We start from the raw sequence: 72,089 nt of genomic DNA on the forward strand, positions 1-72,089 counted from the left end.
TTTTGAATGGTTTATTCTTTTTATATATATTAATTTTAATTTAAAATATATTATTTTTATAAAAATATAATTATATATTTTTATGGAAATATTTACTTTAAATTAAAATTATACTATAAAAATTAGATCCTAATTGCACACCAAGTGAGAAGGTAAACTTATGGCCCACCCCGCACTCATAAGTTTAAAAACCCCCCTTTTTCCCATGCCTCTAGATATGGGCACATTAATCCAAGGATTAAAAATACTTTTCTTCCAACATTTAATTAAGTGGGGGTCTAAAAAGCAGTTTTAATGGTAGAGCCCCAAACCTACGTGTCACCACCTTGTAATTTCACACTCCCCTTCCTAAAGCACTTACTATTACCCCCTCCGAAAGCCATGAAGTATATTGTTATTGTTTTGACTTTTATAAATGTGGACATAATGGAATTTGATACGATTATGAAATAAATGCTATGTGGATGGGAAGTCGAATGCAAAGATAAGCTGAAACTACATTTTACAGGAAATTCATAGATGGAAACTACATTTTACAGGAAATTCATAGATGGAAGACCAAGTTGGTGAAATGAAATAAGTTTAAAATGATTTTACAGCATAGATAAAATGAATTCACGGATGTCATGAATTTATCAGAGAAAATAAAAAGGAAAATTTCATAGGAAATTAATGTACATGTGAGAAAATATGGCATTCATGTAAATGCATTTCACCATAGGAGATTAAGGTAAAAGAAACATTGTGAAATCGATTTACAAGTGTAAAATCATGTTGCAGATGAAATTAAAAGAGTAAAGTGAAAATCAACACATGGTTTTGCAACACCATCCTTGTATTCTACAAGGGTAAAAGAAATTTATAGGCATGCAATGAATTTATAGAGAAAGGCGAAAAGGAGAAACAAGCCATGGATTCATGGAAAGTGAAAACAATACACGGATTTGGTAGATGGTTTATCAAATCAATTAAATATATATTGAAATTCTAAATCCTTAATTCATTTAAGAGTTTAATCAAATATTTGAAAATTTTATATTCCTCAAATATTTGTGACAAAATAAAGGATGATTAAAATCAGAAAATGACAAAAATAGAATTCAAAGGGGCAAATGGCAGACCAATCATGTTTAAAGGGACAATTAGCAGATTATGGGAAAACAACCTTTTTCCAGACCTCAAGGGAATGAAGATCAGTATAAAACACCTAGCAGCAGAGGATCAACCAATTAAGGATTATGTTGCAGATTTTCAGCAGGCATTCAACCAATTCTAGATCTCAAGGCAAGACACTTGCAAGCAGTTCAAAGTTTCCAGCAGATAATTTAGAGACATTGTTTTATTTTTAGTATACTATTCAGGATTGTGTTCCATAATTATTGAAACAATTAGGAGAGATCTTGTCTATATATATTATTTTATTTGTAATATATAATGTTGGCTTTTGATGCTAAGGCTCTTAAACTATGTAATAACTTCTCTTGAATAATTCTGATGAAAGCCTTCCGTCTCCAGTTATGACATAATTTTTTGTTTCTTGTATGTCTTTCTAGTGTTTTCATAACTTTTTTCTACATATGTTCAAAGCAATAGTAGGCAGGTCTGGGTAAGGTAGATTAAGTCTTAATCTTTCTGAAATTCCCTGCAAAACCATAACCTTTATAAAGAGATCAGCTTATTGGACTATTTGTTCAAGATAACTCCTATTTGAATGTTTTTTCTTTATGTTTTTTGGTAGCCATTAAAAGAGATCAACTTACTAGACTATCTGTTTGAAATAGCTCCTCTTGGAATTGATTTCACTTTGGCCTTATGTTACCTTTGAATATGTTTTTTTTGGGCTGTATAAAATTTCTACACACATCTAAATTTCCCTAGTTGTTGAGTAGTCAGTCTGACTGCCCATTTATTAAGAATCCCCTTACATTCTTCCACCACAATTCTTGAAAAAGCTAAGTCATTATGTCAGGCTGGAAGCTAACACTTTCAGAAGGAACCCTGTGAGAGAGGCCTTTAATCTTGATTAGTGATTATCATTGATCACAAACCATCCCCAATTAAAACCATAAATCTGGTCATTGTGCTTCATAGGATTTCGTTCAGTGACAGGTGAGTTAAACAAAGCCTCGTAAACATTGAGGGAGCCCCCTTTGGTTCAAGGGCCAGCTTGAACCTAAAGGCTGGTTGAGTTGGTTTCCTAGCGTATTTTTTGTAGCCAAGAACTGCCTACGGGAAACAGGTACAACAAGGGCTAGTCAATCTCAAACAAATTATATCTTTGTTGGGTCATCATGCACACCCCTCTCATCAATGATGTACCCCAGATATTGAACCTCGGTCATACAAAAATTGAATTTCTCCAAATTGGCACACAACTTGTGTTGTCATAGGGTTTGGAGGACCTGTCAAATATGGTGTAGGTTCTCTTCCCAACTCTGGCTGAAGATCCAAATTTCATTGAAATACACCACCACGAATTAGTCCGTTAAGGGCCATAAGATGTTGTCCATCAACCTCATGAAGGTTTCGGGGGCATTCATCAACCTGAAAGGCATAACCAGCCATTCGAAAATACCCTCGCTTGATTTGAAGGAAATCTTCCACACATTAGAGGGTTCAATAGGCACATGGTGATTACCAGACCTCAAATCAATCTTGCTGAAATATTTAGCCCCCTTGAGCTGGTCCAAAAGGTCATCAATCCATGGGATTAGATGCCTATTCCAGACAATGATCTTATTCAACGCTCGATAGTCAATATAAAGTCTCCAAGTGCCGTATTTATTCTGTACCAACATGATCGGGCTCCCACAGGGTGATGAACTTGGCCTGATGTGCCCTTTCTGCAACAACTCTTGAATATGCATCTTAAATTCATCATTATCTAGAACATAGTGTCATTATATCAGTCTATTGGGTAGCAGCTCGCTTAGGGTTAGATCGATGGAGTACTTGACTTGATAGTGCATGGGTACCCCTATCGGTGAGGTGAAGATGTGCTTGTACTCTTCCATGACCTTGTCCTTCTACTTCTATCATATGAAGGAGCCCTATCTGGAGGATGTGGATGTGGTCATAGTATTCTTCTTTCCCTGACGTTGAATCATAAGGAAGGAAAATTTCTCGGTCTTGAAAATGGTGTTACTGCATTTCTTTGCAGTGATCAAAGAGATGGTGATAGGTGGTGCTACCTCCTTGGTGAAGCCACTCGATGGTGTACGATTCCGGGTGTGGTGTATTCAATAGGCCCAACCGCTTCACAACCTCTACTGAAATGAGGTTATTTTGGCTTCCACTATCGACAATGAATTGCAGCAGAGAAGCCTTCACCCAAATCTGTGAGTGGAAGAGTCGCTCCCCCTCTATGGATCTTCAAGCTCAATCTTCTGGATCTTGGTGGTGGCAATATTAGCATTGGGGACCACACCAATAATCTACTTCCCTTTTTCATTCCCCTTGTCAGGTTCTAACTCAGAGTCGTAACATGCACATGATTCATAAGACTTGAGCTTAGCCACCAGTGACAACTTGACTTTAAACTCACTTTTGTTGTGAGTGGGGCTTTTATGGAACTTACACCATTTCCCCGTGTCCTTCTTTGTCTTTGTGGTGTTGTTATTTTCTTACGACTTTAGTGGGTTGTCTTGGGTCACCCCACCTTCACTTTGTCCTTTTTTTTTGCGGTTTGGGGGTGCCTTTCCCTTGCTTAAGATTCACAGATCCAAAGTCTTGCTTCTTCTCATTAAATTTCTGCTCGATCTGATAGTCTATCAATAGGCGGTACCAAGCGAGGAGATGTCTAGGAACTCCATCTTGTCCTGGATGTAATTATGTAGACAACCATGGTACTTGTGTACCAAATTCCACTAGGAATCCTTGATACCCAACATCATGTGAAGGGTATGCAAAATATTGGTGAACTTCGATATGTCGTGGTTCCTTCCTTTCCACAACATGGTCCACTTTATGTATTTATATTCACAACTTCCAACAAGGTAATATTGTTCCCTGATGGCGTCTTTGAAAGAAGTCCAAGTAGGTGTGGCTGAAAATAGTGAGGGTTCTCTATCGTCCTTCTATTCATAGTAGGTTTACCACTAGTCATTGTCATGGGAGGCGACTTTGAGGAGTGTAAAAGTAATATTTTCCTGATTGGAAAAGTAATGAACTAAAAAACATCCTTCCAATATATTTTAACCATCTATCTACGATGTATACATCTATATTCTTTCAAATATGGGAATTTCAAAGTTGACTTGTACCTTAAAGGGAGTGGTGCCTCTAGAGTGGCTGCTAGATGAAGATACGTCACTTGTGGATAGTCGCCGAAGGATCTAGGAAAATTTATCCATCATTATGTTCCTTTGTCACTTGAGGGCTTCCTCGAGCAATATTTTGTAAGGATCTCCTGCTCCCTCATCTTTCTTTTGCTCTACCATGGGAGGTTTTCGGGGTTTACGAGGTTGGTCTTGTAAAGGTTCAACTATTTTGAGCCCTAACTCCTTATACCTTGACCTCATCAGGGACATGCAGAGTAAAACAAAGAAAGAATAGACCACTCAAATACCATTTATCCAGAGTTATGCAGGAATGTAACAATATATATATATATATATATATATATATATATATATATACACATATGTATATATATGTATGTATGAATGTATGTATGTATTACATACATACATACATGTATGTATGTATGTATTACATACATACATACATGTATGTATGTATGTATTACATACATACATACATAGATACATATATATACATATATATACATATATAGATATATACATATATATATATATATATATATATATATATATATACATATATATATATATATATATATATATATACATATATATATATATATATATATACATATATATATAGATATATATATATATATATACATATATATATATATATATATATATATATATATATATATAAACATAAACATAAACACAGAGATGTAGCAAAAATAAATCTTCATTTCATTAATATCAAAGAACTAAAAGATGCTTACAAGCAGAATGGAAATAAACTAGCTCGGGTGATGGTAGCTTATCTCTGAGAAGAGATGTGGCAACTACATGCCTCTAAATTGTGTTACAATGAGGCTCAAGGACCTTTTTATTATTGAACAACAAAGGGAAACACTAAAAAACCAAAACCCTAACCCCAAGAGATGGAATGCCAAGAGTTTGTGGGCCTCGTTGGGGTTAGTTGGGCAACCAACTTCTCGCGGTTGTAACTTGGTGTTGGGCTAATTTATTGACTAAATTAACACAAGTATTTAATTATCAATCCGGGTTTGTAAAACTTGGAGGCAAATCCACTCTATATGGACATCAGATATAATCAAGTTTAGAAGATAAAATTTGAATATTTAAAGAAGTACATATTACAAATATAAACCTATTTTAACAATTTCTAATTCACTTATGTAATATATGAGGGAAGAGGCTCCTAACTTAGGAAAACCAGGTTGTTCTTCCCTACAATACTACATTCATGAAGATAAATCTAAGAGCACTAATTAACAATGGTTTATGATGCAGAAGATGTAGAAGAAGATGCTCCTAACTAAGGAGGTCCATATTGTCCTTCTTCACAATCCTACTATATCACAATCACCATTGCTTCAAACCAGAAATGCATAAATAACTTCAAATAAGAAAAGGAGAATGAAATTCAGTTTTAGTTCAAGATCAAATAGAAGGAGAATTTAACTTAAATTCTTGTGTGTCCCTTCATATGTAGATTAGAATTAAACCAATATTCATTCAGCAATCATCACACATCTAAATACATTTGAAACAAAAACTAGTCTATGAAAACTATGAAAATTAAACCAAGAAGTGTACTTAGCTTGGTGTGGGGGCCCTCCACCCTTGCCTTGCACACTTGAAGAAATATCAGCTACAGCAACTTCAGTAAATCAACCAAGCATGAACAAAAAATTGGAATGAAACAAGTTCTTCAAATTAGCTCCCAACTCAAATTATACAAAAGTTACATACAAATTCCATTACAAAAGCCATCAAAGTCTTGGCTTTAAATAGAGGTTTAATGAAACAAACTAATCTATATTATCTCTAACACTCATATCTACTCATATCCACCTATCTAAGTCGAACTCATCCAATTAATCCCAAGAAATATGGTCAATCCCATGAAATCTCAAAACTGCCCTATTTCCTAGGGATTTTCTGGTGACTAGTCATGTTTGACCAGCCTTGACCGGGCCTAATAAAGCTTGTTCTGGCCGAACCAAGTGGAGTTAGCTTAGTCCTAGTTCCCAAGCTATCCATCCATGCATCAAACTCGAGCCCAAGTGTCCTGCAAATAGGTCATCCACATAGCTATTACGGGAATTTCTGATTCAGTCCAAAATTGCACTTGAAACTCAATTTTCATAAAAACTTCTAGAAATTGCAAAATTAAAATTAAACACCTGAATATGCATAAAATACATCAAAATGAGATGGATGTGATGGAAAATGGATGGAAAATATAAGAATTAAGTAGGTTTCCCTAAGCAAAAATAGACCAAAACTGAGGCCCAACACTTGGTCATATGATCTCCATTTGGTGCGTATGATACCTTGTTGGAAATATCTCTCTGAGTAGTAAAGGTTTTCCATAACCCTCCACAAACAGTGTCAAGCCTGCTTCAGACCTCAAAAAAATGTTGTTTAGGGGGTCGAAACAACTCTAGAGTTTCAAGATCCAAAAAATGCTAAAAATAGTAAATGTTTCTATAATCAAGGAAACATATGAAACTGACTGGAGGTCTAGGTGGAATAGGCGGGTGGCCACCAATATCCACTTGAATCACCTAGAAAAATAAATATTTCTTACATAACATCATTTTACAATTCCATATTCTCAAATCAACACATGTGGCTATAGAGAGTTATATATTGATAAATATGCTTGTTATATTCTCAAATCAACACATGTGGCTATAAAGAGTTATATATTGATAAATATGCTTGTTATACATTTCATATGTGGTTTGAAAGGTTTTATGATACTTGCAGTACTAAGATATTCATCAAATTAACTACTACAACATCATTATGAGAATGATATGATCACAATTCCAGGATCATTCATGGGCATAATAAAAAAATGGATACTTCCCTTGCTGATAAACTATTCTTTACGACATGACTATATATTTGTGAAAAAAATTGCATAAACTAAGTTTTAAAATAACAATTTCATGAAAAATCATGAGTAGTTTGAAAAGTGTAAGGTTGTAGTTATCAAAGTTATTGTTTGAAATAAAATACAAAATATAATGCTATAAAGGTATGAAGGCATGGTTACTTAATTAATAAACTCAACAATATTATGACAAATCTTTAAACATAATCATGGATAGCATAATTTTACATGGCATGAGTGCATAGTCTATTAGGCATGATGCACTCTGCCAGCAAATGTGACATATACACAAGAAAATGCATCATGTAAATTGTACTATGGCAAGAGCATCCAAGACATACATGTGGAATTAAGAAACCGTACAGTGAAGATATACGACACATGTGAAGGTATGCGTGTAATGCTTTTCACTCAAACTATTAAAGTGTAAATTGTGATTATAGTGGAAGCATACACAACACATATGTGAGAAATACATGATATTCCTCACTAGCCCTTTGTGATGTGTAGATGAAGTTTGGGAAATTTTTATCATAGGAATTTATACGTGAATATCAAATAGGTTTTATAAGGTTGATGCCATGAATATCAAACTAGTTTTTGCAAGCTACAAACATATGGCACATATATAATACATCATTATTTGATAATGTTATGAGACATATGACGAGAAATTTAATATTTGATTAATTTATAACACCTAAAGTTAGTTTATTATGTTGAAGCTTGAGGAGCACATCGTGACTCACAACCAAGTAAAGGTAGTTGGTGTGTGCCTTTTCTCTCAAGGAAGAAGGTGTTTCTCACAACTGCTGAGATGAACTATTGGCAACCAACTCTAGGGAAGATAAAGTGTATTGATCATGGTTATGAGAAGAATTTTCTCTCAGTTCCCACTAGCTATTGGTTCTTTTTGCAAATTATGGATTTGTTTTGTCTGATAAACTTAATATCAAGAGTGAATCCCTTTTCATGGTTTTCCCTCTCATCATTCCCTCTATCTTGTTACTATCTTTAATGCAAGAAATTTAGTGTTTTTATTCCACTATTTTTATTAGGAAAACATCTTATTCACCCTCACATACAAGTTTCCATGCTCCGGCCTCCAAGTTGCCCATGGTTCAGAATTTTATCACACAACCTAGGTTTGATTTATATGGTTTCAAAAAAATGATGCATGTTGTGGAGGAAACTGCACCCTAACCCACTCTCCCAAATATTTTTAGTATAATCCATGACCATGTAAATTCCACAAGTGTATCCCGCTACTTAATGCATGATCCTTCTGCTTCATGTTACATTGGTTTTGGGTTATAATTTTCCTCTTGGTTTGTGCCCCTAGACCATCACTATTTTCCTTTATTTTGTTGATTATATATTCATGCTCAAGAATTAATGGATGCAGATTTTATTTATCACAATACATTATGAGTTTCTTTAACAAAGGTTCTCAAGCTAACAGAAGAGGGAAAACTAAAATAAAAAGTGTGCCATGGAGGGATAATAGAAATAAAATAAATATATTTCTCATGCACTTTGATGTAGACTTTGAGGATTTTAGTCAATTGACATAGACTGGCCACTTATACCTCAAAGGTTCTCCTCCCCCTCCTCCTACCTAGCATGTTTTTCAAAATGTGCCTCTTCCACATCTTAGCATAATGGAAATTCTAGAACCTCATGTATCTCAATGCCAACCACTATAGAATGATGGTTGGGACACCAACCTTGTCAGCCCCGAATCTAGCTTTGTACATTGGTCTATTGCTTCTCATCACTCAATTCACCCAGTGACCATTCCTTCTCAGATACACTATACATTATCTCAAGCCACTTATTTTCATTCTCAATGAACCCCTAATTATCCTACTTATCTTGCATTGGGGAAGTTCCATATGTCATCGATGCCTGTACATTCTCCCTCTAAGGCCACTTCATCACATACACATATTGACATTCCCATAGCTAAATGAGGGGAGAGGAGAGAAATATTCATCCAAGACATGCATCTGGAGGTACGAGGAGAAAAGGCTGAGGAGGAGGAAAAACCATTCTACATGGATGGCCCTAGCAAACTACCCGAGCTGACATAATTTATTTCTTTGGCATGATGTTGTTTTACGTTATATTACTTAAACATATTTCAAACTATGACATTATCATGTTTTGGCACAACATATTATATTTTTTAATATGGTACATATTTTGATGGCATTATGGTTGATGGGAGACACAGGGGTTGTTTCACATGCTTCTTTATATATGTTTATGGATATTGGGCTGATTCATATGTCTTATTTTTATGGTGATGGTGTTCACTATGTTGCCATAGTCTCAATAATTTGGTTTCATGGGAGTTACAAGGTTTAATGGAAATATTTCATGGACATTTTGGGTCCCCATCTACTAATATAGATTTAAATAATTATAAATACCCCTTATAAATGTCTTCTCTTGAATGAGAAAGAAAAAGAGTTTAACATAATACAAACATTAGTTATAAAACAAATTTTCCCTCCAACTACCCAAGGAGAATATAAAACTAAGCAGAAGGCACATGAGCAAGGTTTGAAAATAATAGTGACAAGAGGTATGCATAAATTTTAAATTTATTATTTTCCATTTGATTAATTCATTCTAGAGTACAAGAGCTTAGTTGTTTTGCTGACAACAAAACTCCTTCAAGGAGTGACAAGGAGAAAGTGAGCTCATCTGGTTTTTTAATTAAGGTTGGTGTTTATTTCTTGTGTTATTTTGTGTTGATAGAATGCTGGATATTTATTATATCAGTGCTAATTGATGCACATTTTGTTGAACATATTTCCAATAATATCAAAAGAGTCCAAGTTGCCCAACACTTTGTCTTAATTTTTAGCATTACGAGTGTCAACGTATGAGTCTTTTTACATCTTAAACATTTTAAAGTATATTTCTAGTCTAGATTCTTGTAGGAATCAACCAAAATAGTATGTTGTACTCATATTTTTATTAATAAAATGAACAATCAACAACTTATATCTTTCTGGCATATTTCTCCAAAAAAAATACTCTATGTTGCTAATTTTTATGAGCAAAATTTTCTCGCATTAATGGCTGAAAATTATTAGTTTGTAACAAAGTATGATCATGAAATTTTCCTATAATATCATTCATTAATTTCTTATTAGTTTGTTCAAATTTCAATTTATTTTCATCACAAAATGTAAATGATTGTTTATATGCTCTCCATTTCATTTGCTTCTTTGTTGTCTTCTACACAACAACTTCAATGGGGCTTCAATCATGCATCATGTCTCCATAAAGTGTCTCAGCGATACTTCCACAATCCTTTTCAACAAATACTCAATACTATTGGTCTAATGATCTAGCTAATGATGCTTCATCAACAAGCTTGCAAGATGCTCAATATAGTCTCCAATATGCTCCAAATAAATCTTCAAAGTCAAAGCTCAAAGGTCAAGGATGTATGCTCTAAGACTGCTCTAGAAGAGTCGTCACAAAAGGTATTCAAGGTCACTTCACAGGTGATCAAAGTGTCTTAAAAAGATATTTCAAAATTTCACTTCAAGGCCAACTAGCTATAGTCCTTTTCAAGGTTCTTCTCCTCAAACAAACCCTCTTTATAAGTGTTTTCCAATGGTGTTTCCTCAACAACCCTTTTTCAAGTGTACTCCTATGATGCTTCATTAACAACTCCTCTTCACATGTATACTCCAATGTTACTTATTCTTTCGATATCCTTCAAATGATACTCAAGGTTCTTCATTTAAGGGCTTCAACCAACGCCCAGTAGACTAAGATATTTACAAGAACCTGTTACAGAGATATTTACAAGTATGCCCACAAGATCAAGGTGTTGGTCAATACATAGGTCATAAGTTATGGTTCATCATCCTCCTCAAATCTGAGACTCCACAGTTAACAAGCTTCATATCCTCCATATTTTTGAACCTCCATTATTTAGGTTTGAAATTTTCAAGCCAAGATCCATTGGTCTAAGCTCCTTTTATCACAGGTTTTTCACCTCCAGACTGAAAATATTTTTCTTCTCCACAGGCTGAGGTATTCTACCACAGGGCCGAGACTTTCTTCTTTCCACTGGGCCAAGGACATGTCTACAATTGGTTGCACAAGTCTGAAATTACTGCCATAGGTCTTAGGTATTGCAGGTCTGGAATGAAGGATGATTTTTGTCTCGGGTCTTTGAGAAAGAGAGTCTAGTATGTGCTTGAAAAAAACAAGGTTTTGTTCACAAATTAAACCAAATTGGGCTACAACAAAAGAAGAATTTTTACTCCACATGTACTCCATGAGTAGAGAGAGATATAGCCCAAATACTAATCACATAATACTCAACAAGACTTGCCCAAACAATAATCTACAACTTTCATCCTCCTTTAGTCTCCTTTTCTGTTGTGTATATTATACTTGCACTGAGTTGAATGAAGGAAATGGAGGAGTATAAGCTACTATTTATACTAGCTCAACCATAGTTTGAAGGAACAAATCTATTAGAGGAGCCGACCTATAACTCAAATAATTACTAATTTTTCCAATGAATTTTGTTAGTTAATTTATTGATACCATGGTGATGTCATATCAAAGGCCTTTTTCCCAAGCCCTACTCTTTCTAGATTAATAATCTCAATCTCACGTATAGTGACCACTAGAGATGGATTTTCTTAAACAATTAACTGTAGGAACAATAAAAGCAAAGGATTTGTGAGGAATTCCATGGGATTCTAAATGGTATATCAAATTATAATTTAATATCTTTGAGATGACGTTGCTATCATAATTATGAAACTCTCTTCACAAATCATCTTTAACACAAGAGACATTCCAATCATCTCCAACACAAGACGATAGTAATGAGTTCGAAATCCTTCATATTTGGATGAATGTAGATTATCTTTTTATCTTCTTGTGAGAACAAGTGCCAAATGTCCATTCTATTTGTTTCTTAAAAAACTGACCTATTGCTTACTTCTATTTGTGATGCCTCCACCATTTTTCTTGAAGTTCCCCCATTAACATATACTACTAGGGATTTAACAGCGCAAAGTATTTAACAATTCTTAGGGCCCCATTGACAATGGAATCATACACAACACATATGTGAGTAAGACATGATATGCTCTGCTAGTCCTTCACGATGTGTATGCGAAGTTTGTAACAATCTTATCGTAGACATTTATACATGAATATCAAACAACTTTTATAAGGTTTATGTCATGAAAATCAAACCAATTTTTGCAAGCCACAAACATATGGCACATATATAATATGCCATTATTTTGATAATGTTACGATCCATATGATGATAAATTTTGTAGTTGATTAATTTATGAGACCTTACAATAGTTTATTGCGTTGAAGATCAAGGAGAATATTGTGACTCACAATGAAGTAAAGGTAGTTGGTGTGTTCTTTTGCTCTCTAGGAAGAAATTGAGCTTTAGAGCTCACTAGAAACTTCACTTGGCTCTCACAACCGGTAAGAGGAACCATTCGCAACCAATTCTAGGGAAGACAAAGAATATTGCTCAACAGTTAATGCCCTGTCATTTTGACAGAACCTTATGAATACACAGACATAATTCGTCCCCTCATGACTTTTCCCCTTCAAAATTCTATTTAACCCTAGCAACAACAAATAAAATAGGGCATGTCATCACCCAACCCATATTACGGTCTCACAATGATGGGTTTTCCATGCATCCAACACAACAATGTATTAATTCCCATCAAGATATCTCGACCCACACCCATGCATTGTATACATTAGACTTAGTCAAGCTGTTACATATCTCATCATTGTTAATCTGATAAACTTGGGGTTTGTCACTGCATGATTTTCTTGGCTTATATGCTAAGCTAGGCCATGTTAAAAGAAGTAGCGTGAATTACTTGTAACTCCATCCTCATATCGAACGCATTCCAACATATGAAAGAAAACGTATAATGGTTATTTTACGTACAACTCAAAAGGTATTTGGTCCTCACCTTTCCATTTTGGTTCATACATTTATCATTATGCCATGCCATCTTAGAAATTTGTCAAGTAAACATAAGGTACTTTTTGGCATGTTGTGATTTTAAGTTTGATATGGCCCATGTATAATTTTTGAATCTTTCTTAACTTGAAATTATTAAGTGGGTAGAAGTAAAAGAAAAGAGGGCAAGAGTACAAGTAGGTTTTAGGCCAAAGCATTCTATAGTGGATCATGGTATCATGTTGAGACACATTGTTGAAAAGGTTTGGGAGGACAAATAAGAAGTATTTTTCTGTTTTGTTGACTTCAAAAAATCATTTGACACAGTCCCTAGAGATAAGATGTGCCATAGAATGGAAGAACTTGAAATTCATGTGCATTACAAAGCCATTGTCCATAGACTTTATGAAGAGGTGAAAGTCAAAATTAAAACCTCAGCAGGTATTTCAAAAATATTTAGAAGTGGCATTGGAGTCAAGCATGGTTGCCCTTTATCCCCTACTCTTTTTGGTTTATACATTGATAAATTGGAAGAGTGGCTAAATCTGCAAGGTGGAGATGGTGTTCGGTTGGGGGAGTTTGTGATAAAGCTTCTTTTATATGTCAATCATATTGTATTTATTTCTAAATCAACCCATGGATTTCAAATGCACTTATATGCCCTTGATCATTTTTGTAGAGTAGTGGGGATGCAAGTCAATACTAGCAAGACCAAAATAATGATTTTCTATAATAAAAGGAAGTAGAGCCAACATAATTTCTTCTTTGACGAAAACATTCTTGAAGAAGTAAATGAGTACCAGTACCTCGGGATTGATTTCAACAACAACCTCAATTGGGAGGACTGCATAAAGAAGAGAATTTTAGGAGGGTGGAAAGAATTATATTCTCTTGAAAACATTTTTAGAGAGCCAGAGTTATGGGATTGGAAAACGATTAAAGTTATTTTTGGACTCCTAGTTTGTCCAGTGATGCTATATGGGTGTGAATTGTGGGCTAGCAACACCCCCATCTCAAAACGGAAACAAATTGAGAAAATCCAAAAACATTTGAACATGAGAAAGTTCAAAATAAAAAAGTTTAGTACCTTATGAGATAATGTTGAGTGAAACAGGAGCAACTCCCATCGAAGTAATTGTCATGGTGCGACTCATAAGATATATAAAAAATAATTGAGAAAATGAGAGTAGGTAAATGGTCTAATGGTATCTTCAATGAAGGCATGAGTGAAAGAAAGAAAACATGGATGAAAAAAATTATACATGGATGAAAAACTGGAATATATACCTCAATGCATGTCCCATAAATAGCAAGGATATAAAGAATTTTGTTGTGGAGAAGTTTCGTAAAAGGGTACAGGGAAAAGAGTTGGGTAGAAAGAAGAAGTACTACATTAAGGAATTCAACCCTACACCTGATCTACAACAAAAAGAGTTCATTGGAGCTACCATTCCGTGGAGGGAAAAGGTTCTTATTTCTCAATTAAGGACCAACTCGCATCAACTTCAGTGTGAAATAGGACGGTGGAAAATTCCTAAGGAAGCTTGGGAAGAATGAGTGTGTACATTTTGCACATCTGGGGTAGTGGAATCCAAAGAACATTTCATTTTGGAATGTGATGCTTTCAAAGACATCAAAGAAAGTTATGAGAACATGTTAGCATTAGTTTCTTGGCATTTTCTTTTCAGCGAGGGGATTATTGAAAGGTTGGGCCAACTCATGATAAATTTGAGTTGGAAAAGGATTGAATTGCAAAAAGTGAAAAACATGGAACTAATGGTCCCATAGACTATTTTTAGTCTCGTGGACCTTAAAATATCATTTCATTGCCCAAAAAAGACAATAATTGACAATTTTTGCATAACAGGCTTACTCCACACCATACTTATTTCACACCTCCCACACTGAGACATTGTCCCCTACCTTTTACCATTTTCATAATCACACTCAAAATGAAGTGCTAGAAAGTTTATGAATTTTATTTATAGCTTGCAAATTAGTTCAGGAAAAAAATGAAAAACTCAACATTCATTTCATTCACAGGTAACCAAATTGACCTCACTAAAGTGTTATTCTCAAACATGTTGCTAATTTCAATCATATATTTGTTCATTATTCTTTCCCAATCTTCTATATAAGTACCCATCCATGCCCATATCCATGGCCACCGTTATGAAGCAAAAATAAAAACTTAGAATATTGTTTTTTCTTTACTCAACTACAAATACTCATGTATTTTCTCTATAGTTTGTGAAATATACCTTTTTCATGTTATGTTTTAGATAAAATACTCATGTATAAATATATCACACAAACTAAAATACAATGTTTTGGTAAGCATGATACATGAGCACACAAATATCTCATTTTTCATGTCATCTTCATTATATCAACATAAATGGTTTTTTGTAACACTTTATTTTGTTGGATTCATGTTCAATCCCTTTCCCTGTGTTATATACTTTTCATTGTGTGCATGCAAAACACTCCAAAATTTATGTGAAACATGACTTTAAACATTATGTTATTTTTACTGATTAGATATTCATGCTCAACAATTAATGGCTACATGATATATTCTTTTGATCCCAATACATTATGAGTTCCTTTAGCAAAGGTTCTTGAGGAAACAAAAAGGGAAAACCCAAAATAAAAGATGTATCATGGAGGGGGAATAGAAATAAAAGGATTATATTCTCCATACACTTTAACATGGGCTCTGAGGAGTTAAATTAGCTGACCTAGGTTATGTTGAAGAAAGTGTATATTCACTAAGATTATTTTTGTAAATTACAAGAATGAGTTTCTTTCTCAATTCATAAGTCTAGGAAAGTCAAAGAGTCAGAGTCATGTATAAGGAGATCTTCTTGAGCATATGTGTAAATGTATACTAGTCTAAAAGGCCCTCCAAGACAAGCACAATCCTCCAAGACAAAGCACAAGAAGAATTCTGCAAACAAAATGACAGAAAATGCAATCAAGTCGGCCAACAAAAAAAATTAAAGGATTTCATGTCGGCTTGCATTAAAGATGCATATCTTCATTGCCTCAAGTCATATTATTATGAAGTCGAAGCTACTATATATACCTTGCTATGGATCTGTGCAAAGCAAGGTCAGTCACATGCATATTTTCATCTGACATTCGCATTATAGGAGATAAGATGTCTCTACCATCTTCGATGACAATCACAGTGGATCATAACCTCAGATTCTTCATAGTGATTACAGTCTTAGCATAGATGCAAAGACGAAGGTCTCAGTGTAGAACACTCTGTCTCAACAAAACATCATGATCTCGATATATTCAATGTAGTGATATCTTCACATACCTTTCTATAAATCTCATACAATTACAATGACGAATATCATTGTGTCTTGGTCTCCACATGATCACATTTTGCCATACTCAACATGGTCATAACACATAATAGGCACAGTCATAGTCAAGGCATAAAATGCGATGATAGGGATCTCAGTGATCCTACAGAGACACACTCTGTCTCATATTATGGATGTTGTCATAATCTCGACACAACGTTTGATGTAGATATAATTTCGGTCATAACCATAATAAAAGATCTCAATGTAGCTTTAGTATATAGAGCTCGTTGGTACAATGATGATCTCTGTAAACATACAATGATAATCTGAGTGAATATATAGTGATGATCTCAATAAATGAATTTGGAGATTCCTCTGTGGCTCTTAGATCTACCGATTCCATCTGCGGCTCTTCATCATTCGATCCCTCCAACATCTATTATATTACTGCGGCTCTTTACTGCGGAGATCTGTAGCTCTTTATCAATACACCATATTAGATCTGTGAAGATCTGCAGCTCTGCATTTATACATCATATTAGATCTGCCGATTTCTCTGCAGCTCTTAGATCTGTCGATTCCTTTGTGACTCTTACTGCGGCTCTTTAATGCAGAGATCTGCGGAGATCTAGAATACGGCTCTCGACGGAGATCTAGAATACTAGTTTCGACATACTACATGCATATTACTGCGGCTCGTAACCAAGTCCTGGCAACCATTGCTAGAATGTAACCAAGTCGTGATATAGATCTGCGACTCTTCACTTCTCTTCTCAACGACTGGGCCTTAGATCTGCGACTATTCTCTTTACTGTGGTTTATAGATCTATGGCTCTTCACTTCTCTTCGACAATCTTCTGTGGCTTCTCCTTGGAAATCTTTTATACTCAGCAGAAGAGAATTCTCTAGATGACTCCCAGCTTCATGAAAATAGCTACTAGCTCAGTTCTGTCCACCTTTAGGGGGCAAGCTACTGCCCATATTGTCAGTGAAGCCCCAACCCCCACTGTCCAGGTGGTCCAGGCCTCACTCAATTAGGATTTGAAGTTCTTTGAGACTGCCCTAATCTGTCGATTCAATGGTTTTTGGCTGCGGCTGACAACTCTCCACAGTTGGATCTCGGAGGCATGGAAGCCTCTAATCCCTGATGCAATTAATATCTACCCATGTGCTAGGGGTTTATTTATAGTAGATTTTCAAACCCCTAAAAGCAGACAATGTATTCTAGATTCTGGCCCTTGGTTTTGGGAAAAATTAGGCCTATTCGTGAGGCCATAGAACCCATCATTCAATCCCTCAATAGCAGTCATAACCTCAACACCAGTTTGGGTGAGATTGCCAAACCTACCCTTGCATCTCTTGAATTTCTCTTCGCTAAAAGCCATTGGAAATGCAATTGGGAAATTTTACTACAGGTGCCCAGGAACAGAGGAATATGCTAGAACCACCTATGCATGCATCTGTGTGGAAATGGACTTTAGAGCTGGATTCCTAGCTAAAATACACCTAACAAGTAAAGACTATGTGTGGAACCAGAAACTCGATTATGAAAGTGTCCTCTTCAGATGTCGATCCTGCATTGAGACAGGCCACCTAGCCAAAAATTGCCCAAAAGCCTCCCAGAAATTTTTTTCTAGAAAATTCACCACAGATCTACATGGTCGGAAGGAGCACAAAAGGAACACTACACTATCATCAAAGAATAACACTCTCGAGAAAACTCTGAATCACAAGAAATCATGCAAGAAAGAAACAACTCTCAAGATAAGCAAGGGGAAAGCCTCGCCCAACAACAAAAGAGTGAAGTCGACAACCCCTCAAGCATCAACAGTTATGAGGGTTCGAATACCGCACAAAATAAATATTCATTTAACAGAAAAGCAGATCTCCTAAACCAAACTTCTTCTCCGACTATCTTCAAAAGGACAAACACAATAGATCATGAAGCTAAGATACCAATGTCTGTTATTAAACTAGTTCACAAAAAGATAGAAAAGATAGATCAATGCCTTAGAATTCAGCCTCTTTGAGGGGGAAACCTCCTTTACATTACACAAATGAATGCTTCTTTGATGATTCAAATGAAAAAACCTCCTTTCTATATATAGGAGTCTAAGGAGTCATAATATAACCTAGCCGACCTAACAATAATAATATAAAGGCACAAAAATAACAATAGAGGGATTTTATGGGGCACAGTAAAAACAATATGGGGACAATAGGGGCACAACAATATTAATAAGGGATATAACTACAATAGTAATGGGGTAATCACTAGCATTATAGGGACCTAACATGCCCCTCTCCTTCAAAAAAGTGTTGTCCTCAACACTTGAGTAGTTCTGGATTCTTCTGTATAAAATTCTCATCCTCCCATGTGGAATCTTCAACAGATAAGTTCTTCCACTTGATGAGATACTTTGAAATTGATTGATTTCGTAACTGTCGAGTTCTTGTTTCTGTGACTGCATTCGGTTCCAATATAATTTTTCCTTCCTCATCAAGTTCTAGCAATATTGTTTGAACTAGGAGCTTGTCGCCTATAACCTTCTTTAAACATGAAACATGGAAAACTGGGTGCACTCGAGAAGCTGCCAGAAGCTCCAATTTGTATGCCATAGTACCAATCTTTTGCAACACCTTGTACGGACCATAATACTTTGGTGATAATTTATTATCCTTCTTAGCTTGCTTGAGGGACATTTGTTTATATGGTTGTAGTTGTAGGAATACCCAATCAGCTACATCAAAACTTCTTTCACTGCGATGTTGATCTGCCTGTTGTTTCATTCTATTCTGCGCCAACATGAGGTTGTCCTTTAAGAGTTGGAGGACTTGTTGTTGATGCTCCATGTGATGTTCCACTGCTTGAACCTTAGAATTTTCTCTTAAATATGATGTGATGGATGGTGGCTGATATCCATAAAGTGCCATAAATGGGGTCATTTTTGTTGTTGTATGGAAGGAAGTGTTATACCACCATTCAGCCAGAGGCAACCATTTGACCCATTGTGTTTGTTTATTAGATACAAAGCAACGAAGATATCCTTCCAAACATTTGTTTACTATCTCAGTTTGCCCATCAGATTGAGGACGATGAGATGAGCTATGAGCTAACTGAGTACCGAGACAAGAAAATAATTTTGTCCAAAAATTTCCAGTGAAAATGGGATCTCTGTCACTTACAATAATCTTTGGGTTTCCATGTAGCTTTTGAATTGTTACCATAAATGTAGTAAAAACTGTACTGGCTTTAAATGGATGTGATAATGCACAAAAGTGTGCATACTTGATAAGTTTGTCAACTACCACCATGATGACACTCTTTCCCTTAGACTTGGGTAAACCTGTCATAAAATCCATTGAAACCTCCTCCCAACGTTGGCTTGGAATGGATAAAGGTTGTAATAGACCTGGGGTCTTAATTGTTTCAACTTTATTTTGTTGGAAAACCAAACATTCTGCCACAAACTTTTGAATATACGATTTAAGGCCATCCCAAAAAAATTCCTTCTTAACCCTGTGGTAAATTTTTATGAATCCTGAGTGCCCTCCTAAGGGAGAAGTGTGCAATTCCATAAGAATATTTTGTTTGAGTTGGGAATTCTTACAGAGGTATAAGCGATCTTTGTACCATAACGAATCATTTTGCCAGCTAAATGTATCATATGTACTGGAATCTTCTTGTAACTTTTGAATAAGTGCCCACACTTCATCATTCTTCCATTCCTCCCTTGCTTCATTTATCCAATCTGGTTGGATAATAGAAATGGAGCACAACAACGCTTCCACATCCTCATCCTTTCTTGAGAGTGCATCTGGCACCACATTTTGCGTCCCTTTTTTGTAGATGATTTCAAAGTCATAACCCAACATCTTTGTGACCCACTTTTGTTGCTCTTCAGAGGATAATCTTTGTTCTAAAAAGTATTTAAGGCTATCATGATCCGTTTTTACCTTAAAGTGTCTTCCCATTAGGTAGGGTCGCCGTTTCTTAAGTGTATGTAGTATTGCCAACATTTCCTTCTCATAAATAGCTTTGTGTAAAAACTTTCCCTTGACTGGATGACTTTCAAAAGAAATGGGTCTTTCATCTTGCATTAAAACAATACCAATTCCATTTCCTGAAGCATCACATTCCACAATAAAGGTGTTTGTGAAGTCTGGTGTAGCTGAGACCGGTGCTTGGCACATTGCCTCTTTAAGATGTTCAAAGGCCTTTGTTGCTTCTGGAGTCCATGAAAATGCATCTTTCTTCAATAATGTTGTTAGAGGTGCTGCTATTCTACCATAATTCTTAACAAACTTGTGATAATACCCTGTCAACCCGAGAAATCCTCGCAGATGCTTTATGGATGTGGGGATTTTCCATTCCTTAATGGCTTTAATTTTGCTAGGGTCTACCTTAACTCCTTCATGAGATACAATATGACCTAGATATTCCACCTCTTGTACTCCAAAGAAACATTTGGATCTTTTTGCATATAATTGTTTCTCCTCCAATAGTTGTAGCACCCTGTCAACATGTTCAACATGATCCTTCCAAGACTTGCTGTAGATTAGTATATCATCAAAAAATACTAACACAAATTTTATAAAGAAGGGTTTGAAAATGGAATTCATAAAACCTTGAAATGTAGAAGGTGCATTGGTAAGGCCAAAAGGCATGACCAAAAATTCATAATGACCCTCATGAGTTCTAAATGCTGTTTTCGAAATGTCTTCAGTCTTCATTCTAATTTTATGATATCCTAAACGAAGATCCAACTTGGTGAAGTAAATTTATCCATGCAATTCATCCAGTAATTCATCAATGATAGGAATGGGAAACTTATCTTTAATAGTGAGCTTGTTGAGATGCCTATAATCCGGACACATGTGCCATGATCCATCCTTCTTGTGCACCAATACTACTGGAGCAGAGAAAGAACTTTGACTAGGTTGAATTATACTAGCCTCTAGCATTTCTGCAACCATACGTTCAATTTCACTCTTTTGGACATAGGGATATCTGTACGGCCTGATGTGTCGAGGAACACTTCCTGGAATAAGTTGAATAGCATGATCATGATCACGAATAGGTGGGAGACCTTTGGGAGTCTCAAATACCTTGGAATGATTGTCCAAGACTTTTTGGAGATCTGGAGAAATAGATGATTTCAATGTGGAAACATCTAGCGAACATAATTGTGAAATTACACCTCTTTGTTCCCTTTTTAGAAGCTTTGTCATATCATTAGCGTTGATTATCTTTCCCGGTTTCCCTGCAATACCCCTTAATTCAACTTCCTTTCCTTCCGCAGAAAATTTCATGAAAAGTTCTTGAAAATTAAAAGCTATTGTACCCAAGGATTGTAGCCATTGGACTCCTAGTACAACATCAACACCTCCCATTGGAATGGAAAGCAGTGGGCTAGTCAATACATATTCTCCCACGGATAGCTTGATATTATGGCACTTTCTAGAGAAATTTATTGTTCCTCCATTTGCAACCATCACTTGACACTCTGGTGCTGGATATAGGAAGCAATTCAATTCTTTTTCTACCTTACAATGAATAAAATTGTGTGTACTTCCCGAATCAATCAACACTATTACCTTTTTCTTCTTCATTTGTCCTTCTATCTTGATGGTTTGAGGAGTGGTAATTCCCGCCAATGCATTACAAGATATGGCCAGATTCATTTCTTCTTTATCTAGGCTTTGTTCCTGGAGTATATCCTCTTCTTTTGACCTTTCTTACTCCTTTCCTTCTTCCTCTTCACAATCTATGTGGAATAATTTCTTCTCAGCACACTTATGACCTTTAGTGTATTTGCTATTACAACTGTAACAAAGCCCTTTTGCTCTTGTGGTGTCAACCTTATAGGTTGTGGAAGACTAGGGGCAACAACACTTCCATCCTTATAGTTATGAGTGGTATGCTTCCTGGTTTCCATAATTTTTCTTTCCAATTTTCTTGCTAATTTGAATGCCTTCTTTAATGAATCAGGTTCCCAAAGGCGAACATCATGTTGAATATTATCCTTTAAAGTCCCTATGAACACATCAATCCTATGCTCCTCTAGAATATTTTTTACCCTTATGTTTAATTTCTGGAACTCTTCAATGTGCTCCATTATTGAACCCTTTTGTTTGAGACTTATTAATTGGCTAAAAAAAGTGTTGCTTTTTGTATCCTCATAATGTGCTGCCAATTCTTTCGTAAAAATTGCCCAAGTGATAATTTGTTTGCGAGAGCAAAGCCATTGATACCATACAAACTGATTTGGTTCCAAATATAAAGTTGCAATACGTACCTTTTGTGTGTTTTGTACATTATTGAGATCGAAAAATTGCTCCATCTGTAATATCCATGTTGCGGGATCCTTTCCATCAAACTTCCTCATATCGATTTTTGGAATATGGTGGGTCTTCGATCCAACATTAGAGTCTATGAAATCATGATTATTTCTTTTGTTCACATCATGAGTTTCGTTTACTACCCTTTCACCATTTGTAAGTATTTCTTGTAGAAAATTTGTCAAATCTGTCTTCAAATCTGCCATGTCCGTCTTCAAATCTGCCATGTCTCTCTTCAAATTTGTCTTCAAATCTATCTTCAAATCGTCCATCTTAGCTTCCATGCCATTTATCTTAGATTCGATGCCACTGATCTTAGATTTTGTTAGCTTTTGTGAGAGTGACATTTGTTGCACTTGGTCTTGTAATTTTGATATATCATGTAGCATTTCTTCGTCTTATCCGTGAGTCATGCTAGAGCTTTAAGGTTGCTTACTAGGTGTTTGCATTTTCTTTCCTCGGGGCATCAATTACAGATAATAATGCTCTACTATGCCCTTTGAATTCCTTCAAAATAATTTTTCAAACCAAGCTTAAGCAAAAATTAAAAAAAAATCTACACACCTTTTTTCACTTTGTAGGAGCTCGATATTGCCTCTGATGTATCTCTATAATTTCAGATCATCCAGTTATGAAACTACGACCTGCAGTAGCCCACTGTGTACTCTTTCCAATGCCACCAGTCTGATCCAAATTGGATTCTCCAAGGAAGAGTTATGCCAAAGCTCCCATAGTGACCTGATTATAAACTAGTTCAGTAGAGCAAACTTGTATGACATGCCACATGTCCCTGTTTCAACCTTTGGCTGTAAAAAATATATACAAGAAACTATATTCCATCCTCTTTCTATACCTTCTTATGAAACTTCAATTCGATGGTTAGAGAGAAAGTTATGACGATTTTTCCCAGGTCACCTGTTTGGAATGTAATTCAGGAGTCTACAAAAAGACCAACTTGCTCAGATCATATCTCCGCAAATATAGCGCGAAAAGCTCTAAAATTTTGACCCAAGGTTCAGTGTGATTTCGTCTCAAATGGTTTTTTTTTCGCTTTTGAAACGTCGTAGAAAAAAGGTTATAGCGAAAATTCCACAATGACCTATTTGGAGCAGCGAAACCCTAGAATCCAAAGCTCTGATACCAAATGTTATGAAACCAGCTCACAAAAATATAGAAAAGATAGATCAATGCCTTAGAATTCAGCCTCTTCGAGGGGGAAACCTCCTTTACATTACACAAATGAATGATTCTTTGATGATTCAAATGACAAAACCTCCTTTCTATATATAGGAGTCTAAGGAGTCATAATATAACCCAGTCGACCTAACAATAATAATATAAAGGCATACAAATAACAATAGAGGGATTCTATGGGGCACAGTAATAACAATATGGGGACAATAGGGGCACAAAAATATTAATAAGGGATATAACTACAATAGTAATGGGGTAATCACTAGTATTATAGGGACCTCACAATGTCCCAAGAATTAGAAGAGATGAAGGAGATGCAAGATAAAGAAAGTTGGAAGACCGTAGAGAAAAAAAGAAAGCTACAACACCAATCTCACCAAGAAAGACGAGGAGCTAGACAATTAGAAAGTAAGAAATAAAATTATATGTCCGATAGAACAATTTGGTCTCAGTGGACGTTAACCATCATCATCATCGTCATTATCAATGACTATCTCAGCGAATGTACAGTAATGATCTCAATGATGGTACATCTATGATGAACTCAATGATGACCTTGGTAAAGCAATAATGATGGTGATGATCTTAGTAGCGTCAATAAGAGGATTGGTGTCACGGTCTTGGAATGGCTTAATTAGGTCAAGGGTCATGATCTTGGTATTCATCAATGGGAGTCTCTATAAGAAGAATTTTATGTGGGTTTTCCTCTCCAAGAGGGAGAGTTTTTGGCCTTGGCATAAAGCCAACATAGTGTGTTATTGTCTCTTTGTTTTGGTAGCTATTTGATGAACTAAGAAGACACACTTTAATAATAACAAGTGAAGACTATGCTAAGAAGAAAAGTTAAAACACCTCACAAATAGTTATCAAGCTAGAAGAGTACTATCATAACTAATTGCCCTATATTATTCAACATGGCATTAGAGCTAAGGTTCAGAAGTCAAAGGAAGGGCAACAAAGAGACATACAAGGATTAGTCTTCAAGGACAACAAAGAAAGTTGAAGGGTTTTGTCAAGATTGAATGATCAATTCCACAACAAGCAGTCTACAATAGCAAGAACTTATGTCTCCATAACCATAATCAAAATTCCACCAAGACCCTCATCAAGGTGTTTACAAAGAAAGGTAACTCAAAAGATCTCAAAATCAAAGATCACTTCATATTGAAACAGGTTGAAACCCTAGTAGAAATCCTGATCTCCACTACTAAAGAAGGAAAAGCATATTGAAGAAGAAAAAACATTGTCATCACCTTCAAGGTTATAAAAGCAAGGATCATTTCCTTTCCCTAGAAGAATATCATCCCAGGGAAGCAACAAATCGTCCTCATCAAAAGGAAGCAACCTTTTCCATTGAATAAAGGCTTTCTATGGAAGAGAACATCATCCAAGAGGTAAATCCAATACATCATCTCCAACCAGCATCAAAGTGATCAAGTAGAAGAGTTCATCTTCACTTGTCAAGTAAGTATCTTTCATTTTAATAACCAAGTTTGGTTAAATGACTTCATGACTGTAAGGAAATATATGGATTGAATGGGTCTTCAAAGGTCCTTGCATAAAATGAGGAGGATTGTCATAATCCTCATAGATAAAAGAAATCAATGAACATATCAAGGAACAAGATATTCTTTGAATTCACAGGAATGAAATATTAAGGTTCTCTCATTCCCATGTATGAAGAAAAGAAAACATCAAAGAGATATATGAAATACTAGAGGATACATTCTATGAAAAATGAAATATAGAAGGTCACATCACTTAGACATGATCTACACAAAATGAAGGTTTCAAATAAAGAAAGAACATCTTCATGAGATCTCAATTGACAGATCTAGGAAATATGATAAGATAATAATCAAGGTAACAAATATCCATGAAAAAACAAGGTTACCTCATTCAACAACTTGTGGTATCTATGACAGAAGGAAAAATGTTGAAGAACACAATTATGTGCAGAAAGGAAAAGAAAAAATAGTATAAGATTCAAGAAAGAGGCTCATATCACCAAAAAATGGAGGAAGCTAAAGAAAAGGGCCAAGGAATGAGGGAGAAATAGATCTCCACTACGATTAAGATGGCCTCCCTCACAAAAGGATATTATCATAAGCTCCTTGATCTTTAATTAAAGAGATGGCCATGATATTAAGATGCATTGTGGCATCATGAAAACATTAGAAACAAGAGTTTGTGGCATTACCATGGGAATCATGAAGGAAAAAATCCATGGCATACAAATATGTAGGATATAGCTCCTGGGAACCTCAATGGACATTTAAGGAAAGGAAGGTGTAATCGAGGATAAGGCTCATCATACATCAAGTCAAAAAGGAAACATCTGCCAGTTGGGGATATATAATATCCTCAAAATTCTTTGATGGAATCCTCATCGTAGGGCTCAATAATCTAGAGAGAAAGAAAGTGGTTCATCAAGAACTCCAACTCATGGAATTCATGGATAATATTATGGTGACATAATAATAGAAGCAGATCAAGGGGTTGAAGACACTTCAATCAAGAAAGTTGTTGCAAGAAGCCTAGATGACATAAAGGTGAAATGAGGTATGTATGCATGCATTTAATTTTAAAATGTCATGTTGTATGGTTGTAGGTAATATAGATCATCACTTATATATTAAGAAGCATGATAAAGATAAAAGGATATCCCCCTCTTAAAAGATGCAAAAAGGCATAAGTCACACTAGATGAAATCAACATAATATGTCCTCATATAAAGTATGAGGTGGTTGACTGTAATTACATAAACCTGATTGGAAATACCTGAGAAAGAGATCGTGAACTATGAAACTATGATGAAGGCAATCAAAATCCAAAATACCAAGAAGAGCTGACTAGGAAATATCCCTGAAAGATATGAAGACTTTGATGAAAATATGAAAATTAGAGACCCTTGACAATATATATCTTTGGGAAACATGTCAACAAGTATCCAGGATGTTGATACCTACTGAAAATATGTCATGATGAAGAGACATTTCGAAAGGTATGATTTTATTTAATGATATGTTTTTATTTCTTGAATAATATCTAGATGAGTTCATGCAGGGCTACTAGAACAAGAATTATAAGTGCAAGTACAACTAGCATTCATGCAGTGGATACTCCTAAAAGAAGCATGATGAGAAAGAAGTAGCCAGATTAAGAATGTTCCAGTTATGTACCAAGAAGGCCACTTTCCATGAAGAAAGAAATGACATGACAAACCAAGAATGAAAGTGATCGATGGCCAAAAGCCCTACAAGGAAGAAGCTCAACTAAATTTCATGACATCAAGAAAAGAAGTTGATCAAGTCGATGGACCCAGGAAGAAAAAAATATTGATGAAAGGAGAATCCCTAATTAAGAGGGAGGCTCGATTAAGTCACCCCTAATTAAAAATGGAGTGATAGATGTGTTTTTCAATTTCATGTGTCATGCACTAGACAACGACTGAAAACTTGAAGTCTTAGTGAAGGCCACGAATGGAAATGTAGACACATGATAGATACAACATTCTTATCTCCACCTAGGAAGAAAGAATGGAGGATTGGGTAATTATTTGGCATCTGATGCTCTTTGAGGATGTGTAGGGAATCCAAGATAAGAGTAGGAAAGAGGAATGATATTCTTTGAGGGTTGGGAACCCAAGGGAAGAATAGTCCTAGAAGGGAATACTCAGTGAACATCCGGGTGGGTATGTACCTTGAGAGATAATGATCAAGGTGTCTATAGTCATTGGTCTCACCAACATTATGCTCTGATTTGATGAGAGATAGAGCTATCGGTCAAAGCCTTGCTGTGGAAACAATGTTGGTTACTATGATGCTATATAGATGGGTTACCAATCTGATTCTTCTTATGAGAAATTCTTCAGATTGAGAATGACCAAGTACCATTATAAATACCTCCCTAGTTAAGAGGGAGTGTTGAAGAAAGTGTAACTAGGTTCGATATTTACAAATATAATTTTGATCTCTGTACTTGTCAAGGAAAAGAAATATTATTTTTGAAAATTATAAGAATGAGTTTCTTGATCATTTCATAAGTCTATGAAATTCAAAGAGTCAAAGTCATGTATAAGAATCTCTTCTTAAGCCTATGTGTAAATGTATACTAGTCTAAAAGGCTCTCCAAGATAAGCACAATCCTCCAAGACAAAGCAAAAGAAGAAGTCTGCAAACAAAACAATGGAAAATGCAATTAAGTCGGCCAACAAAACAAATTAAATGGTGTCATGTCAGCTTGCATTATAGATGCATCTCTTCACTAGCTCAAATCGGATTATTATGAAGTGGAAACCACTATATATACCTTGCTATGGATCTACACAAAAGAAGGTCAATCACAAGCATGTTTTTTCATGGAATCTGCATTACAAGAGATAAGATGCCTCTACCATCTTTGGTGACAATCACTGTGGGTCATAACCTCGACTTCTTCAAAGTGATTACAGTCTCAACATAGATGCGAAGATGAAGGTATTAGTGCAGAACACTTTGTCTTGACAAACAATCATGATCTCAATATATTCAATGAAGTGATATCTTAACACACCTTTATGGAAATATTAGACAGTTACAATGATTAATATCATTGTGTCTTGGCCTCCACATGATCATGTTTTGGCGTAATCAACAAAATCATAACACATAATAGGAACAATGATAGTCAAGGCATAAAATGTGATGGTAAAGATCTTAGTGATCCTACAAAGACACACTCTATCTCATATTATGGACGTAGTCATAATCTTGGCATAGTGTTTGATGGAGATACAATTTTGAAGTCATAATCATAATAAAATATCTCGGTGCGACTTCACTATATGGAGCTCATTGGCACAGTGATGATCTCCGTAATGATACAGTGATAATATTAGTGAATATACAATGATGATCTTAGTAAATGAACAGTGACTATCTCAGTGAATGTACAACAATGACCTTGATGATGGTGCAACTATGATGATCTCAATGATGACCTTGGTAAAGTAGTAGTGATGGTGATGATCTCAGGAGTGTCAAGAAAAGTATTGGTGTCACGATCTTAGAATGACTTAATTAGGTCAAGGGTCATGGTATTGGTATTCATCAATGGGAATCTCTATAAGAAGAATTGTGTGCGGGTTTTCCTCTCCAAGAGGGAGAGGTTTTGGCACTGGAAAAAATCCAACATCATGTGTTCTTGTCTCTTTGTTTTGGTAGTTATTTGATGAACTAAGAAGACACACATAATAACAAGTGCAGACTATGCTTATAAGAAAAGCTAAAACACATCACAAATTTCCCTATCATAACTAATTTCCCTAGATTATTCAACAGGTTAGTCACTTATACCTCAGAGGTCCTCCTCCTCCTCCTCCTACCCCACATGCTTCACAAAATGAACCTCTTCCTCATCCTAGCATAATGGAAATTAAAAACCTCATATATCTCAATAACGACTACAATAAAATGATGGTTGGGACACCAACCCTATCAGGCCCACATCTGCATTATCTTATGCAGCTTCTTTCCATGCTCAACAACCCCTTGATTATTTGTCTTGTCTTACATTGGGGAAATTATGTATCTCATCCATACATGTACATTGTCCCTCTGGGGCCACTTCATTACATGCACATACTAACATTCCCACAACTGAAGGAGGGGGGAGGAGAGAAAAGGAGGAGGAGAAAATAACATTCTACATGGATGGCCCTAGCAAACTAACAGAGCTAACATACATTATTTCTTTGGCATAATTTGGTTTTACTATATTTTTCGTAAACATATTTTATACTACAACGTTATCAAGTATTGGAACAACATATTTTTTTTTTACTGTGGTACATATTTTGATGGCATTATGAATGATCAGAGATACACAGATCGTTTCACATGCTTCTTTAAATATGTTTATGGATATTGGATTGCTTCATATGTATGAGTTTCATCGTGATGGTGTTCTCAATGATGTCATATTCACATATATTTGGTTTCATGGGAGTTACAAGGTTTATTGAAAATATTTCATGGACATGATTAGGGACCCCACCTACTAATATAAATTTAATTAATTAAAAATGCCCCTTCTAAATGTCTTCTCCTAAAATAAAAAGAAAAAAGTTCAATGTCATACAAACATTAGTTATAAAACAATTTTTCCCGCCAACTACCCAAGGAAAATATAAAACTAAGCAAAAGGAACATAAGGGAGGTTGGAAAATAATAATGCAGAAAGGAATGCATATGTTTTAAATTTGTCATTTTTCCTTTGACTAATATATTCTAGAGTACAAGAGCTTACTTGTTTGGTGACAACGAAAATCCTCATGACAAGGAGAAAGTGAGCTCATCAATTTTTGGTTCTTTTAATAAGGTTGGTGTTTATTTTCTGTGTTATTTTGTGTTTTTAGAAGGTTTGATATTTATTATATCAATGCTAATTGATGCACATTTTTTTGAACATATTGTTAATCCAATATTATCGAAATAGTTCAAGTTGCCCAACACTTTGTCTTGCCTGACTTTTAACATTTCGAGTGTCAACATATGAGTCTTTCATAGACATTTTAAAGTTGATTTTTGGTCTAGACATTGTAATCAGTTTGTTCAAATTTCAATTTATTTTCTTCACAAAATGTACATTATTGTTTATATGATCTCCCTTTCATTTGTTTGTATAAATTAGTTGTGGATAATTTATTATAGTTTAATTCAAGGCAATAAATCTTGGGCTTACTCCCATTATCTCACCCACCCAATGAGATTTAGGGAAGTTGGTAGCGAAGCATAATAGATTTGCTTGTCAAAACATTTTGGCGACCATAATGGGGAATTAATTAATTGATCATTTGTTCTAATTTTTTTATTCCTATATGAACATACCATTCATGAATCAACTTGATCTCTATAATCATTTGAATGATCAAAGAACTATTTCTAATTCCTTGATTAAATTCATACTTGATAATTTTGACTTCCTTGTAGAATTATAACAATGTTGGGTTGTTAAAGCTCATGATATTGATTTCCAAGAAAAGAGAGAATCCCTTGAGAGACTTATTAGAGATCATGCTAATTGAAGATAGCTGGCTTATGACCAATGAAACTCATTCTTCTAAGAGAATTCATGGTTTGATGCTTGAAAACCAACCATTAGATGAAATCTAAAGATGAAAAGCTATCCTTGCTGCTCAAGCCCATCTTAAATTTTATCAAGATATCACTTTCTTTTTTAGAGCAACCTTTCCATCTCGAAGAGTAATGTTAGGAACCCCATATTATTCCTAATCTATTACTCTTCTTTTCATTCATCATTGACTGCATATTCATCTATCCAAATTGGCACTTTGTATTCATCTTTTAATCCATTGTAGTCTGCCACTAATCATGTCAAGGTAATAAGGAAGTATGGTTTATTCCAATTTGAAGAATATGTGAATGTAACTCCTTGGCATGTGGCCTTCCCGTTAAACTTAAAAACTACTGATACACTATTGCCCAAATTTAAATATCATTTTCCTAAGTTCTCGGTTGGTGGTACCATCACTGTTAACGAACATCTGATTGATTTTTCTTACTCATATTACAATATCAGTTCCAATGATAATGATTCTTGCATGCAGATGTTTATGGACTTCTTAGAAGGAAAAGTACCAACTGATTTCTATGAAATTCCACCTAAAGACTTCTCTACTTGGATAGAGCTTTGTTATTGGTTTAAATCTAGTTATGGACAACCTCAAAGCCCTATTGATCTCCTTCGAGGATATAATAATAAAAACTTTACAAAAGGTGAGACTATTAAATCATTTGATCTTTGATTCACAAAATTGTATAATCAAATTCTAGAAATCATTGAGCCACAAAATTAAGCTACCATGATGCGCTAGTATAATACTTTGTCTCTAGCTTATCATCATTGGTTAGAGGAGAAAAATCAAAGTAATGTGGGCTATTCTTTATAAATATGTTTGGAATATGAAGAACAATTTCATCTCACTGGTCTTCCACTTGAAGACCCAATTAATCAATTTGATATATATTTTGTCCTTCAACTCATACAAGACATGAGTAATTGTCTAATCTCTTTCAAGAAGAAGGTGGTATTAGAACCTCACAAGGAAGATTCCACTTTGAAAATCATTAGAAACCCTTCCCAAACATATTAATCAATTTCCCTTCTTTCCCAACCATGGTGTAACTTTCATGAAGATTACCATGATGAAAAAACTTGTGAGGTTAAAAATAATTCGCAAGAAATAATTTTTGGTAAAAGAATTGAGCATATGGTCACAACCTTGGATTGGGTCAATGATAATGAAATAATGGTGACTAAAACAAGGAGCATTTTTAGAGTATTAATTACCAATAATTAGCCATCCAAGGAGTCTGATAATCGGAAAACCCCAAATGTTATTTCCTCATGTCCGAGTTTAATTCTTCTAATAACCCTTCCTCTTTCATTATCTCTTGACTTAATATTTTAAATAAAATAGCCAACCTTAAGGTTGATGCCCCATTTCTTGATATGGCCACTATCCTTGAAAGAAAATTTCCTACATCTATCCATTTCATCGGATCTCATAGAAGAGGATTCTCTTGAAGACAAAGTGTTGGTTATAAATAATTCTAAATTTTTTTTCAAAAGTCCTCATTTTTATGTATCTATGGAAGTATGTGATAAATTGCTTATTTTCATTTAGTTGATAGTGGGTCAGTTCCTAATGTCAAGCCTAAAATTTTTATAGGGGAATTTAGTTTATAGTGCTCTGAGGAGAGAACCAAGAATGGTCTACACTAATTCTCAACAAACAGATACCAGTGATATTAAATATTCCATGTTAGTTTTATGCACTCATCTTGAAATCATAACAACTTATAATATCCAAGTAATGGATTTGTCAGTGAGTAACTATTTGATCATCGTTGGTATAGACTCAAAAACTAGAATAGGTTGGTATATGTCAATGTATGGCACTCGTATGAACCTTCCTAAAGATGGTAAGATTATTATTATTATAAGGGAAGGAATATTATCACCTTATATTGAGAAATTTCCTCAACTCCATGTAAATTACATCGAAGAAGACTTGGGGGTTTACTCTCTTTTCATTGAGCAAGAATCACTTCCTCCTTCACTTGTCAATCAAAATGATTAAGTCTAGCATATGCACTTTGACGACGCATACTCAAATGAAGGAAATGGTTCCAGAGTAGTGTTGTATTCTCCCCTTTGTATTCTCCCCTTGGCAAGATACACCAAATAATATATCTAACAATAAATAAATATACAAGGAGTCAAAAAGAAAAATAGGAGAGACTATATCTATGAATATTGGGACTAATAAGAATGTTCAAAGGAAGAAAATAAAAGGTATGCATGGTTTTGATCCTCACATAATTCAGCATGCCATTCCAATTAAGGAGGAAAATGTAGAGACCATTTAATGCTACTCTTGAGGCCATAATCAGAAAAGAGCTTAATAAGTTATTGATTGCTCATATAATTTTTCCTGTTAAATACTTAAAATGGGTGGCTAATTTAGTCACTGATTGAGAATAAACTAGCGACATCCGTTTATGTGTGGACTATCACGATTTAAATAAAACAAGTGTGAAAGATAATATCCCACTTCCGAACGTGAGTTTCTCTAGTTACAGCGAGATACATCCCATAATGACTAACTATTGGTATGTTGCATACCATATGATGAGAAATTTGATAGTGGATAAACCTAACGTACGCAAATCCAATGATCTTTCCACATTATCATACTAAGCACAAAAGGATGGCATGTTTAGTTATAAAAAGGGACTCTTTAAGGAAAAATTAAACCAATAAGCCTTTAAAACATTTCATTTTGCGGGTGAGAGAAATGTGTAAATAATTTCAATCATCAAGAAACAGTTATAAGTCGATGTCTCATGTGACGTCAAACGTGTCACACAGAATCTATGAAGTTTCTTCGATAAATAAGGAAAAATGTTTGAGAAAAGAGAATTACAATAAAGAATACAGTGCGCTGAATCTAAATCTAAATCTGTCACTGTGAATGTGATGGCTATGAATGGAAAAAGAAAAGACTTGTGATTTTCCGAAGAAAAGCATTTCAGAGGATGCAGCTATATTTAAGCAACATATTTCAAGTTTCGAGGATTTTCCTGGTCAAGTTCCAAAAATTCCGTGGAAATTAAAGTCTGGATCTCCTTTTCGATTGCTTTGACGTGGGGCTTGAACACGCTTTTGAGTTCATCAATGCATTCAATTTGTAGACGCGATCGATCCAAAACTTTTCTACTCTTCATGATGCGAATTACGCAAGCTTGGATCGCAAGTTTTCTATCATTCTCTACGTTCGTTAACACCTTCTTATTCCCCACCTTTTCTTCTAGAGGTGGTGGAAACGGAATTCGAATCCTCTTCAACTTGCTGCTAAAATTAGGATTCACTTCAAAAGTGTCATCGGCAGATACAACTTTGGTATTTGCAGGTTGTTTCAGAAGAATTTTGTACTTCGAACCCGCGATTGAATGTAGATGTTTGTCAACATGTTTATCATCTGTGAGGTTCAATTCTGATTTAATTTCTGCACGACTCAACTTCTCGTGGTCATTAAATAGCAACAATATCATTGCTTGATAAGTTGATACTTTCATTTCTATTTCCATTTGGTCGTCAAAGTTGCCTCTGATATTACACGTTCCCAGTGAATATATCCATGTAAGCTTACGACGTTCATTTTTTGCAGAATAATAAGCTTTGAATACTTGAACACAGTTGGCAATATCCGAAGGTAGATTGGGTTGGGAAATATATGATTGGAAGGTTGGCCAAAATGGAGTGGTCAAGACTTTCACTCTCAGTTCTGTTCCAAGGTTGATATTTCCACTACCAAGATATTCATCAAACGAAGATTTCCCCTCACTTGCTACAACCAAATCTTTTATCATGAACTCCATCTTTATTGTATACAGCTTCCCATTTTGCTTCTTCAACTTTGCTATCACCTGCTTCTCTATGGTAAGGTTAAAATTTTCATCGGACAATATTCTAGAGGCTAATTTTTTCCTATAAAGTTCACCAAATAGATCTTTATCGGAGATATAGCCAACGAGTTTCACCACCTTTTCAAGCATATTTTCAAGATCCCCATCGCTTAGTTTTGCATCGGTCTTTTTCACCTGGCCCCCCTTACTAAGTAGATTATCACAAAATATTGCCAGTATTTCGGCAAATGTGCTTCCTCGAAAATCATTTCTACATATTGCCTCAAATCCTTGACTCAAACCATTGCTAATAATAATGTTTTTTTGAAATGCATCTTCAACATATTCCACATACCTGTCTTGGAGTTGAATAAAATTTCCCACCAAAGCATTTGAATCTTCTTCTTCTTCTGCCTGCTTTGCTATTATTCTTCCTTCTGTGGTCACTTGTTGTTTTAAACAACTTGCAATTGTGTCCACACCCTTCGGTATTTTAGAAAACAACTTGTACATCCTGGAAAGATCATCTTTCTTGTGGTCTCTCAGCAAGACAGGACAGCCTGAATGTTCATTTTGTACAAGCTGCGTTAGATAAGGCGAAAGTAGTTCATTTCGTACTATTAGTAATAGTTTCTCTTTGGTGGTGGAGTGCAAATAATGGGAAACTCTCTCCTCCTCTTGTTTCAAACACTCTTCGGCCTTTCTGAGAAAGTCAGGAAAAGAGAAGAGTGAAATCCATAAAGCAGCCTTTGTGGAGTAATAATTTCGAGTATCTTCCAACATCTGTGCTTCAAAATCGTTCTCGTACAAACCCACTCCTGCATCGTCCATTACAATGTCTACGAAAAAGTTCAAAACGTTTTTCAGCAAAGACCAATCTGCAATTCGCTCTCCCTCACGCTCACTGTGAATGAGGGTCAGCACTGCATTCCTTGCAGTAGCCTTGATTTCATGGTACACATGCTGCCGGAAACACATGAACCCCGCATCTCTGAGAGGAGTCAAACGGTTCATTTTAACAAAGTAACGATCCAAATAATTGAACCACTTTGAAAGCCAGTGTACGATCACCTTATAGTTTTCCCAGCGTTTGACAAGTTGTTTCAACATCACCTCTCCATCCTTATTCCTGAGATCTGGCAAAATGACACCCACTATGCATTCTTGTAACCAGCCCTTGTATCTATCATACAGTTGTTGCCTTTGAGAACGGTTTTTTAGGACAATGTTGTAAACAATAGTGTAAGTGTCAACGTGGTCGTCTGCAACAAACAGTTCGGCTTCTGAAACACCTTCCAAGATCCTTGCCAACCTTAAGAAACGGTTGTATAAAATGTCCAACCCTTGCTCCATCTCTACCGTAATACCAGTTCTTCTCTGCCCTTACACTTTTCCTACCGATTCTGCGCTCAATCGTTCTAGACACCTTTGGTAAGTAGAGGATATTCGATTCAATTGACGTATTGCTATGCTCACGATATGCTTTTATAATCGGAAACTAAGACACAATCACGTCCATTCACATTCAAGAGGGACACAGCGTTTCATTTTGTAAGAACGTCGGCCTTTAATTAGTTCAAATGAGAAACTGATATCGGCGCTGTATAAATTCATGTTACCATATGATGCATTTTATGATGATATATTTGAATATATAATTTATAGTCGAGTCAGGATTATATCGTGAATGTAGTAATATAGTTTATTTATTTTTAAATTGATGGTCAATACACATCAAATTAAGGGATTTACCTATTTGGAGTGAAATTTTATCATTTTATCGTTACCATAATCATATTAATAGAGTAGTCCATATATATTTATAGATGGATGGTTTTAATAGAGTATTCATATCTATTTAATAAAATATATCAAATATTTTATTAATATACCATAAAAGAAATGGTTGATTATGGGTGATTATGGTTATATGTTTTGTAAATGGTTGATATTCTTGATTTTCTTCCTTGCATGAAGAATTATCTTTTTCATCACACTATGATGATCATTTTTTTTCATGGCCAAGATGTGAAAATTTTCACCTTGAAAAAATTGATCGTATTTATCCGCGCATAACAATCACTTTTAATAATGTATATGTGCTAGTTGACATCTAACATGCATGAGGAAGATTAGACCTCATTGATGAATGAATTGAGCTCATCAAAGAGCAATTGTGGAAGTTGCTTTCAACATGATTTATCTACCTTATTTCTAATAGCCAATGAGTCTCCCCTCTTATTGTTGTACCCAAAAACAATTGCAAGTGGAGAACTTGTGTAGATTATAGATAACTTAACAAGTCGACTCATAAGGTTCACTTCCTATTCCCATTGATCGACCAAGTGTTGGATACCTTAGCGAGGGGGAAATATTTCTCTACCCTCAATTGATTTAGCAAATATAACCAAATTCAAATCGCTCCCGAGGATTGTGACAAAACCATGTTGATATGTCCCTCGGTGACATCTTCCTACTTTATTCCTACAACTTTCCAACAAGAAGTAATTGGACTATTTTCTTACTTCATCCATGAATATGTGGAAATTTACATGGACAATTTTACAACTTATGGTGATGAATTTGATGTAGCTTTGGCTAATGTACATAAATTGTTAATGAGATGTAAGGAATGCCACATAGCCGTTAATAATGAAAAAAAATTAATGATGTTAGTTGATGACATCATACTTCATTTAAAGGTATAAAATTATATCTAGCAAAAATTAAGGTAGTATTCAATTTTCATCACCATAAGGTAATATTTAACATCATACTTCATCAAATTCTTGGATTCGCAATAATACTAAGAGGGGAGGTGGGTTAGATCAATATAATACAATTTTCAATTAAAAAAAAGTTGGAGGTAGAACATGGATCCTAGGATATATGTGGAAACCTATCAAGGAATAAATGAAAAACTTCTTTGGATTGATTTTTCTTTGAGGGAACCAACCTACTCTTACAATCTTTGTAGGAACCAAAATATAGGGTACACCAATGCTCTCAATCTGTCTATGTATTAGCCTACAACAAATAACAATCCCCTCTACTAATTTATAGGTACTAACCTATAGGAGACACCAATCCTCTCTACTACTTTGTACACACCAACCTATAGGAAACACCAATCCCCTCTAATCAATTATCTCCAATCCTTTCTTCTTTGGTCCACCTTCCTCTTCTTCATTTTTTGTAGTCACCTACTTCCGCTCTCCAATCTCTAATATTTTATCCTCCAGTTCACTTTTCCCTTCTCAAGTTTTTGCAACCACCTCATTCCCTCTCATTCATCCACAATTCATTAACCATTCCTTCACTAATGTAATTATTTTTCATTGTATCTTAAATAAAGATTCTACCAACTCTTGTCTATGTCATTCTCTACAACTTTCAAAAATGAATGATCTCTGATTTTAGTACCATTACGATGTTATTCCCACCATATCCTTTTAAATGGAGTACAAAAACATAGTTTCTCTAATAACACGTCCTTCCATGAAGGAACAATGTTACCTTAATATTGAAAGAACATCAAATATTCATTACTTGAAATGAGAAATACCTCTACAATCTATATTTTATTAATTAATTGAAGTAAGAAATTGATATCAACACCATTTAAAAAAAATTCACCACATTTTAATTAATTCAATTGAGACATACGTCTGTAATTCATATCCAAATCCTTCATTTATGTAATAATCCCCTTTAATTCTTCATTTATCCAATAAATGTAAATGAATTTGACGATCACAACATCCAATGAAGTTAGTTGTAGAAACATATTGATGATGTTGGGATATATGTAGATAGGAAGTTATTTGCCGTGGGAATAAATATGAGAGAAAATAACAAATACATTGGACTAACATTAGTAAATGTGGTTGACACAAGATTATCTAATACATTTTATATGTCACTTTGCATATAAAAGTTAAAAAAATGGACTAATTAGTGTATATCAACCACATTTAGTAATGCAGTTGTGCTAGTTGACACCCTTATCTTCAATATGAAGGATTAGTAGATTATGGTTGACTATGGCTAAATATCTTCAAGCTATGGTTGAGGAGGTCTATTATGGTCAACATATAGTTGACTATGGATGACCATGCTCGTACATAGCTAACTACAATTGACTATGATAGATTATGATTGACTATGGTTGACTATCATTGATCGTGACTCACCATGTTTGATCATGGTTGATGATGGTTGACCATGGTTTGACCATGATAACCATGAATGAACACGTTTGATAAATTTGACCATGGTTGATAACATTTTTCTGTGATAGATTATAGTTGTCCATGTTGACAATGGATGGCCATGGTTGACCATGTTTGACCACGAACAACATGGTTCACCATGCTCAACCATTTTAACCATGGTTTGCCATAGTTTCCCATCTTGAGCATAATAGAGCATGGGTTGATCATTATTATTCAAGGTTTTCTATGGCTGAATGGACATGACCATGATTGATCATGGTTGAAAAATGTTGACCATGGCTGACCATTTTGACAATGTTTGGCCATGTATGAGTTTGTTTGACCATAGTTGATCTTGGCCAAACATGGTTGACTATGGTCAACATATGATTGCCTATGGATATCTATCATTGTTCAAGGTTTTCAACAGTTGCCTATAGATGAATATGGCAAAAAATCGATGACTATGATGCCTAGGTTTATTAAGGTTGACCATGTTCGACCATATTGTCCATTGTTGACCATAGTTAGCGCTGTTGACCATGCAAACCATTACTAAATACTTTTTGACCATAAATTACTGTGGTTTTTTATCCATATTTATGAAGGAATGAATTGAAATACAATATAAATAGAAACACCGAGATACAATGAAAACCAAACTTCAATTCATTAATAAAAAAGTACCAAAAACTGTTGACATGAAGAATGGAAATAAACTAGCATAGGCGATGGTAGCTTATCTTTGAGAAGAGATGCGGCAAATACATGCCTTCTAAACTATGTTACAATGAGTCTTAAAGGCCTATTTATTATTAAAAAATAATCGAAAACCTTAAACATCCAAAAAACCTAACCCTACGAGATGAAGCACCAAAAGTAAGTGGGTCCCATTAGGGTAAATTGATACATCAACTTGTCCTCGTCATAACTTTGGCATAAGATCTATTGTTGATGCGTACGATACCTCACTGGAAGATCTATTCGAGAATATGACTTTCTTCTACAAGCTATGGGTATGCTAATTTTACAAAAAAAACGTCGTTTGGGGCCTCAAAATGACTCTGAAAGTTCAAGGCTCGAAAAGCTGCCAAAACTAGTAAATTGTGCTACAATTAAGGAGACTGAAAGAAACAATTTTGGGGATCCAATTGGAATAGGCTAGTGTCCACCAATATCCACCTGGATCAACCACCCCCCCCCCCCCCCCCCCCCCCCCCTGCCTTAGGAAGTAATGGTCCCCATTGCATTGAGTTCCTCCATGAGATGGGAAACTTATGTTGAACTTTCTCCCTCATAAGCCACATGGCTTGGTTGAGGAGTTGGATATCTTTGACAACCCATTATAGTTGGATATTTTGCTGGTGAGTGTTGTTGATTTGCGTCTCCATGATCCAATTATTTGTGGCATGTTCCATGTAGTCTCGGTTCAACTCTGTTGGTGTGAGTTGTTCTCTAATTTTTGATGTGTTTAGTAATGGTGGAAAGTTTGGCGAAGGGAAGTCCACATAGAACATTGGGTGTAAGCCAAGGAGTGGGGGAATGCTAAGCTCAAAACGATTCTCTCCCATACCCTTGGTGATAGTGTAAGGCCCATATCAGAGTGGTTTTATCTTTTGATGGGCTCCAGTAAGGTGTTCTTTCTGCAAATGCAACAAAATTTGTCACCTATTTGAAACCTGTGCGACACCTAATGTTGATGATGTAATTGCTTGTAATTGGAATTAGATTTATCCAAGATGTCATGCACTTGCTAGAAAATGTGTTGGATGCGTTTAATAAACCGGGTTGCTTTATCATCCTCAAACTATAGATGTGTGGATTTTGTGTAAATCTAGAACTTGCTTGTGATCCAATAGGATCTAGTAAGTGGTTGCAAACTTTGAATCATTCTTTTACATTTGTGGCCATCCAAGGGTCTTGTGGCCATAAGAGTTGAGAACGGTAGTTAGTGTGATAACTGGAGGTCGACTGAGGAAATATACAACATGATTGGTGCTACCCTTCTTGTACTTAATGTTTAAGGGTAATTGTTGAATATATGTAGACCACTTCTCATGGAGATCATTTGTAACTTCCCTTGTGTCTATATAAATTGAAGAGGTCAATGATATGTGTGGATGACTGTCACATTCCCCAAAATGTAATATTTCCATTTTTGGAAAGACTACATGATAGAGTACATCTCTTTATCATAGGTGTGGTACTTCCGAATTGTATCAAAAAGTATATCACTATGATATGTCATGGGATGCCCTTACTAGTTGATAACTACACCAATAACATATTCAGAGGCATCCATCTCGATTTCGAATGGCTGATGCAGGTTTGGCAATGTGAGTACAGGTGTAGAGCAAGGGCGGTGCTTCAGTTCAATGAATGCCTTATGTTGGGACTTGAACCAAGAAAAATTTTCTTTCACTCTACCCTTTGTAAATTGAGTCAAAGGCTAAGTGATATGGGAGAATTCCAACACAAACCTTTGATAAAAATTGGTAATGGCCAAAAAGTTTCAATACTCTATTAGAGTGGTTATGGTTAGTCAACCTAGAATGAATTGGATCTTAGCGAGATCCACATTCACGCCTTTCTCATCCATGACGTAACCCAGATATTAGACCTGACCCATGCCAAAGGTGCATTTCTCTAGGTTGGTGAATAGTTTGTGCTGTCGTACGCTTTGAAGGACCTGTCGAATGTGTTGCAAGTGATCCTTCCAACTCTTGCTAAAGATAAGGATGATGTCTAGATATAAAGCCACAAATTAGTTGATGAAGGGCCGCAAGATGTCATCCATCAACATCATAAAAGTTGCAGGTGCATTTGTCAACCTGAAAGGCATGACAAACCATTCAAAAAGGCCCTCCTTTGATTTGAAAGTGGTCTTCCATGCATCTATGTGTTATAGAAAATTTTGTGCGTTGCATGAATTGTCAATAATCCAAGGGATCCAAAGTCCCTAAACATGATGTTCCTACCCCTAGAGGAACAAGGTCAGCAAGCCAACAACTCTCAGATCAGTTCTCCACCTGAAAACACTCAAAAACAAGCAATCCTGAAATCAAAGCAGGTGCTCCACTAGGCTTCTGCGCTGAAACTCAACTCCTCCATGGTGTACCTGCTTTGCAACGTAGGTAGAACAAAGGCCACCTGCGCTGAGCGAGATGGGACAAGTGGCACACTGAGTCATTGCTCTAGAATCTTCCAAAAATGACACTTGGATCAGGTATTTCGCCTTGTGATGAGTCAGAGGCTTTGTTTCTCCAAGTGGAAGCAAGGTTCACCAAGTGGACTCAAGAACTGAAGATCAACTAAAGATTAACTGAAGAGAGAGAGGACACAAGGCAGCTACACATCAGTTGCAAGCTGACTCATCCTTTCTCAATTCATCTATATATTGAGCTCTCTCCTATGAGCTCAGGAGGCTGGAATTTTGTGCAAAGTAATGATATGCTGTTGGTTTCACTATAGAGCTATTGGGTGATTGCTTGAAGGAGGTGAAGAGGAGAAATTCTTTCTGCTGGGAGGTGTTGCTGGATTAGGGCCTTCAATGGTTGTAACACTCTCAGAACTTTACTTCTTCTATTAATAAAAGCTATTGAGGTTCTTCTATATGCACTTGTTTCAATGTTATGTTGTGATGATTGTATATTTGATTTATGCTAATCCCTGAATCAGTTATGATTGCATGCTTCTTGTAGTTCCCTTCTTTGTTATTTTGCAGGATCTCATTGTAGCTGGGCCAGCAAAAGAGCAAGAAGCTGGGAGCAAGCAAGCAAAGAGAAGAGTTTGGATTCGACATTAAGCGCAAGACAACGGTTAGTGCATTTCTTCATTCTCTCTTGCTTTCATAAAGAAGTAAAACCTTAAGTAGTTTGCTTTACAGTTGTTGCTGAGGTACTATCACCCTTAGAGTGGGATAGGGTCATCCGAGTCGGATACTTTTCCCTACAACAAACTGGCGACTCCGCTGGGGATCGTATCTGTTTGATTGGTTGTAGTATTTTGCTATTCATTTCCTGAACAAAAGAGTACCAAATCGAAAAGCTTTTGACTATATCAAAAGCGAAGTAGAGGGCAGCTACTCCAGCTCATTTCTGAGCAAGTTCATGATTTGAAGAGCTGATCTACAAGGATCCTTGTAAGCTCTTAGTGATAGCTTTTCACCTTCCTAATCATCCCTTTGAGTGTGCTTGACTGATTGTTTCTGATTTGAGCAAAAACTGTGCATTTTTGAGAAAATTATGACCCGGAAACTGTGAAAACGAAACTCTCGTTTTCCAAAGCAGGTAGTACACAGGCTACCTGCTTTGCAACGCAGGTCCCGAAGGGGCTACCTGCGCTGAGAGCCAGTTTGGCTGTGCAGAGCCTGCGTTGGCCCAAATTTGCCTAGTGCATTTGGGGTTTCCTCCTTTCTCTTGCCTGTTTTCACTTAGTTTTGCTGCTAGGTGTCAGTCTTGTGCCTGTTTTGAAACCAATATTACTTGCCATCATTCCGCCTCTGTTATATATCGAAATTGTACTTGTTCTTTTGTATTTCTTACTCATTTACAATTTCCCATAACGAAGGGTAAACTAGTCTTGCTTTTGGCCTCTTAGATCTGAACCTGTGTTAGGCATTTTGCTGGTCTAAAGAGTTAGCTTGTTTGCTGTCCATAGCTGATTAGTCATTTACTTTCGTCATTATGGTTTGATTTCATGCATTTCCAGTGATTAAGCAAGTGAATCATGAGGCGTCTTTTGATTTTGGACTAGCTTGTTTACTTTCGCTTTAAATCGAAATCAAAGTTATATAACAACTTTCTTTTTGTAACCCATCCACATTAAGAAAGGAAAAAGAAAATACATGCATTGTGCATTTTGCATTTGACTGTGTGCTTGACGATTTAGGAAAATTTGCATTTTAGTGTGTGCTCTATGATCTGTGTGAAAAGATTTGCCTTTCTTTTCCCTCAGTAGTTAAGGTTTTCAAAGTTGAAAGATTGAAAAGTTTGCTTCTCATCTTAGACTGCATTCAGGAATTTGTTATATACATCTCGTGGTGATCCTTAAAGGCAAACTGATAAGCAAGATCAACATTAAAATAAATCCAATTTACATAACAACGCTTTGTAACATAACGCAAACATATAGAGGTCTAGGTAGAGACGTGTTCCGGCGTCGTTAAACTTAGTGACTATCGATCTCTACGAAGGTGGGTGATTCCTCCTGAGAGTCGGTGGCACTAATACGGACTTGTGCTCCCACGTACCGTCGCGTATATATTGGGAGACCCCTATAGGCAATTATCCTTTATCCATAGGAAGCCGTGTCGGCCGCCCTACTGATCGCGATGCAGTGAACACAGCATTCACGAAGATCGACCACCCGTACCGTAAAACGTATTCTGTGGTTTCGCGAAAAGTTTGGCACACCCTCTGCCTAGATCTCCAGAGAAGTTTCTTTTGGCCTTTTTCAAACTCTATAATTGAAAAAGTCCATCCGAGCATTTGTCACTTCGGGCTCGTTAAAACATCGAAGGTGACTAGAGTCATCTTTAGCTTTTTCTCGACTCTTAAAACATGAAAAAGCAAGTTTGTGTCTAAAAGCGTCGTTAATAAAATTTATTTTAAGCGGAACATAATCACCTGTTATTCCCACGCTGATCTTTCAGTTGAAAAGTATGGAGCCCACCAACCAAGGAAGTAACCTTGGCGGAAGTCCAAATCCCTTCTCCTCTTGGGGAGATGTTGGTGCGCCTCATATGGCAACATTGTCACTTCCAGGATTGACAATTGGCCTACCTGTATGGCTCTTTTCAACTAATGTAGTCCAGATCGCCACTAATCCTGAGCAGTCGAATCAACAGTCAGATCAGTCTAGAGCTACCCACCAGCCTTCCACTTCTTACAATTCTTCCTCTGATCCTTCATCTTCACAAGGTAGAGCCGGCAAAAGTTAGCCTCCCATGGAGAAGAAGGAAAAGAAGAAGGGAGAAAAGAAGCAGAAGGGGCCTATGGCGAAGACGACTGGGGGCAAGCAAAAGACAGCTGACAAAAACCCACACACTGCACCGACCGGGCCTAAATCGCCATGTGTCATTTGCAAAGGGGCCCACTTCCATCGTGATTGTCCTTGTATTCCCCGGATACTAAGGGACTGGTCCCCAAGGTTGCACAATCCGGTAGCATCAACCTCTGGTAGTCATGTTGATTGCAGTCCGTCAACTAGCGAGAGTGCAGGACGAAGAGGGAGACCAAGATCACCCTGTATATTGTGTGAAGGCGATCACGCCATCCACAAATGTCCATTCTTAGATGAAGCAAAGAGAGTTTTGGAAGATCGTCCGGTTACATCGTTACGACTTCCTCCTGGATACCAAAAACTCGCGCCTAATCCCTCGATAGTTGAAAATCCAGCTGACCCGCTCAAGTGGTCGGCTGAAGTGTCGGTCATTGAGAATGAATCTGCTGAATCCAGACCAGACGAAAGTCTAAAGGTCGAAACGGAAGTCGACCCGGTTCTTCCTTCAGAGGTTTCATCCTCAAATGACTCCGTCATTGAAGATCCATCTTCGAATGACACCCTCACTGAAGAGGATAAGGATGACACCGTCCATATTCTTTTCATCAACACAGACTCTGATGAGCATCAGGGCAATGCGCCCATTCCTTTATCGCAGGAAGGAACATCGTCAGAGTCGTATTCGGCCGTATATTCGGTCCCACCTCCAAGCAACCTAGTTGTGTCCTTTGACTGGAATCAACTAGGCAGACCCCGGTTACCATCGAGTATCCCATTCAGAATCATTGTCCAGATCTATAGAATGGTAATGGCTGGAACTATCATTGATGAAGGGGCATCTGTGAGTATCCTTTCCTCTGTTGCTTGGAAAGCACTGGGTTGCCCGGCGCTTTTACCTGAGATGAGAAATCTATCAGGTTTTGATAAAGGAACCAGTCACCTGTTAGGGATTCTCCCCAATGTTCCAGTTACATTGAAAGGGAAGACAGTTCATATGAACATCATGGTCGTCCAGGGACCCTTGGCATATAACTTACTCCTTGGACGAGACTATATATATTGCATGGAGGCGATAGTGTCCTCACTCTTTAGAGTTATGTGTTTTCCGCACGAAGGAAGAATGGTCAAGCTCGTAGACCAACTTTCATTTCCAGGATCACGCATCGCAAATAGTCAAATACCATCCCTTAACGGTCTATTCACTCAAGGAATGCCTCCACCCCCGGTTCTACTTCCCGATGAATGCGAGTGATTCGGAAGAAAGAACTGGGACCCAGGGGGCATGCACCCTGGCCTGCCTTGGGCAGAGGAAACCTTGGGTATAAAGTTGATTTCCGCAGAAGAATATGACTAGTCCGTACCCCGTCCGAAGGAAGGAAGAGAGGGTTGTTCTAGAATATGATTCTTTTGTCAAAGTTATGTGAGCGGAAAGATCGCTCCCTTTGTCTAAAAAAGTGGGCTCTCCTAAGGAGGGGGTCTATTTGTGGCAGCGAGAAGGCACCATCTTTGAATGTCAAGCCTCACCCATTAAAACAATATGTTTTAAAAGAAGTAGGGGCAGTCTTCAAAGAAAGAGAGGAAATTGCTACAACAAGTAGTCGCCATCCTTAGCAACCTAATGATAGACATCGCCGAAAAGAGAGTTTAGTTTGCGGCAGCAAACAAAACCATTTTTCGGATAATAAGTAAGAGGCAAACCTCCCTCCGTAACACCAATGTTTTATCTCTTGCGATCTTGCGAAAATATAAAAGTGAACTGACGAGAAGACAAGTACCGTCGGCACCGAAAAATAACGAGAAGACAAGTATCGTTAAAAATATAGCAAGACGACAAGTAGAAAAACGGAGATGGAACAGAGGGGGGGGTAACCTTGAAATTATACTTTATACCTGGGGGCATGCGAACCTTTTGGAGTGCAAGCACGGGACGACTATTTATTTTTTTAAATTTTTAGGTCCTCCCTTTAAACCTGTAGGTCTAACCCGTTAAACTCGTAGGATTAGCCGTTTCCAGCTTGCACAAAGAAAGGATGTGGGGCAGAAGTTAAAACTTGCCAAATTGGAGTAATTAGTGAGGTATCGCTCCTTAAATAAGATTACCTCACCTGAGGCGTTCCTTGTATTATGACTGGTATTTTCGAGCAGTTTTAGCAATGTTCATGCTCGTTAAAAAATAAACGCAAGATCCGAGCAGTTTTAGCGCATAGTTCATGCTCGTTAAAAAATAAACATAAGTTGTGAGCAATCTTCCCCTAGAGTTCAAGCTCACCCAGAAAAATGAACCGGTAAATAACCTTGGTAAATGTAACCTTTGACTGCCATATTAAAAGCCCTTGGTCGTGTTTATATGCCATCACCTCCATCCGTTCATTTGGCCAATCGTTCATCTCCATATGATTGTTTACCTTCTTTTGAGGAACAGCTGCGAAGAGTGATTTCACTAAGCCATCCTTGTGACACTGCCGTGATTGGAATATTCCAACCTGTACCTGGAATCTGCTGCTACCCTATTTATCACTCGTTCCTCAAAAGGCGAGTCTTCTTTGAGCTCTTTTCACTGACTCGTAAAATATGAAAAGTTTGCCGAGTTTTGGCCTTCCAGCTCGTTAAAGCGACCGGAAAGCTATCCCTCTTCTAGATTTTAATCTTTTTGGACCTGAGGGATTATTGCACAAAAAGACCGAGCGCTTGTTTGTTCGGCTCGTTAAAAGTACCGAAAACTCATCCCTTCTGTATTGTTTTATACTTTTTCGGACCTAAGGGATTAGCTGACGAAAAAGGAATTCTGGAGTTGACTTTATGTACCTTTTCAGACTCTCTAAAAATGAAAAGGACCGAGTTATCCTTGTCGTTAGACTCGTTAAATTTATTAAATAGCGACAAACTTGTCTTTAGACGAGAACGAGTTTCCCTATCGCTAGGCTCGTTAAAACATAGCGATGGGCTTGCCCGAAGGGCAGGTTATAGAACAAGCATATGTTATCCTCCTCAAGCTTGACAAAAATAAAGAGGTACTGGTCAGCAATGACTGGGGAAAAATTGGGAGAACCTCACAGCTTTAATGGTAGCAAGTCGCTCTTGAACATGACACTTTGTCCTCCGTATCACATCGGGTTGGGTTGTTTCATTCACCGGTCTCATCACCATGGTCCTCGCCACACCATCCATAGTAGGGGTAATGCTACCGATCCATCACATCAGTGTCGTTGTATGTTCAAGAGATGTTGTTCTGCAAAGAGTCAACCGTGCCCCATCCACTACCATACATTGTCCTTCATCCATTTCATGACCGCCACCCTGAATCATACATCACAGTTTGTTTTCACCTCATCACAATCACTAGCTCCGTTCCGTGTCAATGATGTGGGATTCATTAAGGCCCTCCTTTGACGGATCGCTCCTTGTCGACATCAGCTCATTATCCAAGGAGTTGATCTAGGAACAACCCCTTCAGTACTTTGAAGCTTGCATGCCTCAATGGCAAGTTTCTCACTTCCAGCGACAGGTATACATCAATGACCTTCGACCAGAGAATTTTGCATGGTGGTCGACACCAAGTCCTTTATTCCCACCATGTGAATTGTACTGCTGTACCTTGAGGGTCATCATCCTTATCGGTGATTCCTCTCGCGCTTGTTAACGGTTTACATCATTGACCGGTAATCAAGCGATGTCTTTCCATGTTCGACTTCAAGAAATTCTCACATGGATCGACTTGTACATCGAGTGAAGATCGGAAGAGATTGAAGACCCCGGATCTAGTTTCATCCATCTGGGCTGCGATATATATTCAGGATATAAAGACATTTGATATGTACATCATTGCAGCAGATGATCATCCTTCTCAAAGGATGATAATTTCAGCAGAGAATTATCAGTCTACCATCAAACGATCGTCTGTTCTATGTACCAAAATGAATTTATAAAGCTGAGCATGGGAATGCCCGCCTCAGCTAGATCATGAAAAAATATGAAAAATAATGTATTGTATTGTATCTTATTACAGGACACTTCTCAGCAGATTGAATGAACTTCGGATCCTCCTAATAAAGCATTTCACCCGATAAACGACCTCACACTTTAGGGGGCATCTGTTATAGACAATTTTGTGCCTTGCATGAATTGTCAATAATCCAAGGGATCCAAAGTCCCTAAACATGATGTTCCTACCCCTAGAGGAACAAGGTCAGCAAGCCAACAGCTCTCAGATCAGTTCTCCACCTGAAAACACTCAAAAACAAGCAATCCTGAAATCAAAGCAGGTGCTCCACTAGGCTTCTGCGCTGAAACTCAACTCCTCCATGGTGTACCTGCTTTGCAACGCAGGTAGAACAAAGGCCACCTGCGCTGAGCGAGATGGGACAAGTGGCACACTGAGTCATTGCTCTGGAATCTTCCAAAAATGACACTTGGATCAGGTATTTCGCCTTGTGATGAGTCAGAGGCTTTGTTTCTCCAAGTGGAAGCAAGGTTCACCAAGTGGACTCAAGAACTGAAGATCAACTAAAGATTAACTGAAGAGAGAGAGGACACAAGGCAGCTACACATCAGTTGCAATCTGACTCATCCTTTCTCAATTCATCTATATATTGAGCTCTCTCCTATGAGCTCAGAAGGCTGGAATTTTGTGCAAAGTAATGATATGCTGTTGGTTTCACTATAGAGCTATTGGGTGATTGCTTGAAGGAGGTGAAGAGGAGAAATTCTTTCTGCTGGGAGGTGTTGCTGGATTAGGGCCTTCAATGGTTGTAACACTCTCAGAACTTTACTTCTTCTATTAATAAAAGCTATTGAGGTTCTTCTATATGCACTTATTTCAATGTTATGTTGTGATGATTGTATATTTGATTTATGCTAATCCCTGAATCAATTATGATTGCATGCTTCTTGTAGTTCCCTTCTTTGTTATTTTGCAGGATCTCATTGTAGATGGGCCAGCAAAAGAGCAAGAAGCTGGGAGCAAGCAAGCAAAGAGAAGAGTTTGGATTCGACATTAAGCGCAAGACAACGGTTAGTGCATTTCTTCATTCTCTCTTGCTTTCATAAAGAAGTAAAACCTTAAGTAGTTTGCTTTACAGTTGTTGCTGAGGTACTATCACCCTTAGAGTGGGATAGGGTCATCCGAGTCGGATACTTTTCCCTACAACACTATGGGCTCTATTGGAACCTAGTGATAATCAAACTTAAAATTGATCTTACTGAAATACTTTCCCCCCTTGATCTAGTCAAGAAGGTCATCAATCTGTGGGATTGGATACCTATTCTTGACAATGATTTTGTTCACTGCCTAATAGAGCCTCTAGGTCACATCCTCCTTTTGTACAAGTATAATCAGGCTCCCACAAGGTGATGAACTTGGTCGGGTGTGGCCTTTTTGTAGCAGCTCTTGGATCTACCACTTGATCTCTTCATTTTTTAGAATGGAGTGGCGGTATATTGACCCATTGGGTAGAGGTGATATAGAGGTTAGATCAATCGAATGATTAACCTAAAAGTGTGAGGGAACCCTTGTGGGTGAGGAGAAGATGTCCCTGTATTCTTCCATGACCTTACCCACCTACTTCTGCTACATGGAGGAAACTTTCTTAGGGTCCATGGATGTGGCCACGATCTTCCCCTTAATTTAAGAATGAATAAAAAAGAAATAAAAAATTCTTGGTTTGGGAGATGATCTTACTGCATTTCTTAGCGGAGATCAAAGAGATGGTGGAAGGCGGGACTACCTTTGATATCTTGCATAACTTATTTCCCAAAGTAATAATAACAGTGTAAGGCCTAAACTCATACACAACATGATGCTTCCACAAGTATGCTAACTTAATAATACATCACAAACATCAAGAGGAGCAACATCACACAATACCTCATCCGTGTAGCGCTTGTTGTAGGGAATATGACACTGCTGGCTAGCATGGAGATATCATCCTTGATGAAGTCACCAGATGGTGTACGGTTGTGGGTGTGGTGTGGTCAGTAGGCCCAAATAATTCATGTCCTCTACTGAAATGAGGTTATTTTGGCTTCCGTTGTTGAAAATGAACTGCAATGACGAATCCTTCACCCACATCTGTGAGTGGAAGAGACACTTCCCCTCGTTTGGATTTTTGGGCTCAATATTTTGGACCTTGGTGGTGGCAACAATTGCACTAGATTCTGTGTCAATAATCTACTTCCCCTTGTCACTCCCCATGTAGGTTTTTGGATCAGAATCAAAAGATGCATTAGACTTTGAAGATTCCAGCTTGACCACCAATGACTTCTTGGCACAACACTCATTTGCGTTGTGAGAGGGGCTCTTGTGGAACTCATATCACTTTTATGTTTCCTTCTTCATCTTCATGGTACCATTATTTTCTTGTGGCTTCGATGGGTTTTCCTAGGTCACTCCATCTTTGTTTTGTCTTTTTTCCTACAGTTTGGGGGTGCTCTTGCCCTAGTTCTGGTTCGTGAATCCAGACGTGTGCTTCTGTTTATTAATTTTTTTTTCATTCTTGGCAGCGTTGCACCAAGCAAGGAGATGTACAGGAACTCCATTTCTTCTTGAATATATTTGTGAAGAAAACCACGGTACTTGAGTACTAGACATCACTTAGAGTCTTTGATACCCAACTTTGCGTGTAGAGTATGAAAAACATTTGTGAGCTCATGCACATTTTGGTCACTTTGTTGTCGGAGTGTGGTCCACATATGTACTTGTCCTCATCGCTCCCTACATGGTAATATTATTCTTTAAGAACATCTCAGAAAGAGTTCCAAGAGGGGACGACTCTAAACAGAGAGGATTCCTCAATCCTTCTCTCACAATAATTTTTTCACCAATCCTTTACACTGGGGGGGAAACCTTAAGTAGTACAAAGGTAATTTTCTCCCCATCGAAGAAGCTATGAACCAAAAAATAATGTTATGACAGATTCAACCATTTATCTACAACATCTACATCTATGTGCCATTCGAATATAGGGATATCAAAGTTTACTTGTACCTTGAAGGAGGTGGCGCCTCCAAAGTGACTGTTGGATGAATATGTGCCACCAATGGGCATCCGCTGAAGGATCAGGGAAAAGTTGTTTGTCATATCGTTGCTTTTATGCTCGAGAGCTTATTTGAGAAAAAGTATGTATAGGATTTCTTGCTCCCTCATCCTTCTTTTCTTCTGCCATGGGAGGTCATCAATGTTGGCGAGGACTATCTTGCAAAGGCTCAACTAGTTCAAATCCCAACTCCTTATATCTCGACCTCATTAGGGACATTCACATAAAAATAGAGAAAGAGGAGATTTCTCTAATACCAATGATCCAGATTTATGAAGGGGGAAAATGAAAGACAAATATAAATAGAAACATAGAGATATAATGAAAACATAACTTCAATTCATTAGTAACAAAGTAATGAAAAATGCTTACATGCAGAATGGAAATAAACTAGCTCACGTGATGGTAACTTATCTCTTAGAAGAGATGTGAAACTACATGCCTTCTGAACTATGTTATAATGAGGATCAAAGGAATACTTATTATTTAGAAACAATGGAAAACCCTAAACATCTGAAATCCTTAACCCTAGGAGATGAAGTGCCAAAAGTTTGTGGGCCCCGTTGGGGTAAATTGGTACATTAACTTCTTGGGGTCATAACTTTGGCATATGATCTCCATTTGATGCGTACAATACCTCGTTGGAAAAATCCATCCAAGGATTACAACTTCCAACTATAAACCAATACCATAGACTACAATTTTTCTTATTTTCCATAAAAACGACGTTTAAGGTCTCAAAATGGCTTGAGAATTTGAGGACCCGAAAAACTACAAAAATTAGTAAATTGTGCTACAATTAAGTAAACTGAAAGAAACAATGGTGGGGGTCCCAATTGGAATAGGTGGGTGGCCACCAATATCCACCTAGATCATTTTCCCATGTTATCTATGGACTATGGTTGCATATGGTAAATACATGGTTGACTAAGTCTGACCATGGTTAATTATGGTTGAAAAAGGTTAGTTATGGTTGAAAATGATCAACATATCTTTAGCTAAGGTCGACTATGGCTTCAAAAGGTTGACTATGTTGACCATGGTCAACCATATCATAATGGATGACCACTATGACATGTTTGATCATTGTGACATTGATATTTTGTTACCACATTTGACATTATCAATTATGATTTTCCATGTTTGAATTTGCTTGACAATTAAGAATCTGTTAGACTATATTTCGACATCATTGATTATGGATGACCATTATGAAATGATCATATTATGACACTAAGATATGGTTTTCAGATTGTGGCATCAAATTTTTACTCATAAACTTGTTGGAATCATAATTATATGGAGAGGGCCAAGGGGGAATCATTATAATACATTTTTTTACTTCTATAAAAAATTATAGCACCATAGAAATAAAACTTGTAGGTGGAACATGGATCATAGTATATACATAGAAACCCATAAGGGAATAAATCCAAAACTTCTTTTAATTTATTGTTCTTTAAAGGAACCAACCTACTCAAGCTACTTGTATAATCCTTGTAGGCACCAAGATGTAGGGGACACTAATGCCCTCAATATTTGTATGTACCAACCTATAATAAAAATAATCCCCTTTATTTCTTTATAGGTACCAACCTATAGGAGGAACCAATCCCCTCGGCTACTTTGTACACACAAACCCATAGAAGACACCAATCCTCTCTTATCAATTATCTCCAATATGTTCTTCTTTGGTTTACTTTTCTCTTCTTTGATTTTTTGTAGTCACTTGCTTCGACTCTTTGATCTTTAATATTTTCTTCTCTAGTTCACTCTACCCTTATCAAGTTTTTGTAGTCACCTCATTCCTCTCTCAGAAATTTAATTTTATTCTCTAGTTAGCTTTTTTCTTCTACAATTCTCCACAATCACCTCATTCCCTCTCATTCATCCACAATTTATCAACCTTTCTTTTATTAATGTAATTCTTTTGCATTATATCCTAAATAATGATCCTATTGAATTATTCTTTATATCATTATCTACATCTTTCATAAATGAAGGATCTCTTATTTTAATGCCATTATGATGCCATTCCCACCATATTCTTTTACAATAGAAAACAAAAACAAGATGTATATGATCACACATCCTTCCATGAGGGGCACAATGTTATCTTAATATTAAAATAATGTCAAATTTTAATTAATTGATGAGAAATACCTCTTGAGTATATATCCTCTTACTTAATTGAAGTGAGAAATTGATATCAACACCACATAAATATTTTCTCCACATTTTAATTAATTCAATTAAGACACACCTTCATAGTTTATATCCAATTTCTTCTTTTTTCATAATAATTCCTTTAACTCTTCATTTATCCATTAACTTTCAATGAATTTGAGAACAAAAACATGCAATGAATTTGGCTATGAAAACATATGGATAATCTTGGGATATATGTGGATAGAAGGTCATATGCAATGGGCAAAAATATGAGAAGAATAATGAATACATAGGACTAGCATAACCACATTAGTAAATGTGGTTGATATAAGTCGATCTAAAATATTTTATATGTCACTTTTCATATAAAGGTAAACAAATGGAACTCATCAATTTATATCAACCACATTTACTAGTTTCGTTATGTTATTTGACACCACCATCTTCAGCCGGAAGGATAAGTAGTCCATGGTTGACTATGGATGAATATATTCAAGTTATGGTTGAGGAGGTCTATTATGGTCAACATATAGTTGACTATGTGATGTGAATATTCCATTAGAGTTTCTAAAATTGGCCCCTTTTTGGAGTTGGTTCCTTGTAAAAAAATTTCTTAGCAAAACCACCAAGTTCAAGTTGTCGTTATAGCCCTTAGATTCAAAACTATACACAATATAGGCCTCGAAGAAAAGCGTTATACACTATGCATGTATGATTCAGAATTGAAACCCTGATTAAACAAATGGTGGAAGGAATTTAGAATAGTACCGATGTGTCTTGGCATTTAAAATTATGGTGAATAGCCTTGGGCACTCCAAATTACATTGTCGGATTAGGCATAGGCTGGGTGGGCTCCACCCACTCCATTCCAACTCGGTGATGAAACTTTGTGCAACATATTGTAGCTTTTGGGTAATCCCAACCCTCAAGCCTCTGGTCTATTATAACATGAAACTTTCGGCGCTCTCCCTTCAGGTATTACCTCTGGTATGATGTGTCTCGATCCCTATCTACCTAGTTGTGCGAACTTTGGTTCTTAATAATTCCTCTAGGTTTGAATTTCAGGTCGTCCATTGTTAGGTCCCTATACTACTAGTGTAACCCCTTATTGTTATTAGTACAACCCCCTTATTATATTGTTGTGCCCATGTAGTCCCAAAATTGTTATTATTGTGCCCCATAGAAGCCCACTATTGTTATTATTGTGCCCTTACATTATTATTGTTATGTCGCTTTGATTATATTATGACCCCTTAGACTTTTATATACAGAAAGGAGGTATTGTCATTTGTACATCCAAGAATTGTTCATTTGTGTAATGTCATGGAGGTTTCCCCCTCAAGAGGCTTATTTCTAAGGCATTGATATATCTTTTTTATCTTTTTGTGAGCTAGTTTCATAACATTTGGAAGCTTTGGATTCTAGGGTTTCATTGCTTCAAATAGGTCATTGTGGAATTTTCACTATAGCTTTTTTTCTGCGATGTTTAAGAAGAAAAAAAAACATGTTTGAGGCGAAATCGTGATGAACCTCGGGCCCAAATTTCAGATCTTGGCTTGCTATATTTTCGTATATATGATCTGAGGAGGTTAGGGTTTTTGCAGACTCCCAAATTACATCCTGAAAAGGTGACCTTGGGACAATCGTCATAACTTTCTCTCTAAGCATTAGATTGAAATTTCGTAAGAAGTTACAGAAAGAGAACGAACTTTATTTTGTTTGGGTATAATTTTCAGAACTTAAGGTTGAAACAGTGACACGTGGCACGTCATACAAGTTCGCTCTACTGAACTATTCTATAACTAGGTCATCGCGGGATATTGGGAATAAATCTTTCTTCAGGAATCCAATCATGATCAGACTTGTGGAGTTAGAAAGAGGACTCATAGGCCTATTACAAGCCAAAATTTCTAAACTTAAAGATCTGAAATTACAGAGTTATAGTCTTTTCAAGATCTAGTTGTAAGATCAAGAAAAAGCGAGATGAGGAAGTTTGATGGCAAGGATCCGGTAAATTGGATACTACATATGGAGAAATATTTTGATCTACATGGTGTACCACTATTACAAAAGGTACGTATTGCATCTAATTATTTAGAATCAAATCAATTTTTATGGTATAAATGTATTTGTTCTCGTAAACTACTTGTCACGTGGTCAATTTTCACGGAGGAAATGATAGCACATTATGAGGATACCAAGAGCAACACCTTCTTTAGCCAATTGATAAATCTCAAACAAAAGTGTTCAAGGGAAGAGGACATTGAGGACTTTCAACAATTGAATATAAGGGTAAATGATATTCTAGGGAAGCCAAAGATAAATAGTTTTATTTATGCCATGGAAACTGATATCAATGGTATGAAAGCATATTGGAAGAAAGGCATGGAAGATTTGAAGAAAGACATGAAAGGTTTGAAGGAAAGTGGGACAAAGATGCTACAAGAAAGGCCTCCTAATGAAAAAAAGGATCAAGAAATGTCAAAAGAAGAGGATATACACCGGGAACCAACCCTAGAGAAAGAATGAATGAATCCGAACATATCTTTTATTGCAATGACATGAATTACCACCTCAAACTCTCAAGATAGAAGGGCATATCAAGAAGAAGAAGGTTCAAGCAGTGAAATATCAAGAAGAAAAGTATCAGTAACCATCAAAAGAAAAGGATAATCACAAGGAACCAACCCTAGAGAAAGAAGAAATGAATCCGACCATATCTTGTAATGCATTGGTCTGAATTACCACTCCTCCAACTATAAACATAGAAGGAAATATCAAGAAGAAAAAGGTAATAGTGTTGATTGATTCGAGTAGTACCCATAATTTTATTCATTGTAAGATAGCCAAGGAATTGAATTTCTTCCTATATCTAGCACCAGAGTGTCAAGTGACAGTTGTAAGTGGAGGAACCATAAATTGCTCTGGAAAGTGCTATAATATCAAGCTATCCATGGGAGAATATGTATTGAATAGCCAAATGCTTTCCGTTCCAATGGGTGGTACTAATGTTGTACTAGGAGTCCAATGGCTGCAATCCTTGGGTACAGTAGCTTTTAATTTTCAAGAACTTTTCGTGAATTTTTCTTCAGAAGGAAAGCAAGTTGAATTAATGGGTATCACAGGGAAACCAAGAAAGATAATTAGCTCTAACAGAATGACAAAGCTTCTAAAGAAAGAACAACGAGGTGTAATTGCACAATTCTGTTCGCTAATGGTTTCCACATCGAAATGATCTATTTCTCTAGATCTCCAAAAAGTCTTGGAAAATCATTCCAAGGTATTTTAGACTCCCAAAGGTATCCCATGTATTCATGATCATGATCATGCTATTCATTTGATTCCAGGAAGTGTTCCTCCAAACATCATGCCTTATAGATGTTCATATGCCCAAAGGAGTGAAATTGAACATATGGTTGCAGAAATGGTAGAGGTTGGTATAATTATCCAACCAAATTTGATAAAAAAAGCAAGGGATGAATGGAAAAATGGTGAAGTAGGGTGGGAACTCATTCAAAATTTGCCGAAGATACCAGTTCTGAAAATATTGCCAGAACTTGACAAGGAAGGAAAAATCATATTGAAACCTGAAGCATTCATAGAACCTAGAAGTCGACAGCTACAAAATTGATAAATTTCAAAGTATCTGATCAAGTGGAAGAACTTACCCATTGAACATTCCACAAGGAAGGATGAGAATTTTATACAGAAGCATCAAGAACTACTCAAGCGTTGAGGAAAACACTTTTTTAAGGATAGGGGAATGTTAGGTCCCTATAGTACTAGTGTAACCCATTATTATTATTAGTACAACCCCCTTATTATATTTTTCTGCCCATGTAGTCCCCATATTGTTATTATTGTGCCCCATAGAAGCCCACTATTGTTATTATTGTGCCCTCACATTATTATTGTTGTGTCGGCTCTGATTATATTATGACCCCTTAGACTCTTATATATAGAAAGGAGGTCTTGCTATTTGTATCATCCAAAAATTGTTCATTTGTGTAATGTAAAGGAGGTTTCCCCCTCGAAGAAGCTTATTTCTAAGGTGTTGATCTATCTTTTCTATCTTTTTGTGAGCTAGTTTCATAACATCTGTTCTATCAACACCTGCACTCAATCAGGTCCCACTCCCAATGCTTCTAACCCACTTCTATGAGCCGATGCATTGATAACAGGGCACTTATGAGTTTTTCCAAGGTGAAACCTTCAGGTTGGGCCTATAGTTTCACACAAGACCAAAGCTGCTCACTCGCTCCTTCAGTTTGTGCATCCATGTCCTTCCTTCTGGCTTACAATTTCAAATTTCAACTTATAGTTTATCTGGGCCACCAGCTAGATTTGTGTCCCATAATCTGGAAAGTAATGATCTTGACGCCCAACAACTAACAAACTTTCAAAAAATAATGAAATCCAATAAGTGTTGGCATATTGGAATTAGTCTCAACAACGTTTCTTCGTCCCTCTAGTTTTCTTTGGCCCTTAGTTTTCCTCTCTTACTTGCGATGCCTCTAAGGCATTTATTTGGATAAATCCTATCCCTTCATCTCATCCATTTCAATGCTCCAAACACCAACTAAATGTAAGGCAACAAATCAAAACATAGATTTTTCTGTAGGATTTTTGGAGAAGAATGAATTAATATGAAACACAGCATAGAGATCTTGTGAAAAAAATCACACTCCACCACACTTCTCTTTCTTTTCATTAATCAAATATATGAATATTACATTAATTTAGTTACTATCCTCGAAGATAGAATATGAGGACTAATTTAGAGAAAAATCTACCTAAACTACAACTGCTAAAACAATTTGACTAATTTGTAGAAATACATGGAAAATTAAAACAATTTCTGGCCTAACAATCCAAATTTTTATGAACCAAATCCTCTAGTAAAATATTTTGACCTCTCGGTCAAAGAGAAATTACAGATACCCCTGCATCATGCTCCTGCTATAATATGAAACAACCCCCCCATTTATGAATAACAATAGCTAAGGTTAGAGATATAGATGGGGACCCTTTTTAAATTTTTAGTCTTAGGATAATAAAACATAACTCTAAGAAGTCGCCTTGAAAAATATTTCAAAACAACCCAAGGATGAGATCCTCATCGCAAATCACAAATCACACTTTTCCACGTGACTATCATAAAACACCTTTAAAAATTTGTGATGTGCGATCAAACGTCCCACTCCGATATCCCAATTATAAGCACCTTGTCATTTCACAAATCGCACTTTGAAAACTTCGCAAGTAATTAAGCTATGCCACTACAATGCCCATTAACGATTTGTGAAATGCGATATTGTGACAATCACAATCACATTTCGCCTTATAGAAAAGACAACGCTATATTGTATCCGTTTAAAGATTGCGATGTGCGAATAAGAGTAGTAAGCGTGTGAAATAATTGTGTTTTAAATACAAAAATGAATGAATTGAAAGGTTAATAAATATTTAGTGGCACGAAGAGAGGTAATTATTTTCCAAGTTATGGGTAGTTAACATTGAGTATCTCATTAAACCTTTCTCACGATCCAAAGTCATTTTAGAAAATCTTTCAGTCTTAATTTCCCGATACCGTGTGTGCTGATATATCTTGTCCATTTCAGACAAGCTACAAAATACATGTCATTGAGGAAGGTGATGCAGAAACAAAAAAAGTAGAGCATTGCTGAATCCAAGTTTATAGAGATGGCTCCCATATTCTCTGCTATTTTCTGCAACGATGACAGAGGAGAAACATCTTGGGAGGTCATATACAATAGGCTTGAGGACGAGCATCCCAAGATTACTGTCACAAGAACAATAGCTGACTCACAAGACATTTGGCGCTTCAATTCAAGGATGTTGCCTGTTCTTTCCTGCATCAGATAGGAGACAGGGCTAAAATTCTCCCATAAATGGATATGATCAGGTGGGTAGTCGAAAACCTCACCATAGAAGATAGGCAATTTAGGAATTCAAGAATGGAACTTATGGGATCATTCAGGTCAGAGGACGTAAAGAAAATGTACCATATAGGTGACCCTCATGATATATATGATAAGACATACATGGACAACTTGGCAAAGAAGAACCCAGACCCCTTCAAGTTGATTCAGGGTTGGAGAGTATTGGACAACAAATTCAAATTTGACAAATTGGGTATGTATGCTATAGCCTTTTTGGAAAACCCCTACAACTATGCAGCTGCTATGCTATGTAGACTATATGGGGTGCCCAATAATTCTAAGTTTTCCATAGAATGGATTCCTCTGGTTGATGCTCGCGTTAATTCCCACATCATGAGTTGGGCCACCATCCTATCTGATAACCTAGCCACCATCATTACTGAATATTGACACAAGAGATCCTCCTTTCTAGAGAACCTTCCCCCATTCTATTTTAGTGCCTACATTATGGATGCCATCTGTTTCTACACTATATTTCTGACCATGGGTTGAAAATGGACCTTATAGGACGCCTACCCTATCCATCTCAGTCATAAGCAAATATGGGAATCCCATTATATACCCCATTTCTATAAAATATGTCATTATGTTATTTTTCCCCTGCATCAAATAATTTTCAATAAGAAAGCCCCCAGGTTTTCCCAAGAAGCCACAAAATATCTTCTAGCTGTCGGAAAATATTTTATTGATGAATGGTTCACCTACATTAGGTTTTTTGGTAGCACAACCAACCCACATTTCCTTCCTTTGTATGTTTCTGATAAATTTTTAGCAAGGGAAATTGCCCACCAGACTGTGGGAAAAGGCCTAACTAAAGTCCTCAAAGAAAGCAAGAAGTTATTATGGCCCTCTTTTCCTGTCAAGTGCGGTTATTTTTCTTTAGAAAATTTTAATCATGCCATTAAGGAGTCAGTAAACATAGAAGCCCTCAGGCTTCATACATTGCCGAAAAGGAAATTTGATCCAGACAAGGTAGCATATAACATCACTATTGCGGTAAAGCTCAAGCCATACAACCATGAGGATAATGATTTTGAAGGCCACTTAAAGTTGGTTGAATCCTTTGAACAAGCATTCGAATGGGATAAAGTGAACCTTAGTCCTAAAGATTTTGAAATATTTCGGGAATTCAGAAATGAAAGGCTTGAAGTAATCCCAAGGAAATTGTTGAAGATCGAAGATAAGCCTACACCAAGTGTGACCGTTAACAGTGAAGGATCTAGTTCTCACATAGAGTCTCGGCTGAGAAACAGGTTATGAGCATTGTTTGTTGAGTATGGAGCATGATTGTTTAGAGGTCTTTGTTTCAGTCGGATGTATACCCCAGGAAGTTTGTACACCCCTCCACGCGGGGGGGGGGGGGGGACTTGTCCCCCCTCGGGGGTCCAGGGGCCAGTGGTCCCCCGGTGGGGGTTTGGGGGCAGTGCCCCCGAAACTAAAAATAGATGTAAAATTTCCTTGTAAAAGTATAGTAATTTCTAGTCAATTTGGGTTATTCATTAGGTGGATGATCTGACAGTAGAACTTATGTTTAGTTTAGGGTTTTTTTCCCTAGAAGGAAACCCCTCTCTTTGTATGAGGGCATTGTATTGAGTTTGTGTAATATATGTGTATTCTCCGAGCGAGAAGCATAGTGGTGAGACTGTGAGAGAAAACAGAGGATATTACAGCAGATTTGCTGTAGGTTGTGTCTCTTCATTTTGCTGGATAATAGAAAGGAAGGACTGGCTGTTCGGGGTGGATGTAGCCCAAACAAATGCACTAAAGGTCATAAGTGTGCTGAGAAGAAATTATTTTACATAGAATATGAAGAGGAGGAAGAAAAGGATCAAGAGACATCAAAAGAAGAAGATATACGCCAGGACCCCACCCCAGAGAAAGAAGAAACGAATCAGACCATATCTTGTAAAGCATTGGCAAGAATTACCACTCCTCAAACTCTCAAGATAGAAGGACATATCAAGAAGAAAAAGGTGCAAGAAGTGAAAGATCACATCGAGAAAGAATAAATGAATCCAACCATTTCTTGTAATTCATTGTTTGAAATTACCACTCCTCAAACTATCAAGATAGAAGGACATATCAAGAAGAAAAATGTTCAAGAAGTGAAAGATCACATCGAGCATCAAGAAATGAATCCGACCATATCTTGTAAATGATTGGAAGAAATTACCACTCCATAACCTCTAGAGATAGAAGGACATATCAAGAAGAAAAAGGTTCAAGCAGTGAAAGATCACATCGAGCATCAACAACAAGTTCTCCAACTTTTAAAGGATAACGCCACTTCAATGCAAAATCAAACGAAACAACAGGTAGATCAACATCGTAGTGAAAAATGTTTTGATGTAGGTGATTGGTTATTTTTACCGCTACATCTCAAGCAAGCTATTTATGAGAAGGAAATGTTGGCAATACTACATGCACTTAAAAAATTGCAACCTTACCGAATGGGAAGACTCTTCAAGGATGAGGATGTGGAAGCATTGTTTTGTGCTATTATCCAACCAGATTGGGTAAACAAAGCAAGGGGTGAATGGAAGAAGGATGAAGAAGTATGGCCACTTATTCAAAAGTTGCAAAAGATCCCAATTCAAACAATATTGCCAGAAATTGAAGAGGAAGGAAAAATCATATTGGAACCTGGAGCAGTCACAGAAACAAGAACCCGACAGCTACGAAATTGATCAATTTCAGAGTATCTCATCAAGTGGAAGAACTTACCCGCTAAATATTCCACATGGGAGGACAAGAATTTTATACAGAAGCATCAAGAACTACTCAAACGTTGAGGACAACACTTTTTGAACGAGAGGGGCATGTTAGGCCCCTATACTACTAGTGTAACCCCTTATTGTTATTAGTATAACCCACTTATTATGTTTATGTACCCATGTAGTGCCCATATTGTTACTATTGTGCCCCATAGAAGGCCACTATTGTTATTATTGTGCCCTTACATTATTATTGTTATGTCGGCTCTGATTATGTTATGACCCCTTAGACTCTTATATATAGAAAGGAGGTCTTTTCATTTGTATCATCCAAGAATTGTTCATTTATGTAATGTAAAGGAGGTTGCCCCCTCGAAGAGGCTGAATTCTAAGGCGTTGATCTATCTTTTCTTGATCTGGTTTCATAACATATATCTGTGTCTCTTTTGTTTTATGCGTTTTCTGTGTTTATATTTCTACAATATTTTATGTGTTCCATTGCTCTGTAATATATAATTTTCTAACAACTGGTATCAGAGCCGAAGGTCTATTTGGCTGATAAACTCGCAGGAAAGAAGGGTTCCTCTTTCAAGTGGGAGCAATGGCGGAAGATGGTAAGTTTAGGGTCGAGAAATTTAACGGCCAAAACTTCTTGTTGTGGAAGATGCAGATGGAAGATTATTTGTATCATAAAGATCTATACCTACCATTAGGCGGAAAAGCAAAGATACCGATGGGTATGACAGATGAAGAATGGAACCTTCTCGATAGAAAGGCACTCATAACAGTACGGTTGTGCCTCGCAATGTCGGTCGCCTTCAACATTTCGAAGGAAACAATGGCAGAGTGTTTGATTAAGGTGTTGGATAAACTATATGAAAAACCATTGGCCTCAAACAAGGTATTTCTTATGGAACGCTTATTTAATATGAAGATGTCGGAAGGTGGATCTGTTGCAGACCATTTAAATGATTTTAATATTGTTACAAGTTAGTTATGTTCTGTAGGGGTAAACTTTGATGATGAATTTAGAGCTCTGTTATTCTTGTGCTCATTACCAGAAATCTAGAATGGTTTAGTAATGGCCATTAGTAACTCTGTTTCTAGATATGGTAGTTTAAAGTTTGATTATGTTTTCGGTGCTATCCTTAGCAAGGAAATGCGATGGAAAAGCTTCGGTGAGACATCAGGTAATGCTTTGAGTGCAGAGTCTAGGGGAAGAAAAATGGAAAGAGGAAAGAGCTCAGGATATCGCAGTAAATCAAGGAAAGGCAAATCTAAGTCCAGATCGGGGATAGTGTGCTGGAAATGTGGAAAGAAAGGACACCTAAAGAAAGACTGTAGATCTCGGAAAGGAAAAGAAGGAGATGCACAACAAGAAAACAATCATGAAGCAAATGTGACAGGTGAGGTGCTACAAGATGCTTTGATTCTTTCTTTCGAAAATATTACTGATTCCTGGGTGGTAGATTCAGGGGCCTCATTCCATGCCACACCTGATAAGAAATACTTTCATGACTATGTTCAAGGAGTTTTTGGACAAGTCCGTTTGGGTGATGATAAACCCTGTAAAATTGTTGGAATGGGTAAGGTTCTTGTAAAAGAGCAGAATGGAAACCAATGGCTACTAAAGGAGGTAAGGCATGTTCCAGATCTAAAGAAAAATCTGATTTCAACAGGGCAGTTAGGCGGTGAAGGTTGTGTGACAACTTTCATAGATAAAGCTTGGAAGGTCACCAAAGGAGCCTTGGTAATAGAAAAAGGTGAAAAGGTTGGTACATTGTATTTATGCAATGGTATTTCTAACTCTGTTAATGCGTTAACTTCCAAAGGAGCAAATGTAGCATTATGGCATCATAGGCTTGGACACATGAGTGAAAAGGGGATGAAGATTCTTCACTCAAGGAATTTGTTGCTGGGTTTGAAGAATGTTGATTTGGACTTCTGTGAGAATTGCATTTATGGAAAACAGAAGAGATTCAGATTTCTCAGAGTTGGGAAAGAAAAGAAGAGCGAAAAATTAGAGCTTGTGCATACATATGTATGGGGACTTGCTCAGGAATCATCTCTTGGTGGCTCTCGTTATTATGTTACTTTTATTGATGATGCAACTAGAAAAACTTGGATTTATTGTATTAAGAATAAAACTGATGTATTTGATACTTTCAAGGAATGGAAAGCTTTGGTTGAGATTGAGACAGGAAAGAAATTGAAGTGTCTTAGATCAGACAATGGAGGTGAATATTGCAACAAAGAGTTTGATAGGTACTATTCAGAGCATGGAATTCACAGAGAGAAGACAGTTCCAAGAACACTAGAAGAAAATAGTTTGTTAGAAAGGATGAATAGAACAATCATGGAGCAAGGTGCATGAGATTGCATGTAGGATTGCCTTTACAGTTTTGGGCAGATGCTGTAGATACTGATGTTTATCTAATAAACAGAGGGCCTTCAAGTTCCTTGGTTTGTGGTGTTCCAGAGGAAGCATGGACAGGTAAAAGGTAAACTACTATTTTTAAAGACTTTTGGTTGTGAGGCCTTTGTCGATATTGATAAAGAAAATAGAACAAAGATTGAGGAAAAGTCAAACAAATGTACCTTTATTGGATATGGTGTTAATGATTTTGGTTATCGCTTATATGATTACGAAAATCACAAAATCAATAGGAGTAGAGATGTAATATTCAATGAAAAGGTCTTGTATAAGAATCAGTTGCAAGAAAAGAAACAAGAAAAAGAAAACAAGGAATACACAGTTCTTGATGAAATCACTTAAAAAGTAAATGTGCCTGAAAATAATAATAATCAACAACCACAACAACAACAACCACCACAACAGAAACATGCACCCCAAACACCTAAAAGTGGTGTTAGAATATCTACCAGGATAAGTAGATCCCCTGAATGATACTCTCCTTCATTATATTATTTATTGTTGACTAATTCTGGTGAACCCGAATGTTATGAAGAAGCAACGCAGGTTGAAAGCAGGAAGAAGTGGGAGGTAGCCATGGAAGAAGAGATGGACTCCTTAATGCATAACCAAACTTGGGACTTAGTCAGGTTGCCTGCAAGAAAAACTACATTGAAGAATAAATGGGTTTACAGGCTGAAGGAAGAAGATGGAGGAAAACAGAGGTACAAAGCTAGACTTGTGGTGAAGGGGTTTGCACAGAAGAAAGGTATTGATTTTGATGAAATATTTTCTCCTGTTGTTAAAATGACTTCAATTAGAACTATTTTAAGTCTAGTAGCAGTTGAAGATTTGCATCTTGAGCAGTTAGATGTAAAGACAACCTTTCTCCATGGGGATTTGGAGGAAGAGATATATATGCAGCAGCCACAAGGATATGAGGTGAAAGGGAAGGAGAAACTAGTGTGCAGGTTGAAGAAGAGCTTGTATGGCTTAAAACAGGCTCCAAGGCAGTGGTATCTAAAATTTGACAAGTTTATGTTTGAATAAGGTTATACTAGATTTCACTCTGATCATTGTGTTTATCTGAAAAAGAAAAATCATGGCAGCTATATTGTATTGTTATTGTATGTAGATGACATGCTTGTTGCAGGGTCTAACATGCAGGAAATAAATGTGCTCAAAAGAAAATTGGCAAATTCATTTGCAATGAAGGATTTGAGAGCTGCAAAACAAATCCTTGGTATGAGAATCACTAGAGACAAAAAAAATCGCAAATTATCATCGTCTTAGAATGAGTACATACAAAAGGTGTTGAAAAGATTTAATATGCACAATGCAAAACTAGTTAGTACACCTTTTGATAGCCATTTCAAACTTAGTGAGGAAATGTGCCGAAAGACCTAAGAAGACATGGATTATATGTCTAAAGTTCCATATGCATCAGCAGTTGGAAGCTTAATGTATGCAATGGTCTACACGAGGCCTGATATTGCACATGTAGTGGGAGTTGTAAGCAGGTACATGAACAATCCAGGAAAGGAACATTGGATGGCAATGAAATGGATTCTCAGATATTTGAAAGGTACCACAAATCAAGCATTATGCTTTGGTGGTTAAAACATTTCTCTACAGGGATATGTTGATGCAGATATGGAAAGTGACAAAGATAACAGGAGGAGCACTACAGGATATGTATTTACTGTTGGTGGAACAGCTGTCAGTTGGGTTTCAAAAATCCAAAGTGTTGTCGCACTTTCAATAACAGAAGCAGAGTATGTTGCTGCTACAGAGGCTAGTAAAGAAATTATTTGGTTACAAAGTTTTATGGGTGAATTGGGTAAGGAGCATGATATGGGCACATTATACAATGAGAGCCAAAGTGTCGTTCATCTTGCAAAGAACTCAACATTTCATTCCAGGAATAAACACATACAACTCAAGTACTATTTCATACGAATAGTGTTGGAAGATGGAGAGTTGAAGCTGGAAAAGATACACACTAGCTAGAATCCTGCAAATATGCTAACAAAATTTGTAACTAGGGAGAAACTGAGAATATGCTCAGTTTCAATTAGTCTTCATGGATGACAATGAAGATGAGAAATAACCAAGTCCAAAGAGGAGTCATTGTCCAGCAAATGAAGTAGTGGTAGAGTTGCTACAATCATTCTCCAAGTGGGAGATTGTTGAGTATGGAGCATGATTGTTTAGAGGTCTTTGTTTTAGCCGGATGTATACCCCAGGAAGTTTGTACACCCCTCTACGCGAGGGGGACTTGTCCCCCCCGCGGGGGTCCGGGGGGGCTGATCCCCCCCCGGCTAGGGGGTCCGAGGGCCAGCGGTCCCTTGGCGAGGGTTCAAGGGCAGCACCCCCGAAGCTAAAACAGATGTAAAAATGCCTTGTAAAAGTATAGTAATTTCTAGTCAATCTGGGACATGCATTAGGCTGATGATCTGATGGTAGAACTTATGTTTAGTTTAGGGTTTTTTGCCTTAGAAGGCAACCCCTCTCTTTGTATGAGGGCACTGTATTGAGTTTGTGTAATATATGTGTATTCTCTGAGCGAGAAGCAGAGTGGTGAGACTGTGAGAGAAAACAGAGGATATTATAGCAGATCTACTGTAGGTTGTGTCTTTTCATTTTGTTGGATAATAGAAAGGAAGGACTGGTTGTTCGGGGTGGACGTAGCCCAAAATGGGTGAACCACGTATATATGTGTCTCTCTTGTTTTATGCATTTTTTGTGTTTATATTTCTGCAATATTTTGTGTTCCATTGCTCCATAATATATAATTTTCTAACATTGTTATCACGTGGATTGAACCTCAGGCTGAAGGAAGGCAATGCCAGGGTAACCACAAACCACGCTTAGCCAAGTAGCTAGCCCTACTAGGTCAGGAGAGGGCTCTCTCCATAAGGATCTCAGCCAAGGTGACTGGATTAGGTAAAGGATATTAAGCTAGGTATATTAGCATGAAAGTTTTTATTGGATTTTGTAGGGGTTTTGCCGGATCAAGAGTAGCTGGACATTTTAGGTCTAGGGAACTAGGTCAGAATTGCAGGGTGTTCAATAGGGCAAGGTAGGCATAGGATTTAACACTTGAGGGCTTGATGGGGTGAGATTTTTTAGACTAGTGAGAAGCTAAGAAGGGCATGTGAAAACCATGGATCCTTCGTAGACTACAGAAAACATGAAATGGTGAATGGTTTCCCAAGGCAGAGCATTGATGTAATGAATTTTGCCTATCAACTTGAAAAAAATTAACTAGAAGCAATGAAATGATTAATGGAATACATAAAAACATTAAAACATGATCACAAAACAAGAAACTGTACTAAAACTCATACCACATGGATCCCATAAAAATAGTTGCAATTCTTATTAATCTCCTACCAAACTGCTTACAAAAGGTGTACAATCAAGGTCTGGGCATCCAGCTGAGTCCAACCCTTTACAATGAGAAAGAAGAAGAAGATATAGACATGATTTCAACCTCCTCCCATCCTCAGGGGTGGAATCCATAATATGAGGAGTTAATCTAACTAATACTGAACAAGAAACAGGAATATAGGCATCATCAACAACTTCCTTCTAAAAGTGAAACACTGATTCATTTGAGCTCAAACTAACTTCTAAAGCAATGAGTCTACACTCTATCACTATTTATCTATCATAATTACATGCCAAGTCAGCATTTACAATATTAAATCATCCACCATGAGAGATAATCCATGATTACAGTAAAAAAACCTGGAAAAATAGCAACCCTGAGCAAAACTGTCAAAAGCGCACCACCACTGGCCAAAAGCGTAGTTCCACTTTCAGGTCCCTTTTGGAGGCCTTCCCAGCATCAAAATTGACCCCATGATAGCTCATTGGAAAGATATTCAAGTCTAATTTCCAAAACATCTAGAATTTCTAAATTTGAAGCTCATTTGACCCCTCAAAACTTGATTCTCCCAAGACTGCTTTAGTGTGTCCAAAAAGTGGCAGAAAGGTCATTTTTAGGTTTTTTTGACCTTTTGGTGGACCAATTATGCCCCAAAAACTTTGAAACTTCCTAGGGTGTATGTCCTCATCATTTGAATCAAAAAAGAGAAACCATTTCTTCATTGGGTGTCCTTAGGAAAAGCGTAGCGCCACCGGGCAGTTTTTTAGTGTATTAAATTACAAAATTTGCAAATGACAAAATTTGCTCTAAATTTGCCCAAAATTGGTGAGAAGCACCATCATCAAGTGCTGTGATGAGCCAAGGAAGCTTCAGCCAGCATCCTAAGTCTATCCTCCTTTTTTCCTTTTAAAGCCCGCCTTAGCCTAGATTTCATCTTCCTAACCCTCCTGTTGCAAATCTTGTTTCGAGTCCTGTAGTTGTAGGCCATGTTATCAGTTGCAAACAATCTCCTTGTGTCCCTCTAATATGTCATGTACGTATCAAGCACCTCAGTAGCTCTAGTCTCTTTGGCCTTCTCATTTGTCTTCACCTGAGCACTGTTGGAAGGTCTTCCTTATCCATGTTTGCAAGGTTGAGGTGTATGAAGGGAATGAGTGAAAGTATTTTTAGGAATGAGGGGATGGGAGATGATCTTGTGACTAGGAAATGAATGGAGGAGTGGTAAATGAGGGGGAGGGCTTGTTTTCTTGATAATTTTCTCTTGAGGAAGAGGGACAAAGGTAATGGGAATGACATGGAATAGGGGTAAAGGGAAAAAAGGGATAAGGTGATAGGGGAATAGGGATAGGGGAATTTTGGAGCTGTAGGGATAGGTGATAGGATGAAAAATGAATATTTATGGTTTAAGCATCATTAAAGAGATTTTAGGGTTTCATATTAAACATGGAAAATGATGCCTATAGATTGTTATTGCAAACCAAAACTAATGTGATTGATGCCCACATACTTGTAATGATGGAAGGAGAGAGAAATTTGGAATTTCCTTGAGGATTTGAGGGTTTTTAAGCTCCCCTACCAAAAGCGCAGTGCCACCATTTAGAAGCGCAGCGCCAGGACAAAAGCGCAACACCTGTGTTAATTTGCATTGGGAAAATCTGCTAAAAGCGTAGCGACGGTCTCCAAAAGCGCAATGCCACTTCAAACCCACTTTTGACTGGCTTTCCGATGTCCAAATCGAGGGTGGGATAGCTCATTGGAAAGCTGGTCACGTCTACTTTCTAGAACATCTTGAACTTTTCAATTTGGAGCTTATTTTCCTTGTCAAAATTTCAATCTCCCAAGACTAGTCAAAATGTGCAGAATGAGGCTGCCAAAATGCAGAGTGTTGTTTCAGTCAACTTTTGAAGGTTTTCCTCAACTCCAAATTGAGCTCATAATAGGTCATTAGAAATCTCTCCGTGTATAGTTATCACTTGACTCATCAAGCAAGTCATTTGGTCACTCCAGCTAGGATAAATTTTTATTTTCCCATGGTCACTCCAGAAGTGCAGCAACTCTCTTGTATAAAATGTATTTTTGACATTTCTCTAAAACCATGAAACCTGTGGAAAAAGTGAAGGAGGTTTCTCTTCCTTGGCCTATTTTGGACAAACACCTCTCTCATTATTTCCAAATGCTTCCTTTTTTGGTCTAAAACATAGTTTGAAGAAAAAATGGCCCTATGTGTGGCAAATGATTTGTCCCTTGGAATGACTTATTGAAAAATGATGGAGACATGATGTGTATGAGTTGGAATGGCCTCATACTTGCTGAGATGACCTCCCTTATGCCTCATATACTAAGATGTCTTTGATTTCATAGCCAACCCTAGCTCAATGGGTGATTAAATTAGGGTTTAGTGCTTGTGGAAAATGATGATTTGGACACCCTTGGGAAAAAACAACTCCCTTTGGCATGCACTTAACCCTTTGAAACTTTACCATTTAACTTGACTATTTCCTTTGAAAAATTGACCTTTTGATGGTCTGGCATCTTTGGAACACTGAGTTAACAACTTGGGATGGTGAAATTATTACATTTGAAAGACACAAAATTGCATAATGAAATAAATGTTTCTCTTTACAAATCATCTTCACATGGTGAAGGGATGTTATTTGATCACCTTTTACTTGCTAGTCGTATGCAATGGAATGGAACCTTGGCAACCCTAATGACCTAATGAAACCTTGAAAAATCCTAAAGACCTAATGAGACCTTGAAGGACTGAATTTCAAGATGACATAATGACCTCATTACTGATACAAATGGCATGATAAAAATAACTTTATGGATGATGTACAGTCAACAAGATATCAAACTACGCCAGCAAGTAATCACATTTAGGAAAGAGTGATGTTTTTGGACTAGGACTACCATCAATGACTAATTTTTTGCATGACCTAGTGGAATAATAAAAAATTGTTGAATCGGACCCTTAAAATGATATGAAAAGAGGATTTTTGATCAATGATGATAGGATGCAAATAATGACACTAACAAGCACCCCACCTAAATAAATCAGTTCATAGGTCAAAGGCAGCAGTTTGGAGCACGAGTGGGATCATTTTAATAAGAAACTGCAAGACACTCCTAAAATGACAAATACCTAAGAAAAAATGGAATGTTAAACT

General features: G+C 36.8%; 1 pseudogene; it reads right to left on the reverse strand.

Annotated features, from left to right (window-relative positions):
* Positions 1-34,160: 34,160 nt before the first annotated feature.
* On the reverse strand, positions 34,161-36,371 carry LOC149200240 (cullin-1 pseudogene; annotated as a pseudogene).
* Positions 36,372-72,089: the final 35,718 nt, after the last annotated feature.

Source organism: Pinus tabuliformis, chromosome 2_1 (assembly GCF_031772625.1).
Source record: "Pinus tabuliformis cultivar Carrire ecotype Pingquan chromosome 2_1, CPIR1, whole genome shotgun sequence".
Classification (NCBI taxonomy): Eukaryota; Viridiplantae; Streptophyta; class Pinopsida; order Pinales; family Pinaceae; genus Pinus; species Pinus tabuliformis.